Raw genomic sequence first — 55,653 nt, 5'->3', positions numbered from 1 at the left:
ATAATCTTCTGGTATTCCTTTTCAATCTGGTCATTTCTGGTGTTCACTTGCAAGATTTTACCTTTTAAACAGTTATTTTTTTGCCAGATCTCTTCCATTTTCCTCAAAATCTCTGTTTTGAACTCTTCCATAGCTTGTGAGGAGTTTTCCTTATTTCAGGAGGGTCCGGATGCTTGTTTGTTCTCCTCCTCTGTTTGCTTGGTTGTCTGGATTTTCTCTGTGTAAAAGTTGTCGAGTGTTAAAGGCTTCTTTTTTTTTTGTTGTTATTCTTTCTCTTCTGAGTTTCCTGATTCTGGGTAGCCATCATTAGCCCAGCAGCTTCTCAGGTTTATCCTCGCGCTCAGTGTCTGTTCGCGGTCTATTGGCCCCTGAGGTCTGAGTTCTGTTTTTTTCCAAGGTCAAGCCCCCTGGTGGATCCCCTTGCTTGATCCTCTGCAGGAGGTTCTTTTACAAGTCTCAGGGCGCTGCTTCCACAGTCGTATACCCGTCTGCACTGGTTCCCCACTCAGGTTTTCAGAGCTTTAGTTCCTGGCTGTGTCTGCCTCCACCCACGCCTCCGCCAGTGCCTGTACTCTGCTCAGCCTGCGCTCTGCGCCCAGCGTCCACTCTGCTCCGGCGCTCAGATTTTGCTTGCGTTCTTTGGCTTACTGGGGTCTTAAATCTTGCTGCTCTCAGGAACAGGCCCCGGAGCTGCCAATGACTCGATGGGTGCCCCATACTTGCTCTATTTCTTTTTAGCTGGCCTCAGTACTACAGGTGTTGTGTGCGGAGGGGGTGGGGTTGGGGCGGTTGCTCAGCCCGCGATTTAGTGAGAGCCCTTTATAGCCTGGAAATGTCTCGATTCCACGTACCTTCCACTCTGTGCCCTGTTGTGGGGTTCCTCCGTTTGTCTGGACTTGTTTTTATGTCCCCTTGAGGAGTTTTGTGTGTTTTGGTCAGGAGAGGTTAAGAGCTGCTTCTTACTCTGCCGCCATCTTAACCCGGAACCCTTAATTGAATTTTAAGATCTTCCAAAGCCTGTGTCCAATTCGCTGGAACGTCTTCCTCTTCTTCTATTTCTATTTCATTTGCTCTCTTTTCATTTTCTTGAAAGAAGCTGTCAATTGTCATTTCTTTTCTCTTTTTATGTTGTTTACTCATATTTTTTCCTTTTCTGTTCTGCTAGTTTGAGCAGATAGATTTAATGAGCTTTGATGAAAGATCTTCCCCCAGCTGGCAATGGAGGTTTGTAATTACTTTCTCTGCCCTGTGAAGACTTCTTGTCTGTCCAGTTGATGGGATTAAGCCTGTATTGATTGGATTAGTCCATACAGCTTAATGTGCCCTGAGGCTAAAACCTCAAGAGGAAGGAAAAAATGTTGGGGGGGGGACAAGAAGGAGTGTTTTTGCTGAGCTGTCCAGCAGTAGGGTCCCCCTGCTCTGTCCTTGTGTTTGATCTGGTTTTCTTTCCTCTTGAAGCCCTTTGTTCTCTATCTCAGTGGGACAAAGCCAAGTGGTCTGAGGTTTGAGGTTTGGCTCCCTCTAAGCCACCATCTTTTGAGGGTTTTTGCTGTGTTTCTCTGGTTTTCTCCTCCAGTCACCTTCCTGGTGCCTGTCTACAACTCCCCAAGTGTGGCACCAGCAAGGCCCTCTTTCTGGGCTAGTGTGCCCACCCTGAGATTTCAGGGGCCCCTGGAGACTCCAAACAGCACATGGTGGAGGGGTCCTGGGATTCCCCTTCTACATCCTCAGAATCAATAGTTCAAGAATTCAAGCCTTTTTCTTGGTGTATCTCTTTAGCTGTCCAGCAGTAGGATTCCCCCCTGCTCTGTCTCATTGTTAGATTTGGTCCTCTTTCTTCTTGAAGCGCATTGTTTTCTGTCTCTGTGTGGAAGGGTGCTCCATCTAAGCCGCCATCTTCTCAGAATCCTCCACTGAAGGCAATTTGGAGTCATGCCCAGAGGACTTTAAAATACTGCATGCCCTTTGATCCAGGAATACCGTTACTGGGTTTGTACCACAAAGAAATAATAATAAAAAATACTTGTAGAAAAATATTATAGCCACATTCTTTGTGGTGGCCCAAAATTGGAAAATGAGGGGTTGTCTCTCAATTTGGGAATGGTTGAACAAATTGTGGTATATGATGGTGGTGGAATACTATTGTGTTCTAAGGAATGATGATCTGGAAGATTTCTATATGAACTGGAAGAAACTCAATGAACTGATGCAGAGTGAAATGAGCAGAACCAGGAGAACATTATTCACAGATAGTGAAACATTGTGGAACTATCCAATGTAATGGACTTTGCCACTAGTAGCAATGTGATAATCCAGGACAATCTTGAAGGATTTATGAGAAAGAATGCTATCAGCATTGAGAGAAAGAACTGTGGGAGTACAAATGTAAAAGAAAAACATATGACTTATCATTATCACTTACATATATGGGAATGTGATTTGGGGTTTAGACTTTAAAAGATCATCTATAGCAAAAATGAACAATATGGGAATAGGTATCAATTGATAACATTTGTACAACCCAGTGGAATTGCTTTTCGGCTCTGAAAGAGGGAAGGGAAGAGGAGAGGGAAAGAAAATAAATCATGTAAACATGGAAAAAATTAATTATTAAACTGAGAAAAATAAAATTGATTTCTTATCTCTTCTAGAAATTATTTTTGGATTTTTGTTTACTTATAGTTTTCTTTTTCTTTGAGATTTTGCTTATAAGTATTTGGAAAATCATTGTTTCCTTCTGAGTTTCTGACTCTAGTTTCCCTGTCACCATCAAAGCCTTTATGGTCAAATTCCTTTTATTTGTTGTTTGCTCATTTCCGAGACTATTTTCTAGACTTTGGACTTTATAATTAGAGTTGAGTTCTGCTTACCTTGCTACTCCACCCTGGTTTTTAACCACATAGGTCCCTGATCACAAGATCTCTTCATTGTCCTGGAATAGTGTCATGGAACTGGGCAATAAGCAAATGAGTTGGCAAATGGTTCTTGATTCTTTGCCCAGTATTAGTAAAGTGATCCACAATATTCTTTCTGACCCTGTGTTCAGTGGCTAACGTTCAAAAGGACTCCTCAGTATAACATGCCTAATAAGGGGTCATGTAGCCTTGTCTTAGAGTCCTTGAAGGAGGTTCTCTTGAGTCAAACCAATCCATTTTGGGACAGATCCAATTATTAGGAGGTTAGTTTTTTTCTTGACATCAAGCCTTATTAGTTTCTTTGAAACTTCCACTGGTTGCTCCTCCACTTGCTCTCTGGACCCACCAATTCAAGTCTAGTCACTCCTTCACAAAAGTCCTTCAAATATCACATGAAATTTCTCATATCTCCCACTAAGTATTCTCTTCTCCAATCTAGCCTCATATGATTGATTCATATAAATTCTGCACTTTAGTCTTATGGTTTCCCTCATCTCAACACTCTAATTTATCAGTCTATTTCCTAAATTGCCATCCAGGAATCAAAATGGTTCTATAGAAAGAATCTGACTAGGACACAGTGAAGAGGGATAACCATCCCTTCATTCCTGCTTCAATCCAATTCAAGATGGTACTTTTTTCTCTCTCAACTGGGGGAAGAAAGGGAAAAGAGTCACTGATGACTCATTTTGAGCTTGTAGTCTCTTAAAATCCCAGATCTTTTCCATACCTCTTGTTTGATAATATTAAAATCCATCTTATATGTATAAAGTTGTTTTTTTCCCAAATGTAAGACTTTACATTTAGTCTTTTTTTTCAACCCTTACCTTCTGTCTTAGAACCAATACTGTGTATTGGTTCTAAGGCAGAAGAGTGGTAAGGGCTAGGCAATTGGAGTCAAGTGACTTGCCCAGGATCACAGGACTAGGAAGTGTCTGAGGCCAGATTTGAACCCAGGACCTCCCATCTCTATGCCTGGCTCTCAATCCACTGAGCCACCCAATTGCCCCCTTTACATTTACTCTTAATGAATTTCATCTTACTAGATTTATATGCTCTGGCCTCTTAAGACATTTTTGGAACTTGACTTTATTATTCAATGTATAATCTCTCTCTCCCAGCTTAGTGCAAATTGGATAAGTATATAAATTACACTTTTATCTAAATCAACGTGAAAAATGTCAAACATCACAGGATTAAACACAGCTCCCTATGGCATTCAACCAGAGACCTCTGGTCAATTTGAAGATGATCTATTAATGATTACTCTTGGATCCAACCATTAAGACAATTTGGAGTCTATGCAAAACTAATCTAATCTGCCTTTTTATTTGTATATATACAACATATGCATCCATATATGTATGCATGCATTATTTACATATATGTACACACATACACATATATGTCTAACCTGTAAGGTTAGTAGCCTTGTCCAAAAAAGTAAGGTTAGAAGGTTAGTAGTGTAGTGGAAACTATTCTTCATAAAAACCATTTTTAGAGCTTTCTATAATTGCCACTTCTTTTTGTAGATGTTTGCTGACCATTTATCTGATGATCCTTTCCATAATTTCTCTAAGATTCTAAGTCAAGATTTTTAACCTATGATTTATAGCATCTTCTCTTTTTATTTCCCCAAACTGAGGTAATTACCCTTCTCTAGTCCCCTAGTGCCTTCCCTGTTTTCCATGATCTTTCCAATGTCACCTAAAGTGACTCAGCAATCACATGTGGTAGAACTTGAATGTCTCATTCATTTGTTTGAGGTTGCCAAGTGCAGCTAGAAGCTTTGTTGTCTATATCCTTCCTCATCTTGGGCATCCACTCTCCAGAATATTAGATATTTTTTTGTTCTTCCCAGGACAAAGGTTATTCCCCTTGAGAAAGAAAACAGAAGGAAACAACAATTTCTTTGTCTGTGTTATTATATATCATCACCTCAATCACCTTACACCATAATCCTCACCTTTTTTTTTAAAGTCCTCTTCATTCTCCCAAAAAAGTGAAAGCTGCTTTCTCATTGACCTTAACTTCCTTCCCAAGTCTTGGCTCATTCTGAGTATAGTATTATCCTGAGTACATTCTTTGTGCTTCTGACACTATTTTTATTGAATCATGACAAGGTCTTCCATTCATCCTGAGTGACCTGCCCTTGCTTTCATCTTCTGTTCATATGGGACAATCATCTGATCCTATCATCCAAATTAATGAGTTTCCCAAGCAGATATATTAATAAATAGCAAGATGTTGAGGATTCCTGGATATACAGTTTGAGAAGGTTTCCAGAAGGTGGCAGTGGTGGCTTGAAAAGACAGCCATACCCAGCTCAAGATATGTGAGAGATGAGGGGGCTACTCTATCTTCAGTGGGTAGAAATTACATCTTCCTAATAAAGAACCCATTTTTAGGGGGAGAGAAGAGGCAAATAAAACTAAAGCTTTTGCTGATTGCTGGCCAGGATCTTTCTGAAATCTATCCCACAAGTTGGAATGTTTCATCAAGACATATTTACTTTCATTCCTAAATCATACTTGGACTATTCATTGGAGAGTCATTGTTCTGGTTAACTAGATTGTTCATTTGGCCCTGGCCATTGGGGTGCATTTGATCCTGGCAGTTATAAAATGATGGGTTTATCTCCTGGGTTATGCTTGTTATCACTAATCTGTCTGCACTTCTATCATATCCATATAAGCCTGAGAGACAGATCAGAATCATAACTAGGAATTCTTCCACCAGGATGAATTCAATCAAGGGGTGTATGTGTGTGTGGGAAGGGGGGGGTGTTGGACAGGGTTGTGGCTACAGGGTATAAGAGTTTGAGATTCATCATCCTAAGATTATTAAATTCTCATTTCTTCTTCTCCAAATCCATGTGCCTTAGAAAAGTCTGCTTCCCACTGCAACCACTCTCTGATCCCCATCGTTTTTAGTTACTCCTCTGGAGTCTCTAACCTATCTATTGTGCCCTCTGGAATGCTGTTCTATTGTTAACAAACTTCCCTGTGAATCAACCCTTTTCTTCTCATGTTTCTCCCTTCTCTTTGCACTCATTCAACGTCCTAGTGGAGAGAATACTGGGCCTGGAGTCAATCAGACCTGAGTTTTAAATCTGGCCCAAGATACTTACTGTGTGATCCTGGGTAAGTCATTTAAACTCTGTTTGTTTTAATCCACTGGAGAAGGAAATGGCAAACCACTCCAGTATTTTTGCCAAGAAAACCTCATGGACAGTATGGACCATCACACATGACTCAACAATAACAGCACATCCTGTCAGGTTTTACTTAATGATCCACCTTTTTGTTTTCGTCTTAGAACTGTGCCACCCTGAACCAGACCTCTTATGACCCCAGAGATACCCCTGTATCCACCCCAAGGCTGGGCTAGAACAATTAGTCTCTTGGCTCTACCTTGAGGGAACCCAGGCCTTTTCAGGAAGGGCTCCGTCAAGTAAAATCTAAGATTCCAGCGCAGCAGCCCTGTTGTCACCAAGTAGAAGGAGGTTGGTCACTTCTGAAGATTCCAGTGAGCTGGGGGCTTGTTCTCAATGTGAGCCATCTAGCTGGGATGTATACATATTAATCTCCCATGTCCAAGGTTAGGAGAAACTTTGGTCATTTTCTTCATTGGCCTTTCTCTCTGGGCCATAGCTTAGGGTTTCCTGCTTGTGAAGCAGCACCCTTTCTTTCCTTTTTTTCTCCTCATAGTTCATTTTTGTGTCAGAACGAGTTTGCTTTTTCTGCAAAAACAACAACAACAACAACAACAAAAACTGATTCAGTTTTCCTCTCTCAGAAGAAATCAAACTGAAGAGCATGTGTGTAGGGGTAGGGGGTTGGGTGCCACTGGGGATACAGGGTATGAGGGTTTGAAATCTTCATTCTAAGGCTATTTAATTCAGAGACCTTTTGTCAAAGCCCTCTCAGCTAAGATGTTGAGGCCTCTGCTTACTGTTGCACCCCTTCAGCTAACACCTGATTTCTGAGGTTTTCTCTTTACTTGAAAATCAGGGGAAAGGGGGAGAGACACACACACAGAGACAGATGGACAGACAGAGAGACAAAGAGAGAGACAGAGACAGAGAGAGACCCTCCTAACTCCTTTTACCGGTTTTCAACAGGACAGGCATTATATGTGATGCCAGTAGCTGTGCTTGGGGCTACAAGGGCTTTTCTTTCTAGTTGTAGAATCAATTTCCAAAATAATTTTTGGCACTCAGGATCTCTTTATTGTGGGACATGCTGATTCTGACTCATTCTTGTAAGGGCCTTATTTTTTATAATCTTTTTAGAGCCTAGAATAATTTATGTATTTTGAGGCCTTTCAGGGTTGTGGGGACTTAAGATCCAAAGATAACAGTCCTGAGATTTGTGAATTGATATCTAAATAGGATGGAACAATTGGAGTGCACATAATCCATCTACATGTATTCATTAAGCTTGTATTATGTGCAAATCAGACAACTAGTTGACTCAGTTTATCTGCTGAGCCTGAAACCAAGAAGATTCATCTTCCTGAATTCAAATCTATCCTTAGACACTTACCAACTGGGTGACCCTGAGCAAGTCACTTAAGTTTGTTTGCCTCAGTTTTCACATTTTTGTAAAAAGAGCTGGAGAAAGAAATAACAAACTATGCCAATATCTTTGCCAAGAAAATTCCTAATGCAGAAATGGAGAGTCAGACATGACTGAGCAACAACAAATATATGAGTCCCTAGGCATGGCCAGGAGCTACAAAATTAGACTGCGCCTTCCCCCAGGGAGCTTCTATTCTAATGGAAAAGAAGAAAATGTATTCATATAAGTCCCAGGGAACAGCTGGGGAGACTGGGAGAAGCTTCATGAAGGAAATCAGGGAATCCAAAAAGTAGAAGTGAGAAGGAGAATATTTCTGGCAAGGAGAATAGTAAATGCAAGGGTATAGAAATGAGAAATGTGTAGAACAAGATGAGACATGTTTTGAGCAAGCAGGGCAGTATGCCTGAAACAAAGACTACCAAGAGAGGAATGACGTACAAGAACAATGGGAATCTAGGAAGGATCCATTTTGCAAAGAGCTTAAAATGTCAAACAGGGAAGAAATAGGGAATTTAATCCTAGGGGCAATAGGGAGTCACTGGACTTTGCTAAGTTTTGGGTACCAGTTTGGTAGCTGAGCAAAGGATGGATGGGATTGGGAAGAGACTTGAGGAGAACAACTAGGAGGCTTTCACAATCATCCAGGCGAGAGTGAAAAGAGATCTGAACTAGAGCAGTGACTTTGTGAGGAGAAAAGAGATTGAGATGAGCTCTATTGAAGAGGGAAAAGCTCTAAAATACGGCAACAGATAGGATCATTGTGGTGTGAGTGTGGGGCAGGAGTTGAGGATGACACGGAGGTTATGAATCTGGGAGAAAGACACGATGCAGGGACCCTTGACAGAAATCTGGAAATTAGGAAAAATACTGAGTTTTGAAGGAAAGAGAATAAATCCTGTTTTGGGTGTGTACTTGAGATGTCTCTGGGAACATCCAGTTTGATATGGCCAATAGCTGGTTGGTGAAAGTGCCGAGTAGCCCAGAGGAGACACTGAGGCTGGATCTAGAGATATGAGAATCATCTGCATAGAGATTATAATTGAACCCATGGGGGCTGATGACACAATACAATTTGAAGCCTCGTTAGCAAGAATAATTAATTGAAATAGGTAACTGCCATATGCCAGGTTGGCATGGGCTCTTCCTTTGCCCTGCTCTCATCCCTGAGGTGAGGGTACATTTCTTACTACTTAGTGTTTTGGGGTTTGGGGGCTCCAACCATGGACTGGTAGCACAGCAGTCACTTTAAATGGATTGCAAGAAGGACTGTAAGATCAACCTGCCTTTCAGTTTTCTATCCCATTCAACTGGGGAGGGAAAAGAGAAAATCTCATCCATTCACCTATTTAATTCAACATTTTTCTGTAGATGATTTAGATAAAGTCATTGATGATTTTGTATGATTTGGAACTGATTGCTAGTTACATTGCATGACACCATCAGGGGATCTTAACAGGTTGTCATAATCAGACCAACCAAATAAGACAAAAATGGCAGAAGGATGAAGGCAGCATCCTCTCCCTCAGAATCCTGCTTTCAGGCCTCAATGTTGCATGAAGGTGACTATGAGCTTTTAAAGACTGTGTTAGAGGAACTCAAGTGTTGGTGGCTTTAGTTGAGCTGGAAAGATTTCCAGGAGTCATGGAAATGGGCCATAATTTCAATCTTGCAATCCAGAATGAGTCCTGCTGACTCAGGCATCTTTCTATGCTCGTGATGAGGAGGGCCAAGGGGATGATCATGGATGTGGTTTCAAGTTAATGTATTAGCATTAACTGCAAAGGAATTCTACAAAATTCTTCAAAAACACAAGATCAAAATTTACCCCCCCAAAATCCCCATTCCCTTGATAATGTCTTCTAAACCGTGTTAACATCCCATCAAATCTAGACCAACAAACATTTAGTAAATGTCTCTCACATTTAGGACAATGTGCTAGGTGATGCTAGGTGGCCCAGTGGATAGAGTGCCTGGTCTAGGGTTAAGATGACCTGAGTTCAAATCCAACTTCAGTCATTTCCAAACTTCCAAATTCAGACACTTAATTCTATTTGCTTCCATTTCTGCCTTTATAAAATAAACTGGAGAAAAATGGCAAATTAGTCCAGCATTTTTGCTGAGAAAATCCCTGTTGGAGCCACAAAGAGTCAGATGAGACTGAAATAACCAAATAAGCTGCGTGATAGGGGTACAAAAAATAGCCCCTGTCTTCAAGGAATTTTCATTCTATGGATACCTTAAAATTCAGTGACTTTAATGAGAAGTTAAAAGAGAAATTAGAATCAAATGGACAAAAGGATTCAGGTAAATGAGTTTCAAGTCCAAGCAGTGAAAGAGGCCTCAGTTCATATCACTGACACAGGAATCCTCTCACTAGAGGCACTGAACCATTGAAATTGCTTCTGGGAACTGAGAGATTTTCATAAGAAGGCTCAAATTAAAACAACTTTGAAGTATCACCTCGTACATATCAGATTGGTTAATGTGACAAAAGAAGAACATGGTAACTGTTGGAAATGATGTGGAAAAGTTTGGACACTAATACACTGTTGGTGGAATTGATAAAAACATTCTGGAGGGCAATCTGGAACCATGCCCAAAGGGCCTTCAAACTGTGGATTCTCTTTGACCCAGCAATTCTTCTACTATGTCTACATCTTAAAGAGATTAAAGATGGGAGCAAAGTTCCTACTCGTACAAAAATATTTATAGTAGCTCTTTTTGTGGTGGCAAAGAACTGGAAACTTAAGGGATGCCCATTCATTGGGAAACAGCTGAATGAACTCTGGTATGTTATTTTAAGAGAATACTATTGGTGCCATAAGGAATGACAAACAAGAGAATCACAAAAGAATGTGAAAGACATATACTGATGCAAAGTGAAGTGAGCAGAACTAGGAAAAAGTTGTACACAGTAACAGCAATAGATGGATCAACCATGAATGTATTATCCACAAGACAAGGATCCAGGACAACTCCAAGGGACTCAAGATGAAAGAGGCTATCCACAGCCATAAAAGGAACTGAGGGAGTCTGAATGTGGATTGAAACATACCATTCTTCACTTTATTTCCACAGGAATTTTTCTCTAGCATAAGTGTCTTTTTTTTTTACAACAGGACAAACATGGGAGTAGGTATTGTATAACAATATTGTATGATAACAAAATAAATATAAATAAAACAAAATAAACACAATATAAATCATATTACCTGCCTTCTTGAAGAAAGGAGAGGTGTGGGAGGGAGCTATAGGACATTGCAAAATGAAAGAAAATAATTATTAGGAATTGTATTGACATATAATCTGGAAAAACTAGAAAGAGGAAAAGATTTACCTCCTAGTAATGGTAAACCAATAGATGTTTATCCTGGGCACATTTGAATTTGTATTTATTGAGAAAGTGTGGTGCAGTAGGAGAAGTCCTCTGTATACTCAAGTCTGGCTTGTAGCTCCTGGCTTTGCTTTTTCCTTGAGTTGTGTGAACAATTTCTCTGGCTCAGTTTCATCATCGAAACAACTCAATTCAATAAACATTAAGCAGTTATTATGGGCAAAGTAGCACGCTGGGCTCTTTTCAGTGAGATAGGGAAGTGGCACTTTGTAGAGAATATGGAATTTTGAGTGAGAATAGACTTGAGTTCAAATCCTGAGTCAGATATTTTCTAGCTGTATGACACTGAGCAAATCACATCTCTCTGCCTCAGTTTACTGAGCAAAAATCAGAATAATAATACCTACCTCACAGGGTTGTTGTAAGTTGTATAAATGAGATAAATGTAAAGTGTTTTATAAACCTTAGCTATTCTATAAATGTTAGTTATTACTATTACACCAAAAATTACAATTCTCATAGGGTCTATATCAAAAGATTTTCTTTAATGGGACAAATTAGATAATGGATAGTTGGTGCTTTGCAAACTTTAAGGGCATACAGAGGTTAATTATTTTTGTGATACAGGACCAATGAGTGCAGGGGGAGTAGTGATTCTTGGAACCTGGATGAGTCAGGGAAATGCTCCTAAGGAGATGAGATTTGAGCTGAGCCTTGAAGAATGAGTAAGGTGATGAGGCCCTGATCTAGAAGGTTGGCATCAGGAAAATAAAGTAAATGATGGGTACCAAGTAGAAAGAGAGTGGATGGGTCCATAGTAGATAGAGAGCTGGACTTGGATTCAGGCAGATCCAGGATTAAATTCCACCTTAGGTGCCATCATTATGACCTTAGAAAAGTCACTTAATTTCCTTAAGCCACAGTTTCCTCACCAATGATATGAGAGGCCTCCAAAGCCTCTTCCAGCTTTCAATCTCTTATCCTTACAAGTCAAAAGGTCTTAGTCACAGTCACTGATTGATTGAATGTGAAAGACAAAGGAGAGAAAATAAAGATGGAGCTAAAGGATCTGGGGTCAGGAAGATGTAAGTTTGAATCTCCCATTGGACACTACCTGAGGGATCCTGGACAAGTCACTTAAGTACTGATTTCTTTTTTTTTTAATCTATAAAACGAAGACACTAATAGCACTTTCCTCATAGGATTGTTTTGAGGATCAAATGGGATAACATGTAATGTATTTTGCAAGCCTTAAAGCACTATACGTATTCTTGATATCATCATCACTAATTATTATGAAGATAGACTTTAGAAATCATTAAATCCAATCTCCTCATTTTATAGATGGGGAAACTGAGGCCCCAACCAGGGAAATGACTAGCCCAAGGTGACACAGATTGCAAATCTAATAGCAGAGTCAGGATTTTCCCCCATGTTCTCTGACTCTGAATCCAATACTTACCATGACACTAGACTCTAGAATTCTGTGATTTCTCCATTTTTATTTATTTATTAAGAAAAATTTTCTTTAAAAAATTTTTAATCAATTAATTAAGAAAAACTTTCCATGGTTACAGGATTCATGTTCTTTTCCTCCCTCTTCCCACCTCCCCTTCCCATAGCCAATAAGCAATTCCACTGGGTTTTACATGTGTCATTGACCAAGACCTATTTCCATATTATTGATATTTGCACTAGGGTGATCCTTTAGAGTCAATATCCCTAATCATATCCCCATCAACCCATGTGATCAAGCAGTTGTTTTTCTTCTACATTTCTACTCCCACCATTCTCCTGGCTCTGGTCCTTTCACTCTGCATCAATTCCTGGAGGTCTTTCCAGTTCACATGGAATTCCTTCAGTTTATTATTCCTTTGAGGCAACAGTATTCTATCACCAAGAGATACCACAATTTGTTCAGCCAATCCCCAATTGAAGGGCATACGAAGGTTTTCCAGTTTTTTGCCACCACAAAGAGTGTGGTTATAAATATTTTTGTACAAATATTTTTCCTTATGATCTATTTGAGGTATAAACCCAGCAGTGCTATGACTGGATGAAAGGGCAGGCAATCTTTTAGTATTCTTTGGACATAGTTTCAAATTGCTCTCCAGAATGGTTGGATCAGTTTGCAACTCCACCAGCACTGCATTAATGTCCCAATTTTGCCACACCCCCTCCAACATTTATTATTTTCCTTTGCTGTCATGTTAGCCAATATACTAGGTGAGAAGTGGTATCTCAGAGTTGTTTTGATTTGCATTTCTCTAATTGTAAGAGATTTAGAAGACTTTTTCATGTGCTTATTGATAGTTTTGATTTCTTTATCTGAAAATTGCCTATTCATGTCCCTTGCCCATTTATCAATTGGGGAATGGCTTCATTTTTTGTACAATTGATTTATCTTCTTATATATTTGAGTAATTAGACCTTTGTCAGAGGTTTTTGTTATAAAGATTTTTTTCCCAATTTGTTGCTTCCCTTCTAATTTTGGTTGCATTGGTTTTGTTTGTACAAAAACCTATTAATGTAATCAAAATTATTTATTTTACAGTTTGTAATTTTTTTTTAACTCTTGCTTGATCTTGAAATCTTTCCTTTCCTAAAGACATGACAGGTTTACTATTCTGTGTTCACCTAATTTACTTATAATTTCCTTCTTTATATTCAAGTCATTAACCCATTCTGAGTTTATCTTGGTGTAGGGTATGAGATATTGATCTAAACCTAATCTCTATGATACTGTTTCCCAATTTTCTCAGCAGTTTTTGGCAATTAGTGGATTTTTGTCCCCAAAGCTGGGATCTTTGGGTTTATTGATTTCTCTGCTTTTAGTCTAAGACCAACAAATCCTTTGGCCCTGTCTGTGGTACCTGGCACAGAGTAGATGCATAATTAATGCTTGTCCATTGCTTGATCTATATTCACAATCCCTGACTTCTTTCTTGACTCCTTTTTGCTCCTGTCCAAACATGTTCATGGCCCAAAAAACTGGGTACAATTCAAGGCAACAGATTATTCATGACATAATTATGGTAAAATTCATGTCTGCCTTTATTCTTGGTCTTTGTTTTTGTCTTTTATCTTATCTCTCCTGATCTCTTGCTATTCTAGGTTTCTTTGGATATAAAATGGGTCTAGATATTTTCATCTCCTGGTATAATAGAGGAAATGATTTCTAGTAGTCTGAGGAATTGAATTAAATAATCAATAAAAGTTGACAGAACCAGTGACCTTGTAATCCTCTTGTGTTAAACCAAGAGCATCACTCACTCTTTCTGATGGAAAGCATGCTCAGTTAGCAAATCAATCACACAGCATTTTTTAAATTAATTTCTTTTCAATAAATGAAAAGCTGACTTTTCTCCCTTTTGCTTCACTTACTGGGAAAGAAAGAACAACAAAACTCCCCATCACAAATGAGTATATTCAAGCAGAATGAATTGCCACATTGGTTATCTCTCTTTCTCTCTCTGTCTCTCTGTTTCTGTCTCTGTCTCTTTCTTTCTCTCTGTCCTCTTTCTCTCTTTCTCTTCCTCAGGAGGTTGGTATCCTATTTCCTCATGAGTCCTATGGAATTCTGTTAATTAGCATTCCTGTTATGTTCCAGGCCCTGTGCAAGATGCAGGGATATAAAGATGAAAGGGACAACAGACCCTGTTCGCAAGGAGCTTACAATTGACTTGTGGAAAACAGAATGTGCCTCCTTTGGCATATACAACAAGTCACGGTGGTTTCAGTAGGAATACACTAGCTTTCTAGGCAGTTTTGAGGGGACCTGTTTCAGGAAAGATTTTATGGGGAATGAAACTGAGCCTTTGCTCCAGGGAACTAGGATATGTTAATTGCTGGTCTAAGTGAGGGGCCATGTCTAGTAGAATTAGTCAGGGTCTCTAGGTAACCATTTTACACTTAAAATAATTGTTTAAAAATGTATAATCAGAGTTCACCTCCTATCCCTGAGCCCTGGGAGGGAGCATGGGAAAGAGTGCCAGATCTGGAGAATTTCAATTAAATTTGCCCATTTCCTGTGTGACCTTGGATGTTACTCAGTTTCTCTCATAAGTAAAATAAATGGATTGGGCTAGCTAATTTCTATGATGCAATGATCTGATAATCTCTGGCCCCATTGCCTGTTGCTGGCAGGTATTTCCTGCTTATCTTTTTCCTCTTCAGATCCCCTAACTTCCTTCAAAGTCCTGCCCCATTGGTATCCCCCACTTTGACTTCTCTGATCCTCCCTGCCCAAGACATTTAGACTCCCATCTCCTAAAAAATCTTTCATTTTGATATCTATGGACGTCATCAGAATAGAAATCCATGTTACTACAAAGTAGCAAAATAAGTTACTTTGAACTTATTTGGGATATTTTCTGTATCTATCTATATGTATACGTTTGGTCTCCTCAAAAGAACGTGAGGTCCTCTTTTTTCTCTCTGTAACCCAAGTGCGAAGCACAATGTTGGACACATAACAGTAAATACTTAATATACGTCTCTCCATCGATCACTTGACATATTGTTTCCCCCCATGAAACGTAACTCCTCGATCTCTTTTTGCCTCTGTGTCCCTAACGCCTTCCATGATGCCTGGCCCATCACAGGCCCTTAAAAGAAAAATGGATGGATGGATGGATAGATGGATGGATGGATGGATGGATGGATGATTGAATGAGCCTTTATTAAATGCTTACTATGTGCTCTTCCTTGGGGAAACAACGTCAGAAAAGGGAACATTGAATTAAATTGAAATGAGCCATTCATGACTACTTGCTGGGTTCAGTTATTCAACTGGTTCCAAAACAATGTTGTTGAGCTGAATTGTATTGAAAACAGGAGGCAAAAATGTGTTCTTCTTTGGCCCAGGTAGAGAGATCCGTCACCAAACTCCTCCATAAAAACCTCTGTTCCATGGTTGGCGCGACACCCCAGGAGGGGCTTTGTAATGGCAGTACGGTTACAAATTATGGATGTGTATTTGCTTAGAACGGCACCCAGTTGATTAGCTAGTCTGTTTTTTATTGCTGCATTTCGGCATGGCGCCGCAGAAGCCCGGCTGAGGTTTGGCTTCTGCTCGGCTCGAGGAGTCGTGGGGGACTCTAGCAGGCATGGAGTACATCCCAGATTGAAAGTGTAAACATCTCATATTAAAAGCCATCCATTACCCACACACAGACACGCAGCCACTCATGGAGGGGAGCAGAAGAGGCTTGGGCTGGAGTCGAATGCACCGATGCTCCCACCTAGGAGACCTCCAGGAGGAGGGCAGCGCCATGATCTATGGCATGAGAGATTCCTGGGGCCTCCTCTGAACAGGCACGAAGAGGACTTTGGGGGATGGACAGGGTGGAATTGGTTTCTTTTGGATTAGCGTGGAAAGGCCTCAGCTCACAGCAGAGATTTTTGGCAAATACAGAGTTTTCTCATATTAGAAAAATAGGTTCTCTGGGATCCATGATCTCATATTCTCAAATCCTCCAGAAGCGAGACACCGACACAATTGGATAGGAAGGAAGAAGTCTTTTGGCTGGGCCATTATTTGTCCACATGTCATCGGGAAGTCATGGTTCTTGAGGAGGCATTACTACTGTTATTACTACCACTACTACCACCGCCATCACTATTGGTACTACCACTACCACTACCTACCACCACCACCACGACTTCCATCTCCACCAGCACTACTCTTCCCCTCTTCTTCTTACCATGACTACTATTGCCACCCCCACCATGATCATCGCTCCCCCTCCACCCTCTCCTCCTCCTCTTCCTCTACCCACATCTCCATCAATCCATACCAATACGGTCAAATTAAGTCCTGATGGGTCCCTGCTACTACTTTGAGGGCCTCAGGAGTAACTGAGAATGTCTATCCTCATACTAATTCACAAGCCCCAACCAATGTGCATCCACCAAAAGGGCAGCCAGTTAACTCAACTCCTTAGCTCAAATGGCATAGCAAATGGATATAAAGGAATTTTCCCCAAACTTGGGGTCTATGCAAATACATACAGTTTGGTGGGGGAAGGGTGAATGGAGAGGGAGAAATATATATAAATGGAAAGTACTATAGGAGTACATATTTAAGGTTGGGAAGGGACGGGAACAAGTATTTATATAGAACACCTATGATGTGTCAGCCACTATGCTAACATTTTACGAATATTGATCCATTTGATTCTTACAACAACCTGGGGAGGTGGGTGCTGCTATTTTCCCTTTCTTACAGTTGAGGAAACTGAGGCAGGCAGAGATTTTTTTTAAGTGACTTATCAAGGGTCACATAACAAGGAAGTATATGTGGCTAGATTTGAACTCAAGAGCAGCTGTGAACTGTTTTTTAAAGAAAACAAGATGGAAATATACATTAAGAGTTGTAAAGTTGTTTCATGCTCATTTTCCTAGGAATCTCACTCCTAACATTTGGCAAAGGAATTATTGAAAGAGTAAAAAGCTGTGTAGATATGAAAATATTCATGGAAGCTTTGTTTGTAATGACAAAATACCTGGAGATAACACAGATGCAATGAATGAGAGAAATGGTTGAATAGACTGTGATATTTGTTATTTTTTTTTAATTCTTTGGAACATTTCATTTAATTAATTAATTTAGAATATTTTTCCATGGTTATAAGGTTCATGTTCTTTCCCTCTCCTCCTTCCACTCCCTTCCCGTAGCCAAAGCACAATTCCACTGGGTTTTACATTTTAAACTGTGATATTTATATATACTGGATTATATTATGTTATTAGAAATGACAAATATTGGAATTATAAAAAATAATGGAACAATATGAAGAGATGAAAAAGAGAAGAAAATAAAATAAGAATCATACTTAGTATGAGTACTTAAATGAGTAATTAAAAATAGTAGTCACAAAATCAATAGAAAAAAATATCAAAGTAAAACAAATCCAAAGGAAACTGAAAAGTAGAGGATCATTACATTAGTAAACATTGTATAATTTATACATTTTAAACTAATTGTAAACAACATGGAGTTTGTGGGTTTGCACATAATATTTTTATTCATTAGTTTATTTACATGTTTTTTGGTGGTGTGGTGGTTATTAAGTATATAATAAAAAAATGGAAAAGAAAAAAATTTGAACTCAGGTCTTCGTAACTCCAAACACAGGGTCCACTCTGTCCACTCTGATGTCATCTGGCTGCCAGGGAACAAAAGCAATTCACAAATCCAGAACTTCACGGGCTTGAACTCTCTTCTTTCTCTGGAGAGTTGTGGAGAAGTTTGTTACAATCTGTGGCATCCATGATAGAGAAGTCTCTCTGCCTCTCTTTGTGTGGCATCGCGTCTCTCCTGGATAGGCAGCTTCTCTACACTGAATCAAACAGATTACTTGGCCGCTGCACGGACTTTCTTACTAGAACCAATCTTTTCCTACTTTTCGCCACTGGCTTGACTGGGTGGTATTGCCTCTTTTCAGCTGGTGTGTTAAATTCTTCCTAGCTACACTTCTAATGATCTTCAAACTAGGTCAATAAACCTTAACCTAGGATTGGCAAGAGCCTCTCGTCTCTGACCCCTTCAGACTCTCAGTTCTAAGTTTTGTTGCCTCCAAATAGGAGGTAGAAAATGTCTTCTATAATGCGTCCTGGGCCAAGGGAGTCCACGCTGCCTTAGGGAGATCAGTTCTAATTTAGGTAGTGTTATTTTCCAGACCCCTTTTGGGAATCTTATGCAGATGAGTGACTAGAAACAACTGTATGAACTAGACACTTCCATTGTTTCACAGCTCTCTTCCTATATGATTGAACTACTCAAGCCTGTACCATTTTCTAGGGTGGAGAAGAGATATTTTGTACCTGAAGGCTTTCTTTATTTTTCAATATCTTTTCTTGCCTTTCTTGAATTCTAGTGTTTGTTTAAGTCTCAGGGGGACACTCCTATCATCATCATCATCCTTGCCATAATCATTAATGGCTGAACAAATGATGGTATGTGAATATCATAGGATGTTATTGAGCTATAAGAAATTATGAAAGGATTGATTTCAGAAAAACTTGGAAGACCTCTGTGAACTGATGCAGAATGAAATGAGCTGAACTGGGAGAACAATTTATTCAATAAAATTAATATTATAAAGATAAACAACTTTGAAAGACTTGGTAAATCTGATCAGTGCAATGATTAATCATGATTCCAGAGGATTTATGAAAAACAAGCTACCCTGATTCTAGATAGAGAAGTGAAGGACTCAGAGCAGATTGAGATTTTTTTTAGACATGGAGAATATGGGAATTATTTTGCTTATCAAACTATTACATGTTTGCAATAGGGATTTTTCCTTTAAATTCTCAATTGGAGATTTGTGGGGAACAGAGGTAGAAGGGATATAAGATAAATTTTGGTTGACTGAAAAAATTTAATTTAAAAAGAAGAGTACAGGTGAACTGGCAATTTAATGATTGATTTATTATTCCAACTTATACTTCTTTATGTTCCATACCCCTTTTGGGACTCTTATGCAGAAGAATGACTAAAAACAACTATGAACTAGACACTTCCATTGTTTCACAGTTCTCTTCCTATATAATTGAGCTATTCAAGCCTCTGCCATTTTCTAGGATGGAGAAGGAATATTTTGTACCTGATATTTTGTACCATATTTGAATATATGACATCTAAGGGGTAGCCTCCTTGCAAAGGTATAGTTATTCATTCTTTTCTTTTTAAATTAAATTAAAGTTATTTTCTTTTTTCCTTTCCTTCTTTTTTCTTTCTTTCTTTTTACCATTAAATTAACACATTTTGAGTCCCAAATTCTTTCCTTTTCTTCTGCCACCACACCCATAGAGACTGCAAGCAATATATCAACATGCATATGAAATCATGTAAAACTTTTTTCCATTTTAGCCATGTTGCAGAATAAAAATTTTTAAAAAGCAGGAAAAAAGAAAGTAAAATAAAAGGCATAATCTGCACTCAGAGTTCATCAGTTCTCTTTCTGGACATGAAGAGCATTTTTCATTATGGGTTCTTTAGAATTGTCTTGGATCCTTGTGTGGATCAGAATAGCTAAGTAATTCATCCATTTTGCATGCTGTAATCTTTTTTATTTCTTGTTTAGCCATAAATTCTTCACTTATCTGTGGAATTCACGGGTGAGCTATTCCATGCTCCCCTAATTTGGGGTAATACCCTAATAAGGGTAATATGATATTACCCTTATTGTCCAAATCATATAGTCTACTTTGCTATCTGCTTCCTTTTTATGAATGAGTTAATTTCATTTACATTCATAATTATGATTATTAATTATGTATTTCCCTCCTGCCTACTCGTCCCCTATTTCCTCTTCTTTGTCTCCTTTCACTCTATCCCTTCCCAGAAGTGTTTTGCTTCTGATCATCACCTCCTACAGTCTGTCTTCTCTTATATCAGCTCTGCTTTTTTTTCTTCCCCACTCTCCTCCTAGGGTAAGATAGATTTATATATCCAACTGGATATATATGTTATTCCCAATTTAAGCCAGTTCCACTGTGTAGAAGATCTAAGCATTTCCTTTCCCACACCTCTCTACTGAATAAGCTCTTTCCCCCCGTTTTTGTGTAAGGTAGTTTACTTGATTCTACCTCTTCCTTCACCATCTCCAAGTGCATTCCTGTTTTTCACCCCTTAGGTTTTTATTTTTATTTTTTGGTGTGAAATTTCACTGTAGTAAACAACATCTGTGTCCTCTATCTATGTATAATTCTTCTATCTGCCCTAATAATGATAAAATTCTTAGGAATTGCAAGTATCTTCCTTTGTAATAATATAAATGGTTTAACCTTACTGAATCCCTTATGAATTCTCTTTTCTGTTTATCTTTTTATTCTTCTCTTTAATCTTGTATTTGAGAGTCACATTTTCTATTCAGCAATGATATTTTCATCAGGAAGGCTTAAAAGTCCTTTATTTCATTAAAAACCTATTTTTCCCCTTGAAGGATTATTCTCAGTTTTGCTGGATAGATGATTCTTGGTTGTAAACATTGCTCCTTTGCCCTCCAGAGAATCTTATCCCAAGTCCTCCAATCCTTTGACATAGAAACTATGTGGCTCCATGATATTTGAATTGTCTATTTCTATCTGCTTGAAGCATTTTCTCCTTGCCTGGGAACTCTGGATTTGGTTACAATATTCCTGAGAGGTTTCATTTTGAGATCTCTTCTCAGAGGTGATTGATATAATCTTTCAATTTCTATTTTTTCCTATGGTTTTAGTGTATCAGGGCAGTTTTCCTTGAAAATTTCTTCTTTTGAAAACTCTTATCTTCTATTTTAGAATCAATCCTGTGTATTAGTTCCAAGGCAGGAGAGTGGCAAGGGCTATGTAATGGGGATTAATTGACTTGCCCAGGGTCACACAGGTTAGAAATTTCGGATTTGAACTCAGGATCTCTCATCTCTAGATTTGGCTCTCCATCCATTGAGCTCCTTACTTGCCTCTTGATAATTTCCTTAAAGGTAATGGCTAGGCTTTTTTTTATCATGACTTTCAGGTAAGCCAATAGAGTCATTAGTGTCCACGTGCCAAATTTTTATTTTTAAGGAATTATTTTGTTCAGTGAGCCGCTGTATCTACTTTTACATTTGTCCAGTTCTAGTTTAAAAAAAATTCTCCTCCCTGAATTTTTGTACACCTTATTTCTATTTGGCAAATTCTACATAGTAAGAAGTTTCTTTAGTAGATTTTTGTGCCTTTTCTGCCATTTGGTCTATCTTGTTTTTTGAGATGTTGTTTTCCTCAGTATTTTTTTGTACTTCCTAAGCTCCTAATCTGCTGACTCTTTCTTCATTATTTTCTTATATCATTCTTATTTCTTTTCCCAATTTTCCCTCTGTTTCTCCTATTTACTTTTTTTTTTTTTTGGTTTCTTTTTTTTTTTTAAACCCTTGTACTTCGGTGTATTGTCTCATAGGTGGAAGATTGGTAAGGGTGGGCAATGGGGGTCAAGTGACTTGCCCAGGGTCACACAGCTGGGAAGTGGCTGAGGCCAGGTTTGAACCTAGGACCTCCTGTCTCTAGGCCTGACTCTCACTCCACTGAGCTACCCAGCTGCCCCCTCTCCTATTTACTTTTTAAAAACCTGTTTGAACTCTTCTAGGAATTCTTTATGGAACAGAGACCAACTGACATTTTTCTCTGAGGCTTTAACATTGTTTTAACATTAGCAGTGGTTTTAACATTGTTATTTCATTCTTTGTGTTTTGAGCTCTGTCATTATAGTAACATTTTAGCAACTGGTTACTTTTTTTGTTGTTTACTCATTTTCCCAACATTTTTCTTTGGGCTCTGCTTCTGAGGTGAAAGGGGCATCATTCCAAATTTCAATTTCTTAGTGCTCCTATTTTCAGAGTTATTTCTGGGCATCTGTACATTTTTAGTTCTTTCAAGGTGGTATGTTCTAAGGAGAAGTATGGTCATTGCTATATGTCCTGGCTTATGCTCTAGTCTTATGGGTGACAATGAGCACTCTTTTCTGTCCTGGTACTTTATCCTCAGTCCTCACTCATGCTAGTGCTCCTCCTCACCCTGGAACTATGACCTGAAACTTCATGTGGGCAATGCAACAAACTCTTGCTCCAGTGCCAGCAAAGCCCTCGTAATCTCCTTCTGACCAGTTATCTGGCCCCCTTAAACTCTGTAAATTTAAGGATTGAGAGCTCTGGAAGCCACTGATTCAGTTACCCTTAAAGCCTCCTGCTGGTTTGCCTGCTTTCTGAAACCATCCCCTTCATTATTTCTTATTCACAATCATTTATGACAACTTGTTCAGCCATTCCCCAATTGACGGGCATCTTCTCATTTTCCAATTCTTTGTCACTACAAAAAGAGCTGCTATAAATATTTTTGTACAGATATATCCTTTCCCCTTTTCTTTCATCTCTTTGGGAATATAGTCCTAGTAGTGCAATTGCCAGACCAAAGGGAACTAGCCCTTTGCGTGTGGTTCCAAATTGTCTCTAGGGATGACTGGACCAGTTCACAACTCTACTAGCACTGTATTAGTGCCCCTACTTTTCCATATCCCCTCCAACATTTGTCATTTTCTTTTTCTGTCATGTTATCCAATCTGATGAATGTGAGGTACTACTTCGGAATTATTTAAATCTACATTTCTCTAATTCTCTTTTTTTATGTAACTTTTGATAGCTTTAATTTCTTCTTCTGAAATTGCCTTTTCATATTCTTTGGCCATTTATCAATTGGGAAATGATTTGTTTTTATAAATTTGACTATGTATTTGAGGAATAAAGCCATTATCAGAGAGATCTGCTTTCCTTATAATTCTGGCTACATTGATTTTATATATGTAAAAGCTTTTTAATTTCACCTAATCAAAATTATCCCATTGTATTTTCCATGACCCTCTCTATCTCTTGTTTGGTCATAAATTCTTCTCTTATCTATAGATCTGATTTCCATGCTCCCCTGATTTTCTTGTGATATCTCTCTTTATGTCTAAATCATGGACCCACTTTGACCATATCTTGGTATACAATGTAAGTGGTTTGTCTAGATCTAGTTTATTCCAAACTGCTTTCCATTTTTCCTAGCAATTTTTATCTAAAGGTAAATTCTTGACTCCAAAGCTTGAATCATTGGAGTTATCAAACACTAGATGACTATGTTAATTTATAATAGTAAATAAATAAAATAAATAAGTAAATGATAGTAAATAGCTTACTGAATTCATTCCACTTATTCACTTCTACATTTCTTAGTTAGCACCAGATTGTTTTGAGGATTACCATTTTGTTATATAGAGTGTAATCAGATACTTCAAGGCCATCTTCCTTCATAATTTTTTCTTTGATTACTAGATCATTTCATTTATAGTCTGGACTTTTTGTTCTTCCAGAAGAACTTTGTAATTATTTTTCTACCTCCATAAAATAATTCTTTGATATTTTGATTTTTATGGCTTTAAATAAATAATTTTACTTAGGTGGAATTTTTGTTTTCATTATACTGGCTTGGCCCACCCATGTGTAAGGAATATTCCTCCAATTGTTTAGATCTGACTTTGTTTGAAAAGTGGTTTGTAATTGTGTTCACATAGTCCTTTGGTTTGTCTTGGCATGTACACTCCCAAGTATTTTATAATGTCTGCAGTTATTTTAAAAGGAATTTCTTGTCAATAAATTTCTGCTGGGTTTTACTGAAAATATGTAGAAATGCTGACTGGGGGATTAAGGCACTTCTGAAAAAAATACGTGAAGCTTTCTGTCTGGGTTCTAATCTAATAGAACAAATGACTCTATCTATAGGGAAAGATGGAGTTTTTATCTGAAGTTCATTAGGCAGCAGAGGAGAAAGGCAAGCATGCACAAGTCTTTTTATGCCTGGTGGGGAGCAAGAGCTATGGGATACTCAGGTGGGAGAATCCAAGTCAAATGACATTAGCAGAAGATATCAGTGGCTTTATAGCATCAGAGATCCAAGTTGTCACATCACATGTACGTAGGGGGATATATTATATTCTTTTTTTTTTCTTACTGTGTTAGTTCATTAAATAACTTTACCGTGAGCTAATTGTGTCCTCTGGTTGACTAGTAAAAGTTAACATACTGGTGAGGGCTCATGAGATAAAGTTTTGATTGGATATTAAACCATAGAGTATCTTTTAATCTAGAATAACTTTTCTGAGGACTCCATATGGAAGACAGGAGTTTCCCAAGTGTTCCTTAAGCAAATAAAGTAAAGATGTACCAAGCAGGTAAATTAATGGTAAGGCTTGAATTTGTAAAGCCTTTACAAAAAGAATGATTTTATGATATCTGATTTTCATTTTGTATCTTCTTCCCCACCCCCAAGGCTATATCTAAGTATAGGAAGGGACACCTAATTCCTCTTGGTACGTAGCCAGAAGAACATGCTAACTGCCAGTCTCTTGCTTTTTATTTAACTTCATACTTACAACATTAACTTAATAGGAGATTTAAGAATAAGACTCAATTCAACCGAAGGCAGTTCAGTTGCCTTCTCTGATCTCTTTTCGAGGAGTTGGAACTTGCTGGATGGGCCCATAGTTGGCAAAAAGAATCGGTCTATGTGGAGTCCTGGATCTCTGGGGATACTACTGAGCTAGGTCAAAGCCTCTCTCATATGATTAATAATGGAATGAGGTTAGTTTAGCTTCATATATTAACTGTGTCTTTGATAATATTCATATCATGGAATTTTCCGAATTCCATTTACACATTCGTGACTTGCAAGGGGTCTGAGCACATCATTGGTCCAAGGGTGGCATAGAATCTAGAATATTAATTACATAGGGGCAACTTTAAATTAACAGAAATAATTGCATTCAATTTTCAAAACCACATGGTCTCCAAATCTATGCTGGCTTAAGACAACATCAACAACAACACAGGGATCTAAAAGAAATTGCATTTGAAAGAAAACTCTGCTTGAGTCCTTTATGACTCTCCCTCCAAATTATCCCGCAATAACTCCAGTCTGCCTAAGTGATAATTAGGCATCAGAAGTCGGCTGCTGTGATCTCTGCCAATGGCTTTGAAAAAGGGCTTGGTTTCAAAAGGACGACTAGAGTGTTCCTTAGCGTTTTTGAAGTACAAGCAAAGTCTCACAAACCGCCTGTCTCCTGTCCTCATGGAAACCCAAGTTTGGTGAGCAATTTCCTGCTTTAGTTGACCAATTAGAGTTGGGATTCTTTTCATTAAGGTAGTGGCCTCTTTTGGAATGAACAAGTATGTACAATTTCCTTTGATGTCAGTGGGTGTTCTTTCCAGCAAATGTTTGCTCTAAAACGAAGGGAGAAATTATCTCAGAATGGACTTCCAATACATAATGACTATAATAATGATAGACCACATTTATATAATAATGCCTTAGCCTCAGTTTTAGGTGTCCCAGTGCCTCGCACAGTATTTGGAACATTTTAAATGCACAGTAAATAATTATTCATTCATTCACTCCCCTGAAATGAATTGCCAGTGGCAGAAGCAAATTCTCTTTGGTTTACAGGGGTTCAAAGGCGTGGGTAGACGTTCCTTCCTTCCCTAATCTTCCAGGGCATTCTGTATCTTTCTTGTTATTTTTTCCCAATCAAGCTTGCTTTAAGAGTTCTTTGTGTATGTCTTATCTTCTTCTTAAGGAAAGGGAAATGTCTTACTCTTCTCTGTGTCCCCCAGATCTCCCAGGAATTGTACAGGGTTATTCCCTGTACAAATACAGAGACAAAGATGTACCAATACATTCCCTAATACAGTGCATAATCTCTGGAAAGAAATAAAAGCTCAATCGATATCGATGACATTCATGGGCTCATATATCATGAGAAGTTCTTTTATGCTTTTGATTGATCAAGTGACTCCTCTTGACATGAATTTAGTAGGAGATTATAAAGTTAGTTGTTTTATGAAGTTAATCAGATATTGTTGGCCACTCAAAAAAAACATTTATTAACCACCTACTATGTGCCAGACATTGTACTAAGCCAAAAAGACACAAAGAAAGATAAAATAATCCTTGCCCTCAAAGAGCTCACATTCTAATGTAGGAGAAAATATGCTAATAATTAGGTTCACACAAGATGCATAAAGAGTGGATGGAAAGTAACTGTCTTGAATTCAAGGCAATTAAGAATCAGGGGTGAGGAAGGGGAACATTCTAGGAATTAGGGATAGTGAGTACAAAGTTCTGTGTCTGTTGGGTTTGGCTCTAAATTCTAGTGGGTGTTTTCTGATCATCATTAAAGAGATGCCCTAGTCTTGAGTTAGATATGTACTGTGTAATTAGAAATCCTGAACCCTTGGACTTCATCTCCCAGAATCTTTTTCCCTTCCTCCCTATTTTGTCCTCATGTTTGGTAAATAAGTTGTGTGTAACTCCACCCTCTGGCTCTTCTCTCTTGACCATGGCTGGGTTAGCTCCCTCTTTACTCCGACTTTTTATTTTAATTTATTTCAAGTTATTATTAAAAATCTTATTAAATATAATACTTGGAGATATTGTATATTAATTTTTAAGCTTACAGTACACTCATCACAATGTTACAACACTAGCCCCATCACTCATAAAATAATGTTGGTCCATTGGATCTATCTTGTTATCTTGGTTCTGTGAATGATTTGGTCTGAGGGGGGATTGGTTGAATGCTCCATTCTCCACCAGAAACCTGGCCTCAATTTATCCTCCTTCAAACTGTTATTAATAGGGTAGAAGTGATGGTTGAGGCTGGAAGTCAGAACAAGATTGAAGGTGATATTTATCCTGGGTCTCTGGAATAGGGAAACAATACAATTGAAGAGGGAGATAGAAAAAGGAAATCAATTACTTTCCATCTGAAATGTAAACATTTCAATCAAAGATGACTAGCTCTGGAAGGCTGACTATGGGAAAACAGGAGAAGAAAGACATTTATGTACATTCTATGTCTCTATGTCTCTACTAAAAGCCATTTTAACCAATCCATAAGTACTTTTGGAGGGAAAAATGCTTTAAATAGGAATCTTTTCTCCATCCTTTTCTTCATCTTCCACAATCACTTTATGTCTTTCTTCATGGGGAAGCCTAACACCTATAAAACAAAATAAGACAAAACACAAATTTGGAATTAGGGACGTTTCATGAGTAAATTACAAGATCTTTGCAACACAGCATAAATAATATCAGTCTAGAACAGTGATGGGCAAACTTTGTAAAGAGGGGGCCAAAGGAAAGGAAATGTTCCTCTGTCAGTCTGTTTCTAAGGCAACTCTTTCAAAGTTTCATTGTATTGTGTCCTACTCATTGTTTTCATCAGGTTAGGAATGATGCCTCGAGGCAGCAGCCACATCTGGTCCACAGGCAGTAGTTTGCCCATCACTGGTCTAGGAGGTTTGTTAGCTCAATAGTAGGACAATGTGGTACTGTGGAAAGAGCACTGTATTTGGAGTCAAGGCTTCAGGGTTTGAATCTTGGTCCTGAAACTTATTAACTTTTTGAATTTGGGCAAGTCATCTAAGCTATCTTGTCTTGATTTCCTCATCCATAAAATGAGCATTTGGACTAGATGCCCTCAAAGATCCTTTTTACATCTCACTTCAGGAACATATTGCCTAGTGATAATACTAGCTAGCAAACTGCTTTGAGACTTGCAAAGTAAATGACAAATGTTATCTTATTTTGATCTCTAACAATCTTTGGCAGTAGGGCCATAAGCTACTGAGTGTCCAAGGCAGGATTTGAACTCAAGTCTTCCGATTTCCAAGCCCAGCACTCTATCCATTGTATTGCTCAGCTGCCTTCAACTAATGAGGGCTCCATTTCACAATGAAAGAAGCTTGTTTGATTGCTTGTTTTCTGAGAGATGAATCAGATACCTTTAGACATCTTCTGTATAAGGGTGAGGATGAGAAACTTTAGGGAACATGATTGCCATCTCTCTCTGTGTCTGTGTGTCTATCTTTTTTGATTTTTGGTATTTATGGGACAAATTTAACCTAGGATAAGGGAAAGCCCACTCCTCTAGAGTCAGGAAGTCTAGCTTGTACCTTTGTCTCTGTCATTCTAAGTTCCTGGGAAAGCCAGTTGCCCTCTTTGACTCTCAGTCTCTTCTTCCTATAAAAACGATTGGCTTGGTCTATTCCACCCTTAACATGCCCTCCAAGTCTGAATCTGCAATTCCAGCTTTCACTGCACTGAACCATCTTGGAAATCAGCCAAAGTTCTGTATCATGTTTGACTGCTTCTGGTGAAAGGGGGAAATGCATCCGAGAGCAGGAGCAGGGAAACTGATGGGTGGCCAAGTCGCTTTGCTTCCATCCATCGTGTTTCCCTCTGTCACTCCTCAGGCTCTCAGGTCCCTCCATCTTCTCCAGCTGCATCGCTGCCCTTTTCCCTTTCTCCCTCCATGATTTGAGGTCTCCTAGTTGAACAAAGAATCCACACCCCCACAAGAGACCTTTCTTCAACACTGGACTCCATTCAAAGAGGAAGCAAATTAATGAACCTGCAGGGCTGCCTTAATGACTAGTCATTTGATTCTGTCCCTGCTTGGTTTGTGTGGGATCTTTACCAATTAGCTGATATTTATTGGATGAGAAAAACAGTTTCAAAAGCATGGTTGAAATGAAAGCTTTTACACAAATCACTTTTGGAACTCAGTGGGAGGCAGTTCACATTGGTGCCAGCTGAAAAGGGGTTCACACTTTTTTGGAAACAAGAGATGAGGATGACAGGGATGGAGATAATGCGAAACATTTGTATTTAAGTAGTGCTTTAGAAACAGGACCTCATTTTGCCCTTACAACAACCCTGGGTGATAGCTGCTATTATCATCATCCCCCATTTTTTATGAGGAAACTGAGACTGAGAGTGACTTACCCAGGGCAAGCTAGTAAGTGTCTGAGGCAGATTTTGAACTCAGGGCATCCTGACACTCTATCCACTGGGCCACCTAGCTTCCTCACATAACACTAGAGTAGAGCAGACCTGTTCTACCTTAAAATTCTTTGCTAGACTCTCCCCTCACTTCTAGCTCATCAGATGTGCACTTTCAGTTAATTTGGCATAGATAAGAAGATCTGGATTCCTGCAACCTGATCAAAGTACCACAAAATCCAAGAGTCCCCTGTGATAAAGTCAGAGCTGAGAACTTGGTCCCTGACACCCATGACCTTGGCATGGAGAGCCGGAGCCCCTCTTCCAGATTGTATCTCTAGTCCTGGGCCAAGGAAGGCTGTGTATTACAGGAGAGGGGGCTGAACTTAGAATGCTTCCCTTCGGACCTCTAGACCTGATCTTCATCTTTCTTCTGCTACTTACCACCTGTGAAACCTCAAGTGGATCACTTAAACCAGTTGGGTCTCAGGTTTGTTCTCCATAAATGAAGGGGATGGGATGGATGTCCTCAAAAGTCACTGTCAGCTCTAGGACTATGATCTAGAGAATTTTATAAACCTGTGGACTCAGGATCCTCTCTAATCATTCTCTCCTTCCATTAGCATCCTAGACAGTGGTTTTCACCTGTGTCGTTCCTGTAGGGCCTTCATAGAATCAGAGTCTCAGATTCCCTCCTTCTCTAGCCTATCTGGTTGCCACCATCTAGCTGTTGTAGGAAGACCTCCTATGAGGGAAAATGAACCATTTCCTCTTGAGACAGCTTATTTCACTGATGAGGGTGAAGAGATTTTTCTTACATTAAGCCTAAATTTCCTTTTTTTCCCCTTCCTTCCAACATAAATTTCAAGTTAAAGGTCCTTCAGAGGCCAATCCCTTCATTTTGTAAATGAAGAAATGGTGGTTAACTAAAGAAGTTAAGAAACTTGTCCAAAGTAACACAAATGGCTCATCTTGAGTCCCCTGAATTCAAATTTTGCCTTCTTTATAGTGCATGAAACTGCCCTCCCTAGACCAACATCATTACTAGAAAACAAAGAATGCCATACTCATCTGTAAGTAGGTTACTAGTGCCAGCATCTTGAAGGACAACTCATTTTCTTTTTATCCTATTGATACTGATTTTTTTCCTTTATTTTTTTAAACCCTTAACTTCTGTGTATTGGCTCCAAGGCAGAAGAGTGGTAAGGGTGGGCAATGGGGGTCAAGAGACTTGCCCAGGGTCACACAGCTGGGAAGCGTCTGAGGCCGGATTTGAACCTAGGACCTCCCGTCTCTAGGCCTGACTCTCAATCCACTGAGCTACCCAGCTGCCCCACTTTTCATCCTATTGTTAAATGGACATACAGAATACTTCCTACCTGGTATTGTAAAAAAAAACACCCAGAAAGGAAATGTAGATCCAAGTGTTAGCTTTGCCATTTACTAGCTGTGTGACCTTGGGCAAGTCATACAACTCTGAACCATAGTTTCTTAATTTGTAAAAGGAGACTAATACTTGTACTACTTACCTCACTGGGCTATTGGGAAGAAAAAAGTCTTGTAATCTCTAGGCTTTGTAGAGATTAAAATTAATATGCAAAATATTAAATATTATATTTATGAATATTTTATTGATAATAAATGAACAGAGACCTAACTAAAAGGTTACTAACCAGCCTGCTCCCAGGAACAAAAGAGGAAGAGGGAGGAGTTACAGCCAAATATAAAACAATAACATGACCACACAAACATGGAGACGCAGGAGAGATTAAAAGTAATTTTGGGAAAACTAAGGACTTGTGGGGGATGAAATCCAAGGTTCGAAATCTCCATTTATGCAGCTTCAGCTGTATTTATAGCAAATGTTAACTGTCATTCTTTCTAAGTGATCAATACCCAATAGATGAGTGGAAAAAGAAGGTGACTAGGTAAGTTTCAAAGAGGAAGTCAAACTATCAGGATATGAAAGATCTATAGCAGTGACCAGTCTGGAAGTAAGTTTTGCATGATCATACATACATATCCCAGATCAAATTGCTTACTATCTCCAAGAGAGGAGAGTGAAGGGAGGGAGAGAGACAACTCAGATCTTATCATTTCAGAAAATGTGTGTTGAAAATTGCTGTTACATATAATCAGGAAAATAAAACATCTTTGAATAATAATAATAAAGATATGAAAGATGCTACCAATTGCTAATAGCAAGACAAATGCAATGAAAGGAATTGTATTTTCTCAGTCCTCAGTCATCTGATTGGCAAAGATGGAAAAACATAAAAATTATATAAATAAAGAATTAAGACTGAGTGAAGATGGGCACCAATGTATTGCTGTTTGAGTAGTGAATTGGTTCAACACTTTTGGAGGGAAAAAAATCTCAGAAATTCACCTAGAAAGGTCATTAAACTGTATATACTTTTAGATCGTAATATTCTTAAACATATACCCAAAGGAGATGAAAAATTAGGGGAACACTCCATAGATGCAAAAAATATTTATAACAGCATTTTTGTATCTGTATGCACCAAAGTTGGTGTCCATCCAACCATCAAGAGTAAGATGGCTGATCAAATAGTGATAATACAATAATGGAATATTATTGAGCTGTAAGGAAGAAATAGACATGAAGAATTCCAAGAAATATGGGAAGACTTGAACAAACTGATGCAGAGCAAAGTAAGGAGAACCAACAGAATAACTAATAGAATAACCACACAAGGAAAAAAAAAACCTTGAAAGACAGTAGGTGGGAGGAGGGGAGAGAAAGGGAAAAATATTCTAAATAAATTAATTAAATAAAATTTTCAGATAAAAAAAAGAAAGACAGTAGAACGCTGATCAATGGTCAAGCTTGGTATCAGAGGACCAACGTTGAAGTATATTTCCCTAGTCTTGGTTAAAAGGTAGTGGATTTATAAGCATAGAATGATGAGGATAAGGAGGAGGATGATAGCTAGCATTATTAAAAGCTTTTCAGCCTGCAAAGGATTTTACATATTCTTTTTTCATGCAATCCTGACAACAACTTCTAGGAGGTAGGTGCTATTTTTAATCCCATTTTATAGATGAGGAAACTGAGGCACAAACACTTTAGCTTTTGGCCAGTGTCACACAGCTAGTAAGAATCTGAGCCTGAATTTGAACTCAATTATTCCCGACTCCGGCTTCAGCACCGTATTCACTGCTGCTAATGAGGTGTAGGTTCTCTGAAAGGGCCAGTATGTTCGATTTCTACCCTTAATTATGCATTTATGTCATAAGAGAAAATTTCGTTATGGGGGCTGAGGTGTCTTGAGGAAATGACAAAGACTTTTTAAAAGGCTCAATAAAACATTCGTTGAAAACATCTGTCTAAGAATTCTTAGCTTAGTATTTATTCTTAGTACATAATTCTTAGTATGTAATTAGTATATAAATTATATATAGCACATATATAATTAGTATATAAATAATATATAATATTCTTAGTGTATAATTCTTAGTAGAGAATGATGAAGGACAGTCTTCGCTTTTCAGCTGAGATTTCCAAAGGCTCCCTATTACCCTCCTAGATCTAATGAAGGACTTCCATCTTGGATCAATTCCTTCTGCCCCCACAAGAATAATCCAAGAGCCTGAAGTGCCCTTGAGCTGTGCTCAGCAGGCTAGATCAGATGAACTACAGCTACTCAGGAAGAGCGGGGTGCCATATGTCTTATTCATCAGGATGGGGAGAGGTGACAGCTGGAGGTCTTTGGGGACGAACCTTTGCTTGGCCCTGATCTGGAGACAATCTGTGCCTGGGGGAGGGTATTCTGGGAAACACAAGGGGGGATGGGGAGGCTGCAGGGGGGGAGGGAGGTCATTGGCCCCATAGAGTGAGGGTACTTAGCAGGAGATTTATGGGTGGGAGGGAACCTGCGCCTTGTTTTCAGTTTGGTGAGGGCTAACGAGGAGGCATCTCTAGAGTGTTTTTGCTTCTAAGTTCCTCTTTGCACCCTTATTAGAACCCATGGATAACTCTTTGAACATCTGCCTCAGGCCATTTTCTGATCATTATCGCTAGCAATTCCATTCCTGCCAAATCTTCAGCTACTCTGAGGCTCTTCAGAAATACAATACTTCAGTTAATATGCTAATAAAAAACAGGATCATAGAACAATGTGGATGGATAAATAAATAGAATTGTGTCTGTCTATGCATACAAATGTGCTGGTGCCAGGGGTTTTGGTTAATGTGTGTAAATGTAGAAATAAGGAAATACAGCAGATGGGATTGGGGTCTTGTATGTTGTCTTATAGGGTACCTCCTATTAAGTACATGACCCTGGGCAAGTCCCTTAACCCCTATGTGCCTCAGGGCTAGTTTCTAGATATATTTAGCTCTGGAAGGGACCCTAGAGATCCTCAAGTCCAAAATCCTTTTTATAATTTAAAAAATAATATTCCTCTCCATCCTCTCCTCTTTCCAACCCCCACTGGAAGAAAAGAAAGAAAAACAAAATCCTTGCAAGAAATATCAATAGTCGACTAAGACAAATTCCCCAAACCATGCCCCATATTGCATCCTGAGTCCATCATTGCTCTGTCAGGAAAGAAGTAGCCTGCTTCCCCCCTGATCTTCTGAAATCATGGTTTGCCTTTGCATCAGTCAAAGTTCTCAAGTCTCTCAAAATTATCTTTACCCCATTGTCCAAACCTCTTTTAAAGATGAGAAAATGGAAGCACAGAGGCCAAGAGACTTGTCCAAGTCCTGCACTCAGGTCTTCTTGACTTCAAATCCAGCATACTGTCTAATATGTCATTGGATCCAGGTTCTAAACTTTTGCATGTCATGGACCCCTGAGGTAGCCTGGTAAATAAAGCCCATGAATCCCTTCTCAGAATAATATTTTTTGGTGAGTAATATAAAGCCCCTAGGATTACAAAGGAAATATTTATATTGAAATTGTTTTCAAAATTAAAAAAAAAACAAACAAATTCCTGGACCCCAGATTAATAAATCCTATACTAAGTCCTAGCATTGAAGGATGGAATTGTCACACTGGGAGTCTCCAGTGTAGAACTCATGGATCCTTTCCACGTCTGCATATGCATCAAGATGGATGCATAGATCCAGTGTCTATGCTCTGTAAAAGTGTCTTCTCTGGCTGGGTCACTGATTAGGTCGTGTCTTGTGCCAGGGGGATGTGGAAATGCCAGAATCAAGGGAAATGGGCACTCTGGATTTCTATGAATCAGCAGATTTTTATAATGAGAGAGACAGAGAAAAAAAAAAAACCAGGAGCAGCAAAACCTCCACCTTCAGAAAGGGCTTGACTCTTCTGCTAAGGGCATTGCAAATGCTGAAAAGGGGCCCAACACAGAGTAAATTCTGCTTGGGGAGGCCATGACCTGGGGAGGGCACAAACCCAGCGCTGCATTGGCATTGCACGGGGGCCAGGCATGCAGCTCCTCCTCCTCCTCCTCCTTCTGCTGAAGGAAGCCTCTCTCCTCCACATGAGATCCAGGGATATTTCCAGAGCCCTGATGATGGAGCAGGAGCTGCAAAGGATGGGATTCATGGAACCTTCTCCATCCTCATCTCCTCGCTTCTCTGGCTTCCATCAAATGGCAGGAAACCTTTCCCAGGCCTTAATCTTAATTCTGTCCTTTGCAGCTTGTTTGTACTCAGTGGTTTGCATGTCATCTCTTCCATTAGCCTGGGAGCTCCTTGAGAGCAGGGACTGTCTTTTGCCTTCCTCTGTGTCCCCCCCGCATGCGCCTGGCACATAGTGGGTGCTTAAAAAAGGTTGGCTTGACCATGACTATAACTGATCTGTAAGTGGAGGGGTTAAATTAGATGGTTTTGAAAATGCTTCTAGCTATTAATCTATCACCTCCTAATAGGCAGATGTAGCTAGCTGGATGCTAGATAAATTGATAGATGGAAAGATAAAGCATTTTTTGCCCTTACTATGTGCCAGGAAATATGAAAATGGTCTCCCCCAATCTTGAGTGTGGACACCAGGCTCTTGCTTGATATTTGAAACTTTCTACAATCTGCCTCCTACTTACCCTTCTAGTCTCCAACCCCTTTCATATTCCTCCCCTTAAGAAATTTTGTCCTCCAGTCAAACTGGCTTGCTAGCTGCCCCTTGTACATGATGGCTAATTTCCCCCTTCCATGCCTTTGCCTGTCTTGTCCTTCATTTCCAGAATACAATAGCCACTTTTGCCTCCTAGAATGATGTGCTTCCTTCATGGCACAGAGATGGAATCAGCTCCTACACAAACCTTTCTCGATCCTCCCCACCCCACCCCAAACACGCAGATGCTGCCTCTTCTACATGGAACAGAAAGTCCTTCAAAGGAGGCCCTCCTTGGTTTTGGTCTCCAGAGCATCACCAGGCTGGGCCCCATCTAAATCAGCTCATGGGATCTTCCCAGGTGGCTGCGTGCTTGTATCAGAGTGAGTTGAGAAAGAGAGAAGGACACAGAGTGACCAGCTGTGTGGAGCCATTGGATGGAGAATGTAGGCTATCAGTAATACAGTGTGGAGGATTAGCTTCATTCTTTTTTTTCCTGCTGGGACTTTGAAGTCACCTTACAGAAGTCAGGAGGAGCTTTGAGGGCCTTAACAAGGTGACAAAGAAATCGTCTGAGTGCAGGGGGAGCTCCCTCATCCCCAGGCAGTAACCACAGATGGATGGGGAGGAAGGGACAAAGGCTACCCTGTCCTATGCTTTAACTCTCAATGATTTAGCTTGGGAAAGAGAACAGGACAAATAAATGGGTCTCCACTGGGAATGGGGCACTGTTGAGAGGAGGAGATCCTGCCTTCTCAAGACTTGTGCCCTCCCCACCATTCTGTGGGGATTTCTGGTGTTATTGTTCATCCTCAATTTCTGAGGAGGACCAATGATGTCTTGACTTGTGTGTGAACTGGATTTAAATAAGGCAGAGTTGCACCAAGTTCTTGGCCTCACTCTCTCTTCCAGAGTCCTGGAAGTCCAGTGGCAAGACCAACATCAGGATGACTAGGGATGCCTGGGCTGGGGGAGAGACACCCTTAGTGTTTTTGATGTCTGGCCAAGGGGTTTCTATCCATAGCCAGGATTCTCATTTATTCCCTTGATCAAAACCAGGAATGGGTTTATAAAGGGGGGTGATTTCAAGCAGAAGTCAAGGTAATTCAGACAGCATGGTGTGGTAGAAGAGAGTACTGGCCTGGGAATCAGGGAGGCCCATGTTTTTGTACTAATGATAGCTGGCATTTTGACAGCCCCTACTGTGTGCCAGGCACCAAATGCATTTTACAAATATTATCTCATTTGAGCCTCACAACAATCCTGAAAGGGAAGTACTCTTCCTACCCCTATTTTATAGATGAGGAAACTGAGGCAAATGGAGGTTAAATGATTTGCCTAGGGTCCCCACACCTAGGAAGTGTCTGAGCTAGATTTGAACTTGTCTTCCTGAAGCCAGCCCAGGGCTCTGTGCAATGTGGCCTCTGCTTAATTTTCCTCTCTGAGCCTCCATTTCATCATCAATAAAATGGAGGCAATAACATCGATTTCATGGAGTGTTATGAAGGTCAAATGAGTAGAAGGAAGGAAAAGATTTTGAAAATCTCAAGTTGCCGTCAAAATGGAAGCTACTATCTTTAGTCAGATATAACCTGCCATTTCTTATCACTTTTAGCTTTTATTGATGACTTCATTTATTCAACCAACATTTATGATGGGCCTGTTTTAGGGGAGAGAAAACCTAGTAGGACCTGTAAGACAGGAGAGAGCTCGAAACCAGGAAGCCCTGTGTGATGCACCTGTCTTGGCTGTGGGACCCTGGGCAAGTCATGTAAAGTCTCTGTATCCCAGGCTACTTGCTGAGACTTATGTTGCAGAGAAGGTACATCCTCATATGGGTAAAGGAAATTCCTCCCGGCACAAATCACAAGTCCAATCTCTATCCTGGAGAGGGCAAGGGCAGGTAGAAGAAGTGGAAAGGCTAGAAAGGCCAGCAGGCACCAGACCACAGATAGTCTTTGATTCCAGCTGAAAGAGTTTCAGTGTTTTCAGGAGATAGTAAGGAGTCAGAGAAACCCAGGAGAGACTTGAGAATATGAAATAGAGAAATATGAGGGGGGAAACTTGGGGGAGATGGAGATGGAGGTGGTGAGATCTGTTCAGCAGCTTGTTCAATAATAAAATGGTCACAAGAATTTATTTTCGGAATGAAGTGTGGGGAAGGTTTTGGGAATGGAGAAAAGGGGAAGGATGAATGAGATGGGGTTGGGGTAGAGGCAGAGGAAGAAAAATGAAGAGTCAAAGGGGATCCCCAGGAGAGTGACATGGGGATGAAATGTAGCCACAGACATAAAGAGTAAGTCAAGAGTTGAGGATCTGAGGGAAGGAAGAAGTGCTTGGCTTGGTATAGGTGAGTATAAAGTGACAGAAGGTCACGGACCCAGAGAATCTCTTAGCTGGAAGGGTCCTTGGGGACTACCCAGTCCAAGCTGGGGTCCATCTGATCCATCTAAGCTTTCAATGAGAACCTCTACCATCTTCTCCTGCAAATTCTCAAACAGACACTGCCATGACCGTAAGCCCCCTTTCGTCCATATATACTGTTTGGAATCTCTATCACAATGGGCAAAACATTAAGAAATCCACCAAGGACATGCTCCAAAGCAGTGTAAATTAAAAGACAGGAAGGCCCTTCCTTCTCTGGTCCTCTAGGAGACATTTAAACATATATTGCAGGTAAGCCTTTAGTGTTACAGGTGGGAGTTAAAGGGACCAACCAGTCCTCAGCACATTGAATGGAAATGAATCTAATTAGATTGAATTGGGGAGTTGCATAATGGAGAAAGCTGGAAAAACCAGGGATCTTGAGATGATCGATGGGACTGTGGCCAAGTACCTGGGCTCTCTGAGCCTTGGTATATTTATCTGTAAAATAAGGGACCAACGAGGACCTTTCCAGCCCTATGTCTGTGAACCTTGGAGCTGAATTAATTTTCTGCATTTGATTTCTACATGCAATGCTGTGTTTGGAATAGGTGAAACTGCTTCTGTTCTTGGCTGTAGTTCTGAACTGCTAAGTTATATGGAAAATGTCCACTCATTGGGTTTTCCAATGTGCTATAAGCTGAACTCTTGACAGATCCTGTAATCACTCCCTGCTTGGGTTACAAGGCACTGATGCTGTCAAATGCATCATACTCTCATTTTAGAATCTCTATATAAGACAAGAGATTGAATGTAGAGATAGACACACACAGAGTAAGAGTTGGAGATGGAGGGACAGAAAGGCAGAGAGAGAGAGACAGAGAGAAAGAGAGAAAAAGAGAAAGAAAGAGAAAGAGAGAAAAAGAGAGAGGGAGAGAGAGAAAAAGAGAGTGAGAAGAGAGAGAGAGAGAGAGAAAGAGAGAGAGAAAGAGAGAGAAAAAGAGAGTGAGAAGAGAGAGAGAGAGAGAGAGAGAGAGAGAGAGAGAGAGAGAGAGAGAGAGAGAGAACATTTATGTGCCAGGCACTCTGCTAGGGATACAAATCTGAGCAAAAAAGACAGCTCTTGCCCTTAAGGAACTTACATTCTAATGAGGGAAGAAAACATTTAAAGAGTAAATATGGGGGAAAGAGAGGAATATGCACTTTCTATCATAGAATGGTGTGGAGAAGACTGGTGAATGTCATGGATGTCTGGTTCTAAGCAAGATAAGGCAAAAGCTCCCCCATTGGTGCCTTCTGTGCTAGGGTCAGACTCCAAAGTGGTACTGAGGTAGAGATGGAGGCCAAGCATAGACCACATGGTGAGGAGAAACAGTATGTAATTTGAGGTCAGGAACATCTGCATTCATATCCTATCCCTGATACCTACTAGTTGTGTGATCCTGGGTAAGTAAATTACTTTTACTAGAGGTGACATGGTAGAGTGGAAAAAAGACTGGATTTGGAGTCAGGATTTGGAGTCGGTTTCACATTCTGCCTCAGACATTAGCCCTTTGACATGAGCCTCAGTTACTTCACTTTTAAAAGAAGGGCTTGCACTAAATGAGTCTGCTTTGTGCATCTCTAAACCATAAATATAGGTATCAACCCTTTCAAGAAATGGGAAAGCCATTGGAGAATCTGGGGAGAATCAATGCCTGGGTCCTTTGCAGGTCTGATTGGTTATCACTATACCAGATAGTGAGATAATGTATGTGAAGGTGAAGCAAAAAGTAATGCATGTGAATCACCGGAAAAACTCCAAGTTTCATATATGTGCCATTACTATTAATAGTAACTAATAAGAGGCAACTAGGTAGCTCAGTAGATTGAGAGTCAGGCCCAAAGACAGGAAGTCCTGGGTTCAAATCTGACCTCAGACACTTCCTAGCTGTGTGACCCTGGGCAAGTCACTTAACCCCCATTGCCCAGCCCTTACTGTATTTCTGCCTTGGAGCCAATACACAGAATTTGTTCTAAGACAGGAGGTAAGGGGTTAAAAAAATTAGCTATAGTAATAGTATGCATCTGTGCATAGAGAGAGGATAATATAGGTGTCTATAAATTAGTGTCTTCTCATGTCATAGCAAAATGGGCACTTTGTGAAGTTGCTTTTGAATATATATTCCTATGTATATTATCTATGTATACTATATGGATGTATGGATTTTTCCAAAGCAGCTTTACAAAGTGTCTACTTTTCTATAACACTAAAAAATCCCTCTACCTCTATATATTTATTAACTCATATATGTATATATTTACTCATGAGCAGCTTTACGAGGTGCCCACCTTCCCATACCATGAGAGGACCAACTGACTTGAGCCAAGGCCCTTGCAAAAGTGGAGACAAAGTCACAAATAAGCAAGGAGTGGGAAGCCCACGATCAGCATCAGCTCTGCCCTGTACCCCGGTGACCCCAGGTGAAGGCTGTGTCTCTGGCCCCTCCAGATGGCCAGGCTGTTGGCAAGGTGGTGGTTGTGGCCTTCCCAATCCTCTGCCCCAGCTCTTTTACCTGCTGCAAAAGGCGACATGTGTAGAGCAGGTGTGTCCTTTCTCCTTGGCTTTTTCTGCTCCAGGTCACTGCTATGAAAAGCTGGACTCAGTTTGCCCTTCGGTGGGTTCTCGTTGATGTCGCATCTTTTTGTCAAATGCTCTGAAAGAACACCTGCATGGGCCAGGGGGCAGAGAAGAGAAAAGGTCACATCCCACACTCACACATATTCCCACAAAACAACTCAGAGGTGCATATTGTCTGGTGCTGATAGTACCCCGGAGTAGTCCCCCCTCCCCCTCTTTGCCCCCCTCTGCCCTATTTTCTCTCTCTTTCTCTCTTCTCTTCCCCCTCTCTTCCCCTCCCACCCCCTCCCATTCTCTCTCTCTCTCTTTCTCTCTCCCTCCTCCTCCTTCTCCTTCTCCTCCTCCTCCCTTTCCCATTCTCTCTCTCTTTTTCTCTTCTCTCCCTCTCTCCCATTCTCTCTCTCTCCCTCTCTCCCATTCTCTCTCTCCCTCTCTCCCATTCTCTCTCTCTCTCTCTCTCTCTCTCTCTCTCTCTCTCTCTCCCTCCCTCCCTCCTCCTCCTCCTCCACCCCTTCCCATTCTCTCTCTCTCTTTCTCACACACACACACATACATACACATGATGCTCACACAAAAGCAAATACTCAAAAGCAGGATGACAGCTGCAGACCTTGGAGGAAGCTCCATGACTCTCTAGCTCGAGGGTTCCTAACCTGGGGTCTGGGCGGTTTGCTTTTTAAATGTAATTTTGATGACAATATTTTACTATAATCAGTTTCCTTTATATTCTCAGGAATTTTATAATATGAACCTTAAATATTTTTCTGAGAAAGATTTCAAAGGATTCAGCAGAGTGCAAAAGGGATTCTAAACCCAGAAAAGGCTAAGCCCAACACTTTCACTTTGCAGATGAGGAAACAGAGGTTAAGTGACTTACTTATGGTCACACAGGTAGTAACTGGCAGAGTGAGATTCAAACTCATGTCCTCAGTCTCTGTATTCAGCAATGATTCCTTTGTATTATGCAAGATGGTATTTTGGATAGAGTTCTGGACTTAAAATACAGAACTGGGTTTGAATCTTGCTTCTTACTTTCTAACTGTGTGACTAGCAAAATCACTTAACCTTTCCATTTCCTTATCTGAAAAACAATGGGAGAGAGATTGTACTTAGTGACCTTCAAGGTCTCTTTTACCTCCAGATCTTTGACCCTAAGCCATAGCTACACAAGTTCTTGTCATTCTCTCCAGCCCTTTCCCTTCATTCCAATCCCAGAAGCATCTCCTGTTCCTAAAGCTCAACCCATGATGGAAAGCTGATCCCACAGCTCTTACCCTGTATTTATATTTCCTTCTTGTCCAGGACCCACTTAGTGCCCACACCCACCAGAGCTGAAGCCCAAGACCCTTCTTCTCTAGCATCAAATTGACCCCATTTTACAGATGGAATAATGGACAGTATTGAGTTACCTGTCATAAAAGGAGGAATATGTAGTGCATGTGCATCTTTTCTCCGTGGCTTTTTTTGCTCTGAGTCAGGGTTCAGGGCGCCTTGAATGGTTTTTCCCTTCCTTGGCTGTTTTTTAATATCACAACTCATAATAAACTGCTCAGAAATGTCATCTGCATTTGACAAGGGAAGAAAAAATGGAATCCCATCTAACTGGTCACAAAGAGAACATTGGCAATGTGGGACAGAAAGTCTCTTGTAGATTGCTTTTATTTTTATTTTTTGCAGGGTATAGGGAAAGGGAAGGGTGTAAAAAGCATCGGATTGGAAGATGTGATTGAAGCTGTAATTAACTACATGATGAAAGAATGGTTTCTAGTATTTATGGGCCCTCCCCATCTCTTTATCTCCCTGTTATCATTGCCTTCTCTTTGAGCGAGCCTTAAGGCTTCTGAGTATTCTGTGTTTTTCTTGCTATAAAAAATCAACTCAAAAGGAAACACAGATGAGCAGGACAGCTTTGAAAGTAACAGGGTGAATGTATCCAATACTTTTTAAAAAAGCATTAGAGACTAATGTACTCATATGCAATTACCTTCTTCTATTCTAATGGGTGTATGGAAAATACTTTTTTAAAAAAAATTAGGGTTTGTTAAATGAAGAATAAAAAACTACTTTATAGAAAACATGAAATACAAAGACTCCATAATACATAAAGTTGCCTCATATAATAGATAAGGAAATACATAAAGCATACATTTCTTCCTAATTTATCCCTCATATTCAACCAGTCACCAAATCCTGTTTCTTTGACTATATATAAATCAAAACTCTCTCATTTTATAGATGTGATAAGTGAGGCCGAGAGTTGATATGACTTGCCCCATTTCACATGATCAGTCAAGTTAACAAGAATTTATTAAGCATTTACTACATGCCAAGTACTATGCACAGGGAGTAAGTGTCAGGGACAAGATTTGAACCCAGGTGCTCTGACTCTCCAGCCAATTTTTTGCTTGGACCATCGAAATAGCATCCTAATTGTTTTGCCTGTCTCCGGTTCGTCCTGTTACATATCGAGTCTCCTTATTAATGTATCCTTACTATAAGAGGGATGATGTCTCAGCTGAGCTCATATAGAGTTTCATGGGGGCAAATATCATTATCATGGATGGTTCCCAACCATTAATAAATATCTCAATATTCAGTCTAGTTCTGCAGTTCATGGACAGCTGAGACCAGGGAGCTGTCCAAATCCTAAGTCTTCTCCAAGGACACAACACAACTAGACTCACTCTGAGACAGATACCCCAAGACCCCAAATGGAGTCCTGGACCAGGTCTCAATTCAGTGCTAGGAAATGGCCTCATTTTTAATCTGGCCTAACTTAAGAGGATATTTAAAATGCCTGACATTAGTAGCCTGCTAGGACTTATGGTTTTTATCTGTATATCTCAAAGATGAGACTTTTACCATGACATTATTTTCTCCACTGATGCATATTGCAGTCTTCTGAGTCCCACTCAGTGGCCTCATAGACTGCTGTGGCCAAAAGTCTATTCTTGCCTTGTGGGATTGGTCTTTCTGAGCTTAACTAAGCCAGCCTTTGGCTTCTAGCATAGTGTCCAGGGCTGTGTAACTAGTCTGTTGCTATCCATACTACCATTAATCTATCTTACACACAGATGTGAGATTAATCTTTTCCTAAGATTCCTTTTTCATCGTGGACATTTTCTTCCTTGACATCCTGCCTCCTGATTGCTTTTTCAATCCCATCTCCCATTGTCTATTTAAGGTGTATCATGAGTAGACTCTATCACTAATGAATCCAACCAAATCCCAACATTCCTGGCCTTGGTCCTCCACTCATGTCATTTTCCAAGTCTGAACACTCTCCCTTCTCTTCTCTACCAGTTGAAATTCTGTCATTTCTTCTAGGTTCAACGTAGCTTAAATATTGCAAAGCAATGGCTAGGGGACATGGAGGATAACATGCTGGACTTAGAACTAAGAAAAACTGCATTTAAATCCTGCCAGAGACATTTAGCAGTTATGTGATCCTGGGTAAGTCACATCTTCTCTGAGACAAATTTTTCTTACTTGTAAAATGAGAGGATTAGATTCATTGATCCCTAGAGTTCCTTTCAGTTCATAATCTGTGGTCTTATAGGTATTGTGCTAATAATAAAATGCTGGGGATGCAACAATGAAAAAATGGGGGAGTTTTTTCTTCCTTTCAAATTTTAATGAAAGAAGGGGAAGAAATAAAATAAGTAGAGAAAAGAAGACAATCTGGGACTTCATGGAGAGAATGAACTAGATGAAGAAACTTTGGCTACTAATGCAGGTCTCATTCATAGAATGAGCTACGGGATGAAGAAATTCTGACTATTAATGTAGGTTAGCATATTCACTGCACTAGCAGTTTAAATGACTTGCCCAAGGTCACAAGTCAGTGCTTGACACATAGTAAGTACTTGATAAACTCTAATTGATTGACTCTCAGAGGTGGAATTTATTTATTTTATTTTTTTATTTTTTGAAAAACCCTGACTTTTCGCCTTGGAGTCAATACCATGTATTGGCTCCAAGGCAGAAGAGTGGTAAGGGCTAGACAATGGGGGTGAAGTGACTTGCCCAGGGTCACAGAGCTAGGAAGTGTCTGAGGCAAGATTTGAACTCAGGACCTCCCATCTCTAGGCCTGGCTCTCAATACACCGAGCTACCCAGCTGCCCCCACAGAGGCGGAATTTAAACAGAAGTCTTCTAGGCTGAGAAGAGTTCTATATTCACTACACTGTACTGCCTCTATAAAACAACAACAATTATATTTTATTCAAGATAGGCATATATATGTAGTCCAATAAGTGCTCAAGGAAATATGAGGAGGAAATGTTGACATTTGTCTTCACACAGAAGGTTGTACTTGTACTGAGTCTGATAGAAAGTGCAGGATTTCACTGGCCAGAGATAAGAAGGCAAGCACTCGAGGCACATAAAATAACCTGAACAAACTTATGGAAGAAGGAGAATGCAGGATGACATTGGAATATCAGGAATACACAAATAACTGGGAGGCCAGCGTGGCTATGATATAAGATACACAGTGGGGTCCACTGTGAACGGAGGGTGGTAAAGGCTAGAGACAGAATGTTGGCAGCCTTGAGTGCTGGAAGAAGGAGTTTGTATTTGATTTCTCAACACTAGGGAGTCATTGAAAGCTGTTGATCAGTAGAGGGAGATGACCAGACAAGTGCATTAGGAAGAATAACTGCAGTTATGTGAAGAATTGATTAGGGAGGACAGTGATGAGAGCCTTTGCCAGATGCTTTCAGAAAAGTAAATGACAAAGTCTCTAACGATACCATCGTGGACATGATGGAGAAATGTGGGCTAAACGACAAGACAATCTGATGGCTTTGGAATAGGGTGAATGACCTAACTCAAAGTGTAGTTATTAATGGAGTGACGTAAACTCTGGCCAGTGGGGCTAGAAGGAGAAATGGAGTGAAGAGGGATGCCTCGGGGACTCAACATTAGCCTTGCACTACTCAGCATTTTTATCAATGACTTGGATGAGGTCACAGACATCAGAAGTGTCAGGTCTGCGGAGAGCACAAAGCTGGGAAGGACGGCTGGATGTGAATCTTTTTGTATCCTACCCAGCTGGGAAGGATGTTCTGGATCAAATTCAGGATCCAAAAGGATCTCGACAGACTCTAAAGCAATGGGCAGGATCCTGAAGATAAGATTTCCTACAGATCGCCAGGAAAATGAGTTAAAGTGTGGAGGGGATGGTGGCAAGAGGCCATTGGTGGCCCACCTCAGATTCTGGTAGAATTTAGGGCAATGGAAGTCCATTTGCAAGGGGCTGAGGGAGGGGTGGAGTGAGGAGATGGAGGCCTCCAGGCTGGATTTGTAATGAAGGGGAGGATTGATATAACTTGGAAGAGTGATAAAGTCAAGGAGATTTTGTTGTTTTATTGTTTTTTAGGATATCCTAGAACTGAGGATGTAGGTAGTCAGGCAATGACTCAGCTGAAAGGGAAAATATTATAGACCAGATGACTAAAGAAATGGTTGGTGAATGTGTAGAAAGGGAAACATATTACAGGGACCCCATATGAATGATTACATCAAGAAGGCTGTGTGGGGGAAGCTAGGTGGCTCAGTGGAGAGAGCCAGGCCTAGAAATGGGAGGTCTTGAGTTCAAATTTGGCCTCAGATACTTCCTAGACGTATGATCCTGGACAAGTCATTTAACTCTCATTTCTTAGCCCTTACTCTTCTTCTATTTTAGAACCAATTTGTAGTATTGATGGAATAATATAAGAGCATAAAATGGAAGATAAGAGTTTTTTAAAAAAGAATATGATTTGAAACCCGGCCTCAGCCACTTCCCAGCTGTGTGACCCTGGGCAAGTCACTTGACCCCCATTGCCCACCCTTACCACTCTTCCACCTATGAGACAATACACCGAAGTTAAGGGTTTTAAAAAAAGAGAATATGATTTGACAGGCTCATTACTTTTCTACTACGTAGATTTTTCGTGAGTCTTTGATAAAGAGACTCATGCTTCTCTAGGGGAGATGATGGAGACACAGATTTAGAACTAGTCCAATGGCCACATTCAGAGTCATCATTAATGCTTCAACATCAATATCAAGTCAACCATCACTTATTAAGCACCTACTCTATGCTAGGCATTGTGCTAAGTGTTGCATATACAAAGAAAGGCAAAAAACTTTTCACAAGGAGTTCCCAGTCTAATAGAGGTCTCTAGTAGAGAGCTCCAGGAATCTGGGTTTAGCTATGCTATTAGCATCTTTATCAATGACTTGGATAAGCAGATAGATTGTATTCCCAACTCATTTGCAAATGATCCAAAGCTGAAAGGGAAAGCCAGCCCTCTGAATGGTAGACTCAAGGTACAAAATGATCTTCATAGGTTAGAGCAGCAGTTGATTTGGGCACTCCAAGAGACCTCCTGAGACCTTTCAGAGGGATCCATGACCTCAATGCTATTTTCATAATAATACTAAGATATTGTCATTTATAATATGATAAATCTAACAAAGTAAATAGAAATAGACATAACACTCATAAACAAACTCTGTGTGGGGGTGATCTCAAAAATTTTTAAGAGTATAAAGGGGCCTTGAGACCAAAAGGTTTGAGAACCCCTGGGTAAGAAAATTGGGCTGAATTGGAAACTGAGTCAAGATAAATATAAAGTCTTCTGCTTGTGTACAAAAAAACTAACTCCATGAGTCCAAAACAGTGGATATTTGGTCAGAAAGTGATTGTGTTGAAAAAACATTGGGAGCCTTATGTGGACTACACAGTTCACTCTGAGCCAGCAGTGAGATACAACTGAAAAAAGTAGATGCCTCAGGAGAAGAGCTTTCAGACATAGGTCAGTGATAGATAGTCTGGCTGAGGTATTCAGTCCTAATCAGACCACATCTGAAGTGTTGTGTTAGGTGCTCTGATCATGGCTTCAAAAGGGCATTGATAAGCAATCGAACAGCCAAGATATGAAGGCTCTTGAGTCTAAGTCATATGAGAACTGGCTGAAGGAACTTGGCATATTTAGCCTGGAGAAGACTCTGGAGAGAGACATGGGAGCTGTCTTCAAGTATTTGAAAATTTAATATATGAAGGAAACATTATGTTTCTTCGGTTTGGTTCCAGAGAACTGGGAGAGATGGAGAGAAGATGCAAAGATGGAGAAAGATAGATAGATGTATAGAAAGATAGACAGATAGACAGACAGATAGATAAAGAGATAGATAGATAGATAGATAGATAGATAAAGAGATAGATAGATAGATAGATAGATAGATAGATAGATAGATAGATAGATAGATAGATAGATAGATAGATAGATAGATGGATGGACGGATGGACGGATGGACAGGTAGGCAGATAGACAGATGGATAGATAGATAGATAGATAGATAGATAGATAGATAGATAGATAGATAGATAGATAGATAGATAGATAGATAGATGCATGGATGTATTAACAGATAGAGAGACACAGACACAGAGACATGGAGAAAGAAAGAGAAAGAGAGATGAGAAACAGGGAAAGACTATGAGAAAGACACACACAAAGGGATGGAGACAGAGAGGGGGGAGAAGGAGAGAGACAGAGAAACAGAGACAGATGGGGAAACAGACACACAGTCATTGAAACTTAATATTGGAAACAGAAACCAAAAAAGTCCTAACTATTAGAAGTATCCCAAAGTTGAGTAGGCTGCCTGGGGAGACTCAGGATTCCCTCTCACTAGAGGCTGTAATAGGAATTCTTGTTCTGTTTTGGGTTGTAGTAGATGGTACAGATTTCTTTCAACTTTAAGATTGTTATTCTGTAATTATTAGAAGGAAACAAATGGGATGTCTCTCCTGAATAATACCACAAGACTGAGGATCTTAGTTAGTGTCCTCAAGATGAAAGTGGATCAGGACCCCATGGATGGATCCTCTTGGAGAGCACTGACCCATGTGAACCCAATCTATGGGACATGTTACCTCCATGATGTTTTTTTCCTGAGCCTGGATTTTGCTTCAATTTTGACTTTTACTTAAATTGCGCCTTTTGTGTTTTCCAATTTTGGAGAAATCTCTGAACATAAACTATCTTGATGGCAAATGGGGAGGGGGCAGAGGCGGGTAATAACCAAAGAGGAGCATAAACCAGGACTATGAATATGCAAGAGGCACATCGATCAAAAGTGTGAGCATCTCATTTTTAGAAATGGGGAGAGGCAGAGATGCTTCTGGTATTTTCATTACAAAGGTTATGTAAAAAGTCAGTTCTAGAAAGGAAACAGATTGACAATAAAGCTGAAAAAAACTGTTTAAAATTCTGTCTTGATAGGCAAAAAGAGATATTTGAAATATTTTATTGAAACCGCACATGGGGTGCATGCATACAAGTAAATACTGGAAGCAGGCTATAATGCCACATTCGGTTTATTGCTTTACAAATGCTGAGACCGTGACTCTTTTCCGATCAGAGAGGAGAACAATGCCTCGTTCTTCTTTTTTTTTTGCCTCTAATTAATTTCCCTCTAGAGCTTCAGCTAATATTTACATGCTGAGCCCAGCAGGAGCAAATACTTTTTGTCTGTCCATCTGGCAATGGCTCTGTCACCAGAAGGCACAGTCTATCAGGTTTCACAGGGCCTCACTTTTTCTCCATTGAAAGCTGCCAATGGGCAGCATTTATAGCTGGAGAGGAGACCGCTGATTCCCACAGTGGCCATTGACATCAGCCCCATGACATTTACCCAAGTGGTTGCTGTGTGTGTCTCGCTTGTCCAATCTGTCTTCTGGGAGTTTGCGTGACTGGATCCGCTCAGTGGACATCATTGAAAAGGAGTTTATCCAAAGCTACAGAAGAGTGAGAAGCAGTTAGTTTATGATTCATTCATTCACTCATTCAGTAATTCACTCAAGAGACATTTAGTAAGTAACCTATGTGAGTTTCTTTATCCTCACCCAGAGTCCTCTATGACAATGAATATAGAGATCCGGATTCTCTACTCGACTCTCTTAAAGAAATGCAACACATTATGTTACAGAGTAGAGAAGACCCACATGCCAGTGACACAGAACCACAGCTGGATCTTGGAGGTCATCTGGCTGTACACTGGCTTTGTTTGACCCAGAGGCAACCCAGGAAGGAGTAATAATAACTAACATTTATATGGCACTGTCAGATTTGAAAACTCCTTGTTACACGTCATCTCATTTCATCTTTACATTCAGTAGGGATTGGATTTTGGCCCGAATTTACTGATTCCAAATCCAGGATTCAGACTATTCATTGAATTGCCTTCCTCCAATGGTTCCTACTGAAGTTATATATCTCTGAGCCTCAGTTTCCTCATCAACAAAATGCAGATAGATAGTACTTATGGAACCTACATTTAAAAAAATGTTTTTCCATGGCTATATAATTCATGTTGTCTCCCTCCCCTCTCCCCTCCTCCCTCCCAGAGCTGACAAACAATTCCACTGGGTTATATGTGTGTTATCACTTGATACCTCTTTCAATATTATTCATTTTTGTCATAGAGTCATCTTTTAAAACCAAAACCCCAAATCCCACACCCATGTAAACAAGTGATAAATCATATGTTTTCTTCTGCGTTTCTACTCCCATAGTTCTTTCTCTAGACGTGGATGGCATTCTTTCCCATAAATCCCTCAGGGTTGTCCTGGATCATTGCATTGCTCTTAGTAGCAAAATCGATTACATTTGGTTGTTCCACAATGTTTCACTTTCTGTGTACCATGTTCTCCCGTGGAACCCACATTTGTGTGCTGCCAATATTTAATAATTGCTCCCCCCCCAAAAAAGTGTGTCTGCCATATATTTAAGTTTAATTGACATTATTAAAATACATTTTCTTGGTCAATCTGGCCAATCAGCAAAATAATAAATTGTGTCTTAATTTGTAGCCTTTGCTAATTTCTTACTGAACTGTGACCAGTCAAGGGTATTTTGAGTTTGCTCATGCTCATGCCTAGACCTATCTGCCAGGGTACCACCCTGTCAGGCTCAAATGAGATGATGTATGGGAAGAGCACTGCAAACCTTAAAACAGCAAATACAGATTGGCTTTGTTATTACCATTATTTCAGAGGCAGGAACAAGTTAGTCACTTTGAAGGCTGTGTTCTTTGCAGCATTAAAACAAGAAATTTAACTTCTTCTCCCTCAGCATTCCTGGTTGAGGAGAAAGACTCTATTCTGGATCAGAAAATCTCAAATTACATTTTGGTTCCACTAATTTAAAACCTTCCCCCCTCTATCCTCCAAAACATTCCTTATTACAAAAATAAAAGAACAAATAGAAAAAAAGGTTGAGCAAAAAAAAATAACTTGACCTACCAAAATACACCACTTTCATCCGATGGTATATGTAATCATAACACTAAAAATACCACACATGTATAATGTGCTTACTATGTGTCAAGCACTTTTTTATTATCTCATGTCAGTCTCACCAAAACCCTAGAAAATAGGTCCTGTTATTATCATTCCCATTTTACAGATGAGGAAACCAAGGCAAACAACAATAAGATAACTTGGTCAGGATCATACAGCTAGTATGAGTTTGAGGCTAAATTTAAATTTAGGTCTTCTTGATTCCAGTGACTTTGGGGAAGTCACTTAATCCTGTTTGCCTTAGTTTCCTCATCTATTAAATGAGCTGGAGAAAGAAATGGCAAACCACTCTAATATCTCTGCCAGAAAATTCAAAATGTGATCATGGGCAGTCAGATACAACTAAATGACTGCTCAAGAAATAGAATATTTTATTTTTTTCTTTTGTTTTTTAAAATATTTTTAATTGATTAATTAACAAAAATTTCCCATGGTTCCATGGTTTATGTTCTTTCCCTCTCCTCTTCCCACCCCCCCCCCCTTCCATAGCCAATGTGCAATTCCACTGGGTTTTACATGTGTCATTGATCAGAAATAGAATATTTTAAAGCTTGGAAATCATATGACATCCATCATCTCATTGGATACTCACAAAAATCCCACGAGGTAGGTGCTATTATAATGCCCATTTTGCAAGTGGGGAGACTAAGACCAAGAAATTCTTGAGAGAAGTGTTTCTTTCCTTTTTAAATTAAAAAAATTATCTATAGCACTAAACACCATACCTGGGATATAGTAGGTGCTTACTAAATGCTTATTGACACACAAGGTCTGATAACTAGTGAGTACCTGAGGCAGAATTTGTATTTAGGCCTTTTGACTCTGTCTACCATGATAATCTATCCCTGTTCTAATAATCTAACATGCAGACGCTGCTTTCTCCTCTGGTGTCTTTATGCATATGGGCTGGGAGTGGAGAAAGGATACATGTCTTTCTAACTGGTGCATCATTATTTGTCTGTTTTCTCGGTCACCATGTCTATGCCGGCAGGAATAGATAGTTTTGTTTTTCTCCCCACATTGTATTCCTACCTCCAATGAGAAATGGAATGAGAAAGACAGACATAGACTGCTCTGGATCCCATATTTAACAACCAGGCTTGTCCTTTGATGATCAGACATAATTGCCTTCCATTGGATCATTCTCTTAAAAACGTTTGACCTTATTAGGTCAATTAGACCTTATCAGTCAATGAAAGTTCTTCCCTTCCCTCCCTTAGTGAGTCATTGAATACAGCCCACATTCTAATGTGCCACCATGGATAAGCCCAAGATCACCTGCAGTTTTCCCTTGTCCTTTGCCATCACCCCCTGCATCCGGTCAGCTTTGTCTCGCTGTTTATTCCGTCTCAGAAATCTCTCTCCTGTTTCTTCTCCTCCTTCTCCCCTGCTCTCACTCTAGCCTGTATCATCTTCCATCTGGACTTTTGTAATGGTCTCCTCAAGATCCCCTCTGACTCACACAATCAGAGAATTTGGGCAGGGACCACAATGGCTGGGAAGACCAACCCATATAGCAAAGAAATTCCCATTAAACGTACTTGATGGATCATCCCCAAGTCTCTACCTGGAGAGCGCCGGTGAAGGAAACCCATTAAGATTAGCAACTTTCTCCTGCTATCCATCCCAGGTGGACATCTTTTGCCTTCCATTCACCACCAGAATTGGTTGGGGACCAACCAGGCACCTCTGTGTCTTGGCCTCGTGACAGCCCTTCACCTACTCAAAGATAACTCATCTCTCCACTCAGCCTTCTCTTCTCCAGGAAAAAAAAAATCCTTAGCTCCTTCAATCTATCCTCATAGCCCTGGACTCAAGGTTCTTCCTCTCCTAGTTACCCTTGTCTGGACACTATCTTGCCAGTCACTCGATGTCTCTCTTAAACCAATGTGTCCCCAATTCAATAGAGTTCAGCCTCATTCTCTCTCTTCACCAATCCATCATTTGCAAAGTTGTCAGAGTCCTTTTAACACTGACCAAGAGACTCCTCTGTCTGAAATCCATCTGTGGCTTCTCCCTCTTTACCAAAACAACACCAACAGTATTATTTTCCTTTGCCTGGCTGCAAATCTAGATCTGATGAACTTCCTTGCTTTATGGAGCCTTAATCCTCATTGTGACCATTCAAACTGCACTATTCACCATTTTCAGTCTTGCCATTCTCTTTGCCATCTCCGCTCCTTTGCCTCCAGCTCTGAGCATATCTTGAGATCTTTGCCAATTGAATTTTTTTTTCTTATTTCAATTCCATTCAGATGGATATCATCCATGAAGATTTTCTCATTAACCTTTGGCTGGAAGGGGTTCATTGCCTGCCTAATCACTTATATCACTAGAGTCTTCATGAAATCACTGAGTTAGAGATAGAAGGGAATGTACAATTCAGGGAGTCCAAACCCTTCATTTTAGAGATAAGGGAACTGAGGCAGAGGTTAAATGACTTGTCTAGGTCCACACAGCCATTAAGTTTCTGGTGCTAGATTTGAACTCATGTCTCTGACTTTAGAACCAGAGCTCCATCTGCTGTATCACCAGCTGTATCTTTCTTGTCCATCAACTCACTCTGTTTTTTAGCCAGAAAAAAGACCACATTTGCTCCCTTCTAGTACTTGTCACTCACTCCTCTTTCTGGATTTCCATTGAGAATCTAGGTCTTCTGTTGTAATGAATGAATGTTGATATTTTTTTGTCTAGTTATATTATTGGTATAGGACTAAATCTATGAATTAATTTAGATAGAATCCTCTCTAGCTAAGTGGCACTGTAAGAACTCTGGACTTGGAGACAAAAAGACCTGAGTTCAGATTCTGTCTCAGACTCTTACCTAGCTGTGTTACTTTGGACAAGTCACCTAATTTTTCTGTGCCTTGGTGTCCTTATCTGTAAAAATATTTCACAATGTGTTTGTAAGGGTCAACTGAGGTCACATGTACAGCACTTTGCAAACCTTATTTAATAATAGTTATTTTGTCATTCTTTATGGGACACTGTTTAATTGTGTCTGTATAGGTCTTGAGTGTGCCCCAATAAATCGAATCCCAGATATCTGGCGCATTTTGTGGTTGTTAGGAATGGATCTTCTTTTTCTGTTTTCTCCTGGACCTTTTTATCACTACCTATAGAATGCTGTTGAATTTTGTGAGCTTATTTTGTCTCCTATTGTTTTATATAAATGACATATTAAATATTTAAAATGAAATGTTAAATGTGGATAAAAATTACAGTCAACTATTACCTACTGTAATGTAAATGAATAGGTATATACCAATTGATCCTAGTTACCTGGGCCACATTTTCTAATGCAGTGCCCGTTAGCCTTTGTGTTCTGTTTTGAGCCCAAACAAACTCCAACTAGTTTATAAAGCTCGATAGAGATACATATTAATCTGCTAGCCAGAGACACACTTACAGTCACTGTTTCCTTCTTATAGATGGAGTTGTCTAAGGCTAGTATGGACTTCTACAGCAGAGGTATGGCATAGCTTGGGAATCCTGGCTCTTAAATTTCTTCCAGGACAGGAGAAGAGCAATACTTTAACACAGACTTAGCTTGAGGAGCAAAACAGTAAGCATGCTCAACTTTTTAAATTTTTTCTTTCATAAAATAGAAGAGTAAGTGGTCTTCTTTGACCAAGAAATACTCAGTTCCATCATACACCGAGATTCATGATCACTAGGAGGTTCTCTGATAGAGCCATAAAATGCTCCTTTCTAACTAACAAATACAATTTGGCAAAAAGTTGCTCCTTTTGGTACTAATAGGAAAATAACCTTCTGAATATATTGCACATTTTGGCAATAGTCAAGAGAAAATGAATTCTACCCCAGGCAGCCAGGTTTTTTACAGATAAGGAAACTGAGGTACAGAAAGATTAGGTGACTTGTCCAAAGTCACATAGCTAGTAAGAGGTAGAGACAGAATTTGACCCCAGGTCTTTTTGTCTCCAAGTCCAGAGCTCTTTACAGCACCACTTAGCTAGAGATGATTCTGGCCAGAGTAGTGGATTTTGATTCAGGAAGACCTGATTTTGAATCTTGACTCAGACACTTAATAGCTGTGGGAGCCCGGTAAGTTAAGTTACTTCTCTGAAAATCCATTTCCTCATTTGTAAAATGAAAATAATTACTCTACCCACCTCACAAGGTGATTGTGAGGATCAAATGAGATCATTTATGTGAAGTGTTTTTCAAACTTTAAAGAGCTAGATATATGCTATTTCATTTATTGTTATTATTATCTCCGTACTCTCTCACAATGTTTCCAGTGCAACCAATTACCCCTATTTGAAAGTTGGTGGACAGGAGATGGAGAAGCCATCTATTCAGAGAGAAGGATAGTACTTTATAATAATAAAAACACAAATAATAATATGGTCATTAATAAAGTTATATTATATGGATATGATAGAAAATAAGATATTATAATATTACATTAAAATAATTAACAATTTATCATTAGATTATATTATTAAATTATTATAAATTATCATCTCATATATTATAAAAATATTATATTGTTATAGTATGTTATAAATTATAAAAATATATTATTATAGTATGTGTTATAAAATTATAAAAATATTACATTATTATCATATTATATATTATAAAAATAAGGTACCAATTTCCCTTCTGGATTCTTTTTGAATACAGGATATGCTCATAAACCTATAATTCATACAACTGCAACAATTGCCAAAGTTAATATAATTACAACAGAAATATATTACACTATACACATTTTGCTATCCCTATGCAGCATTAATATAAATAATGTTATTTGAATGAGGCGCTCTCATTTTTTCTGAATAGATGACACCCTCATCTCCTGTCAACCATCTTTCAAACGTATGTGGTTGCTCAAGGTGGAGACATCGTGAGAGAATGTGGGTGAGACTAAGATTAAGAAGGCTCAAGAGAGGTAAAAACAAGTAAGGTGGCTGGACCTGAAATGGCTCCTCATGCACAAATCTTCAGCAGCATCTCACAGAATCTTAGGTATAGAGATAGAAGGCCCCTCAGAGGTTGCTGACTCCAACACCTCCATTTTACAGATCACCTCGAGGTATCACTGTCCAAGACGACAAAGATGCTA

General features: G+C 39.6%; 1 protein-coding gene across 1 annotated transcript; it reads right to left on the bottom strand.

Moving 5' to 3' along the window:
- Positions 1 to 39,975: 39,975 nt before the first annotated feature.
- PPP1R17 (protein phosphatase 1 regulatory subunit 17) lies at positions 39,976 to 48,974 on the bottom strand. Its single transcript, XM_044675567.1, has 3 exons — positions 48,893 to 48,974; positions 41,611 to 41,763; positions 39,976 to 40,289 (listed from the first exon to the last, which is right to left on the bottom strand). Exons 1-3 carry the CDS (start codon positions 48,972 to 48,974, stop codon positions 39,976 to 39,978), a joined length of 549 nt encoding a protein of 182 aa, XP_044531502.1.
- Between the last annotated feature and the right edge of the window lie 6,679 nt (positions 48,975 to 55,653).

This window comes from Gracilinanus agilis, chromosome 1 (genome assembly GCF_016433145.1).
Source record: "Gracilinanus agilis isolate LMUSP501 chromosome 1, AgileGrace, whole genome shotgun sequence".
NCBI classification, from domain to species: Eukaryota; Metazoa; Chordata; class Mammalia; order Didelphimorphia; family Didelphidae; genus Gracilinanus; species Gracilinanus agilis.
This window is presented reverse-complemented; position numbering and strand designations above follow the sequence as displayed.

Bases quoted from the DNA above. Each gene is read 5' to 3' on its own strand.
- PPP1R17 (XM_044675567.1), bottom strand. From the start codon at position 48,974: ATGATGTCCACTGAGCGGATCCAGTCACGCAAACTCCCAGAAGACAGA. The intron at 41,764-48,892 runs GTAAATGTCATG...TGTCAAATGCAG, and splicing joins CACACACAGCAACCACTTGG to ATGACATTTCTGAGCAGTTT. The intron at 40,290-41,610 runs GTAACTCAATAC...TGGCCCATGCAG, and splicing joins TATTCCTCCTTTTATGACAG to GTGTTCTTTCAGAGCATTTG.